The 72,089-nt window shown below is 42.8% G+C and overlaps 2 protein-coding genes and 2 pseudogenes across 2 annotated transcripts; 1 reads left to right on the plus strand and 3 right to left on the minus strand.

The window, feature by feature from the left end:
- Positions 1–16,070: 16,070 nt before the first annotated feature.
- On the minus strand, positions 16,071–17,624 carry LOC148100795 (uncharacterized). The gene has a single exon (XM_087846779.1). The coding sequence runs from the start codon at positions 17,622–17,624 to the stop codon at positions 16,071–16,073; it is 1,554 nt and encodes a 517-aa protein (XP_087702905.1).
- Positions 17,625–26,830: 9,206 nt separating this feature from the next.
- LOC148100796 (uncharacterized) lies at positions 26,831–28,384 on the minus strand. The gene has a single exon (XM_087846780.1). It carries the CDS (start codon positions 28,382–28,384, stop codon positions 26,831–26,833), a length of 1,554 nt encoding a protein of 517 aa, XP_087702906.1.
- A 20,757-nt stretch (positions 28,385–49,141) lies between these two features.
- On the minus strand, positions 49,142–50,607 carry LOC148100797 (uncharacterized; annotated as a pseudogene).
- A 10,226-nt stretch (positions 50,608–60,833) lies between these two features.
- Positions 60,834–64,404, plus strand: LOC148100798 (uncharacterized; annotated as a pseudogene).
- The last annotated feature ends 7,685 nt before the right edge of the window (positions 64,405–72,089 follow it).

The following is a 72,089-nucleotide window of genomic DNA, read 5'->3' on the forward strand; positions in this document are numbered from 1 at the left end:
GGTATGTGAAGAGTGGTACCAAGAGAACTTGTGCGCACACAACGTGTCACTTTATGCTTGCTCTTCTCCAGCCTCTGGTGTCACTTTGTAGTCATTTGTCTTATTATTGTCTTATTTGATGCAATTTAGGTTCTGTGAGCACAAGCAGAGGTTTTTGCTCCGGAAGTAACCATGACCTCGTTTTCAGAGCCGTGTTTAACGTTTAATGGCCGTGAAATATGTCAGACTTTTTCCTCTACTTAAACAGTTAAGAGCATTTGAACACAGTGGAGAAAAAGGTGTGCATTAAGGATTTTGAAACTATGTTTAACTAGGGCTGGGCGATATGACCCAAAATTCATATCTCAATATTTTTTAGCTGGATGCCGATATAAGATATGTATCTCGATATTTTTTTAAAGCCATAAGGTAAGAACAAAAAGAGAGTTCTTAGTCAAAGCTGTGTCCCAGATGTCACACGGGCACTTTTATTAACATACAGCGTAGATGTACATGAAAAAAAATTACTCAAAAATAAATTATGAGCATTTATTAAATAAAAATGCTCCATAAATAAAAGAAAACTATGTTGTTTTTGTGCATAACAAAGAGCTCACAATTGTGCAGTCAAAATCTAAACTAAAAGACGCTGAGCATAGTAACAAGGGCAGATTTCACAGCTGCTCTGTTCCCAAGTTTGTGACTGACAGCCTGGAGTTTGAAATCCGCTTCATAACCGTGTCTCTTAACAGGTGCCATTTATGGTCCTTATGCACACGTAAGGTAATCCAACTTCAGTAACCCTGCAAACGCCACTGCTGTTTAGTTTTCTGTCTTCATTTATGTTGGAAGTGGTAGCAGAGCTGTACGTTTGAATTAGTTTCAAAAGTCTCTGTCAGAACATGGTATGAAATGTTTAGGTGGAAACTAGCGAGCTAACTTCCTGTTACCTTCTAACTCTGTTAAATTTAATAAATTCTGTTTTCATGGATGTAAAACTTAATTGTTACACCCGATAAAGCAGCAACGCTGATGATTTAATTAAAGATGAAAGAATTTAGACCGTTTTTAACTCTTAGTGTTCGTTTGACTTTGGGACCTTAAATGGACGGAGTTTTGGACCCAGATTATTCAGTGAAGCTCCTCACCACGGCAGCCGTAATGCTCTGACAATCCATCAAGCAGTGCGGCTTACCAAAGTTGTACTAGAACATTTTTAACAGATTTCTGCACGCAGAAATCGGTTCGAGGTCAGTAAGCACAACCAGAATTCATACATAAGGCACACTCTCGATTTTTGAGAAAATTAAAGGATTTTTTGTGTGGAAAATGCGTTATACAGAAGAAAAGAATATATATCAGTGATATATATCGTTACCGCACATGCTTCAAATTATATTGCGATATGGATTTTAGGCCATATCGCCCAGCCCTACTCAAAAGGTCTCATCAAGTCCCGATTTAATTCGATTTATGCCGTGTTATCAGTGTTTGCATTGATAGCATGGCTGTGGTGTCATATCAGTGTATGCTCTCGGTGTTTGCTGATATCAAACTGTGGTATGAGGACCACTGTGGGTTAATCTTTGTAGTGATACTCACTCCGTTTTTTTTATTTAGACCTGGTTTATTTCTGGTATAGTTGAATATTTGTATATAATCCCCGCAGCTGTCAGACTCTATAACAGGGGTCACCAGCCTTTCTTAAAACTGAGAGTTAGATAAAACTGTGAACAGTTTGGTTCATCTTTAGTCAAGATTTATGTTTTGTAATTTAAATCTGACATCTGATGATGTCATCATCACTCCATAAGCCAATGAGATTATCACATGACATTTATGAACAGGGATATTTCTTTTTAACGGTTTTCAATTTAACGTAATATTTAAGTGTTTCTTAGTTTTAGACTAGTTGGTTAGTCTTTTTCAATGTTTTAAACCATATCCCAGGTTTTTACTTCACCATTTATGGAGTTTTAACAAGCAAATAAAAGACAGAGCTTAATTCTGTAAAGATTAGATGAAAAATACTCAAAGGATAAATTCAATTGGTTTATTATTTTGTTACATAAGTTGAAAAAAGTAAAACAAGTAACTACAGAAACAACATAAAAGGAAACTTAAACAATCAAATAAATAAATGAAGGGGGGGGAGGGGGGAAGGGGAGGGGGGAAGGGGAGAAAACCCCAACAATCCCCTCTGAGCAAGCACTAGGCGACAGTGGGGAGGAAAAACTGCCTTTTAACGGGCAGAAGCCTCCAGCAGAACCAGGCTCAGGAGGGGGCAGTCAACTGCTGGGACTGGTTGGGGGGGAAGGGGGGGTGGGGGGTGAGGGTGAAAAAAAGAAAAAAGATTAAGAAGGTAGGGAATATGTGTTAGGAGAGAAAGGGAGAGGGGGGACAGGAGAGGTGAAAATTAAGATGCATCACAGGTGGAGGAGGACGAGGCTAAATCATCTGAATAACCAGCAGACGCCTCTTTTCTTCATTTCCAGGTATTTTTCCATGAGCGCTTTTTTCTCCAGGATAAGGGTTCTCAACTGATCGTTTGTTTCTGCATTTTGCTCCTCGAGTTGCTTGCATCTTTGCTCCATTTCTTTTAACCCTGCTTGTTCTTTTCTAGGCTTTTCTTTCGGGTCTTCGTACGTTTCCTCCTCCATTCCATTTGCCTTGCACATGTCTGTATTTCTCTCTTGTTTTTTCTTGTACATCTCTTCTATCAGGTCAATTTTTCTCTTGAATACTTGATGCATAAGCAGCAGGTATTCATATTTTTTCTCTTGTTGTTGCTTTTGTGCCTGCATTTCACTTATTTGGCTCTTCAAGTCACTGACCCTCAACAACATCTCATTCATGAGCTCTGAGTGTTCTTTCCTCATTCCATCGATCGTACACTGCATCTCTGAACATTGTCTTTCCAGTATTTCCTTTTCTCTTTCCAGGTCAGGTGTTTTCTCCCTCATTTCATTACAAAATTCTCGCAGTTCTATATTCCTTCTCTCAAAGTCCTGGAGAATACGTTTTTCTTCTTCCTGTTTCTCTTTTTCTTCAAGAAGCTCTTTATTTTTGCACTCTGTTTCATCAAACCTGACTTTCAGCTCTACGTACATTTCCCTCATGTCTTTGAGTTTGTCCTCCATTGGTATTTCTTTTTCTCTTTCCAGTTCAGGTGTTTTGTCCTTCATTTCATTACAAAATTCTCGCAGTTCTAGGTTCCTTCTCTCAAAGTCCTGGAGAATACGTTTTTCTTCTTCCTGTTTCTCTTTTTCTTCAAGAAGCTCTATATTTTTGAACTCTGTTTCACCAAACCTGACTGCCAGATCTACGCACATTTCCCTCATGTCTTTGAGTTTGCGCTGCAATCGTATTGTCTTTTTTCTTTCCAGTTCAGATGTTTTTTCCTTCATTTCATTACAAAATTCTCGCAGTTCTAGATTCCTTCTCTCAAAGTCCTGGATAATACGTTTTTCTTCCTCCTGTTGCTTTTTTTCTTCAAGAAGCTCTTTCAGTTTGTGCTCCATTTGTACTTCCTGTTCAGTCTTCTGTTGGCGGATTTTTTCAATTGTTTTCTCAGCTTCATCGAGCTTTCCTTTAAGTATCTGTATCTCCTCAATAGTAGCTTTCTTTCCTTGAAGCTGGGCAGATGTTTCTTTTAATTCGGCACTCTGTGTTCCCGATGAAAAAATACGGGGAAAAAAATTCTTTCGTCCTTGACCAAACTTCATTCCCTCATTGATAATTTTTATATCAGGCTGCCGTTGCTGTTTTCCTTCCAGGTCTTTATTTCGTGCTTCCAATTGTCTGCACTTCTCCTCTAGTTGAAGCTTCTCTTCTTCAATTTGTTTAACTTTGTCATGGAGGTCAGAGTTTTCCTTCTGACTTTCCTGTAATGCCCTTTGGATTGATAAGACAACATCCATGGTTATTTCTCCTGAAGAGATTGGCTGGCCAGACCACGAAGGAGAGGCAGCATTATTTATTTTTCTTTGTCGGCGTTTTCGTCCCATGTTGGAGCCTGTGCACAGTGACTCTGAAAAGGCTTAGAAATATTTCCAAATGTATCTCGTGTTGAACGTTTGAAGTCTGCGAACAAACTGTTTTAAAATTGCTGCTTCTGATCCCTATTTATAGACTTCAGAACTTCAAAGGATCAAAGGTATTAATGATGTCACATCTTGTGACATCATCATTCCGTAAGCCAATCAGATTGTCACATGACATTTTAAAATGGGGATGTGTTTTTTTTTGTTTTTTTGTTTTTTTTTAAAGTTTTTTTGGAGTTTTCACCATTTGCTCCAGGAGCTGCGCCTGGATGACGGCCGCTTTCAGCGGTACTGTTATGTTTGCATGCCTCAAACATTAATGATGACACCTTCAGTCTTTCTCAGTTCCATTCTTTAATTCTCAGGCTTGCAGCGGCAACACAGTCTGCAGCGCTAACTTGTTCATCTACCGTTTTCTGTTGTCTCCTTTTTCTATATCCTCCTTCTGCCTTACATTCGACCTTTCAAAATAAAAGTTCTGTAAACATCACAATCACCTCCTTTTTTTTTTCTTTAACAAACTTAGGTACTCAGTGAGGTGAATTATTAATCTGAACCTATGATAACAACACCTAATAAAATTACTGAACGTTCTTATTACTTGAGTTTCTCCACACCTAAACATCACTTAAACAGCACTGCATTTGCGCAGATCTCTGACTAATCACTATCAACATTCAACACTAGAATACTGGTTACAGTGTTAGATTCAGGAACAACAAACATGTTACACACAGCGTAACCTTTAACGGGTCACTCAGATATTCAAGTCTTAGATCTGATGTAATCAGACAGATGCATAGGTACGCGTCTGTTTGATCTGACTGGGTATCTGGGCTTGTCTGTTAAGGCGGGGTCGACATGTCGTCCAGGTGGGGCATCTTCAAGTCCATGTCTGATTTTCTTGAAGCATGAGGCATTCCTGACAATTGAGTGTCCATCCCTTGTAGCTGTAATTTCAGAACCCTTAACTTTAGTCACTTTATAGGGTTTTGCATTGTATGGTGTGGATAATTTGTTGTGCTTGGGTTGGCGATGCAGCACTGTGTCACCCAGACTTAGTGAGTGTGGTCTGGCGCGACGAGTTGCATCTGCGATCACCTTCATCTTGATCTTTGCACTATCATCCCTTGCTCTCACTTCAGCATCTGAACACTTCCGTGGAGTGGTGTTAACGAAAGGGAGCTTGGTGTATAGCTGGCGTTGAAACAGTATTTCAGCTGGTGAGCTCGCTGTTGTGCAATGAGGTGTAGATCTGTACTCACGAAGAAAGATGTTTAGTTGCTGTCTCCATGGTGTGCCCTGCATCTCGGCAACTCTCAGTGCTTTGCATAGGGTTCTCGTAAATCTCTCAGCAATGGCATTCGCCTGAGGCCAACAAGGTGTGATTTTTGCGATGATGAAATCCTAGGTAGTCAGTTTTTACTGTCCTTGGGATTCCAAACATGGAGAACACTTTGTCAATGACTGGGATAACAGAAGATGCTGATGTTGAGCGTACACTTTCAACGACTGGATAGCGAGAATACTCGTCTGTGATAACGAGCAGGTATTCCCCCGTAGGGAGCGGTCCATAAAAGTCTGCACGGACACTGTGCCAGGGCGTTTCGGGTAATGGTGACGTCTGCAGAGGGTCAGTGTGTGTGACAGGTGTGCTAGCTTGGCATGGCAGACAGTTTTGAACTGCAGATTCTGCTTTCCGATCGATCTCTGGGAACCATACTTTGGTACGTGGCAGCGCTTTGGTCTTGACGATACCCTGGTGCCCTTCGTGTGCCAGTTGTATTGCTCTTTCTTGTAGGACAGTTGGAATAACTATCCTCGTGCCTCTGAGTATGAAGTCAGATGAGTCAGCTACTGTTAGTTCACTTTGAACATGTTTAAATGATTTCAAAATGTCAGCATGCTGGGATTTATCTGTTAGATGCCACGTGTTGTTCCTGATGTGACCGATGATTTCCTGCAGAACCTGGTCTTTCAGAGTCTCTGTTTTTATCTCGTGAAGTGTCATGGCTTTTGGAGTGATAAGAGAAGAACTTGACATACTCTTCTGCAACCTTACATGCACGAGCACTTTCATTCTCCTGTGTTGGCACTGGATGACGTGACATAAAGTCAGCTGGATTATCAGCACCTTTTCTGTATTCCACTCTGAAGTTATATGGCTGAAGTCTCAGTCCCCATCTTTCTATTCTGGCAGGTGGTTTTGATCTTGGGTTATTCCAGATGATTTTGAGTGCCTTGTGATCGGTCACCAGTGTGAATGGATGTCCATAAACATAGAAATGGAAATGTTCGCAACTGCACACAATGGCGAGTGCTTCTTTCTCAGTCTGCGAGTATCTCGTTTCCACATCACTCAGTGCTCTGCTTGCATATGCAATAATGTGCTTCATCCCCTTTTCATCTTTTTGACAGAGGATGGCGCCCAGTCCTACTGGACTAGCATCAACAATCAGTTCAGTCTGTCTGCTGGGATAGAAGTAGGACATCGTCGTGTCGCTTGTGAGACTGACCTTGAGTGCCTGCAACGCAGTTTCTTGGTCTTGACCCCATGTCCAAGGGGTGGCCTTGTGTGTGAGCCTGCGCAGTGGCTCAGAGATCGATGAGAGGTCTCTGATGAACCTTGAGCAGTAATTGGCCATGCCAAGGAGACTTTTGATGTCAGCAGGTGTTTTTGGGTTGGGAGCGTGTTGAACTGCTGCAACCTTTTTAGGATCTGCTGAAACGCCACCTGCAGAGAAGATGAAACCAAAAAACTCAAGTTTTGTTTTATTAAATTCACACTTTTCTCGATTCAGAGTAAGACCTGACTCTGATAGTCACTTAAAGAGAAAGATTGCTGTCATGATCAGCCTGGTCCCTGCCAAAGACTATAATGTCATCACTGAGATTTTTGACTCCGTTCAGTCCTTGCAGCGTCTGATAAATAGCATTTTGGAAGACTTCAGCTGCAGAAGAGACTCCAAAGCTCAGTCTTTTATTGCGCCGAAATCACAGATGAGTAGTGAACATCGTAATGTAGCGGCTGTCAGGGTGTAATTCAAATTGGTGGTATCCTGCCCCGAGATCAAATTTTGAGAACACCGTAGATCCATTCAGCTCATGGATTACATCATCAATCGTGGTCGTGACGTTCTTGTTCGATTGCAGTGTTTGCTTGTCTCATGTCCACACATATCCGTACGTCGTCCGGATTCTTTGGTTTTGGCAGTGTTACAATGGGTGAAACCCACGGTGTTGGTCCCGTAACCTTTTCAATCATGTCATCAGCTTCTAATTTCTGAAGTTCGTTCTCCACTTTTTGACGTAAATAAAAAGGAACACGTCTCAGGGCTCGCAAAATTTCAAAATCCCTGGTAGCCCTTCAGGCAGGGACTCTTCAGTTTTTGGTAGCCCAAAATAAATTTAAGTAGCCCGAATAAAAAAGAGAGCAATTTTTTGATTGATGTTTTGTTTCCTTTACAATATTATACATTAAAGTATAATATTGTATAAAAAATACAATCATCAATTCAAATACTTGGTTCTAATTGAACAGAAATTTCTATGAACTTGTAAGAACTGTGTAGGACATGAATCAGTCTGTGTCAGATCCTGAATTTGAAATTTCCACTGAAGTCACGGGTAAGAGGCAAGTGGAACCAAGATCTAGGCCATTTGCTTTTTGAAGTTTGCAAAGACTGCTAAATTGTGCCAGTGGTAGTTCACTCTTTCCAACATAGTACGCTGTTCTAAACAGATTTTTCAGGTTTATTTTTAGTATGTTATTTGCAATTGGTGTTTGTTCTGGGAAAGGTATTGCAGACTGAGCAATAATGCATTTCTTGCATTTCTCATGGGTTCTAATGGGGGCCTTTCTTAAAATGACTGGTCCCAGTAACAAAGGCGCTTGTCGACTCAGAAATCGAGGGAAAACCAACAACACACCCGGCAGAACATTATGTTATTTACACGGGTGCACATAAGTGGTCCGCATGTGCGCATTTGCTGTCAAAATAAAAGACACACACCAGATAAGAAGTTGCAACGCGCGTTTGCTTCCATATATAAGGCAGTGTTGTTGTCCGCTAGAGTGGGATTTTCACGGCGCATTCTACACCACATCTCTGTGCGTTCATTTGTTTGAAGCCAGCTCACCTCCTGCAACCACTTTTCCGAGAATACGTGCTTTTTTTGTGGTTCGGACTCCTTCTGAAATTTCTTTGGAGGTGGAGGAACACCAAAGTAACTGCTTAAAGGAGCTTCTTCGACATCTTTAAGAGTTCTAAACAAATGTCTGTCCTCCTCCAGAAAATCTTATGTACGCAAACACGCGTTGCAACTTCTTATCTTGTGCACGTTTTTTATTTTGACAGCGAATGCGCACCTGCGGACCACTTATGTGCAGCCCTGGTTATTTAGCTCGTCATATTGCAGCCACAGAAATTCTTTTGTCCATGAAACCATAAAGCTGCACTTTCTTTTTGCCTTATAGTCTGATTTGTCATAACTTTTCCGTTTTGTAGTAAGCTTTTCTTTGGCTGTCACTTCTTCACCCTGACCTGTCTTATTTGGCTCAGCAGAACCAAAATATATATCCTGCTGCTTTTACACACGCACTCACATAACGCTCAGCGATTCTCTGGGCAATCAACCTCTCACATGTTTAAGCTTGTTGCGGGAGATATCACTTGTCATGTTTGCATAGTAAGGTAATGATTGATAAGACGATGTCAGAGGAATTGGTGCGCAAATTATCGTCACTCACCAATCAGTACTGTCGCTCTCTATACACAGTTCGCGCGATTGCAAAGTGAAAGCAAAAAACAAGCGCAAATTCTGGCTCACCGATGCCAATGGCATAATTACACAGCTACATTTCCAAAATAATGCAAAAGCATTGATATATATTTTTCCTTCCTATGATAGCCCGACGGGCAGGGCAGAGATAGATTTTGGTAGCCCAACTGGAAAAATCACTAGCCCCGGGACGTCGGGCTAGTGATTTTGCGAGCCCTGCGTCTGTGTGGTTGACAGGTTGATTTTACATCTGTGTTTATGTGCAGTTTCACTTGAAAATCTCTGAGTTTTCCAATTCCCTTGAAAAGTTCTGGGTGTTGTTCTACTAGCTTGTCTGCAACAGAACGTTGAGACTGAGAAGAGACCGCAATGACAATATGGAGGAGTTCCAAGGCTTTTGAGGTTTCAAAACTCAAAATATTGAAACCACCTCCTTTAATGACAAAGAAGGAACACCTAACTGTTTTGTCTTGTTTTTCCACACTGCACCTGAATGCACCACACACAGGGAGAGACGTAGATGAGTGGTATGGGTAAATCTTGATGTTTGTAGAAGTCAACGTAGGACGTGGTGTCAGTTTGTTGTAGGTAGCTTCAGTTAAGCAGTTAGCAGTGGCCCCAGAATCGATTAGCACCGGTATCTGGGTGCCCATTACTCTGACTTCAGTATGTGGGAGTTTAGGATGTTGAGCTGTGTTCACCACATATACATAAGCGTCATCACTGCTGGATGTGTGCCCTGTCTCCACGTGTGCAGCGCTATCTGTTACTTGATGAACAGTTTGCGGTGGCAGATTTTTCTTCTACTTCTTTCCACAATGTGTCTCTTTTCTCTTTGAGCGACATTGCTTTGCAAAATGATTGTATTTGCCACAAGAATGACAGATTTTGTCTTTGGCTGGGCAGCCTTGCTCATGAGGATATCTGCCTCCACAGTTTCCACAGCGGTTATTCGGCTGCCATGAGGGTGTCCATTTGTTTCTAGCCGTGGTGTCACGTCCTGTTTTGTGCTGTACTTTATTAACTGCAGCTGTCTTGTCAGCTTCCATCCCTGTAGCTTGCAATTCAGACAGCTCACATGCACGCCCATGATTTAATAGATCATCCAACGTTAAATCGGGTTCTCTGAGTGCTTTTCTACGCAGCTGTGATGATGTACAGCTTTGGATAATTTGTGTTTTGATTTCTGCAGTCATGTCTGCAAACTCACAGTTTTTGGCTAGAATCCTAAGCCTGGTGTGATAGTTGTCCAACGTTTCACCTGATTCCTGCACCGCTTTCCTGAATAGATAAATCTGATACTGCACGTTTTTCTTAGGCGCAAAGTATGCTGACAATTTCTGTTTTGTATCTGCGTACTTGTCGCCAACCGTTGCTAACGTGTCGTAAACGTAATGCACTTTTTCACCAGCCACATGCAGCAATAATGCTCTTAATCTCGCATCTCCAGTAATATTCATTGCCGTGGTGTAGTTTTCAAACCTCTGAAGCCATTTCGTCCAGCGAGGTCCGACGGAACCGAGGTCGATGTCCGTGTCGAAGGGTGGAAGTGGAGTAGCGTGTGCAGCCATGTTCTTGTCTCCTAAGCTCCGGGTAGGGCAACTTCCTTCGTCTTGCTTTGGTTGTAACCTTTACTCTCGTCGCCAATGTAATGTTTGCATGCCTCAAACATTAATGATGACACCTTCAGTATTTCTCAGTTCCATTCTTTAATTCTCAGGCTTGCAGTGGCAACACAGTCTGCAGCGCTAATTTGTTCATCTACCGTTTTCTGTTGTCTCCTTTTTCTATATCCTCCTTCCGCCTTACATTCGACCTTTCAAAATAAAAGTTCTGTAAACATCACAGGTACCACCGTCTTTCCCTCGCCCAGTTTGAGGGCGAGTAGGGGTGGGCGATATAAATGATATACGACAGAAACGATATAAATTTGGCCAACGATAGAGATTTTGACTATACCGCTCTATCCGATAGCGCATGTTGATGATGTCATCAAGCTGCGCCTGTTTTGGTCGAAAGCATAGCGGCGGCTAAAACCATTAAAATCTGCAAATTATGGCGGGCGACAGTCATAGCAAAGAGATGAAGCACTTTTGAAATATGGGGAAATATCAAACTTTCAACTTGCTCTCCTCTGATACTTGCTCCTCTTTTACTCCTGTTACATTACAAGACATCAGAGGCCTGCTTTGTCATATAAAACAGACTTCAAGCCCCCTTGATGTCCTTCCATCTTCATTTTTCACTAGTGTGTTTGATTCAATTGGCCCCTGTATTGTGGAAATGATAAATACTTCTCTTCATACTGGCTCAGTCCCCAGCTTCTTTAAACAAGCTATTGTTGAGCCAATATTAAAGAAACCTCAGCTGGATCCATCTCTTCCTAACAGTTATAGGCCAATATCCAAATTGCCCTTTATATCGAAAAATTTTAGAAAAAGTAGTACTAGAACAACTTAACTATTTCCTGGATAAAAATGCTGTTATGGACACTTTCCAGTCTGGTTTTCGTAAATTGCATTCCACTGAAACGGCCTTACTTAGAGTATCTAGTGATATCTTGATGGCAGCAGACTCTGGAGAGTACACAGTGCTCGTGCTAGTCCTGTTGGATCTCAGCTCTGCTTTTGACACTGTAGATCACAGTATCATGATAAACAGACTCGAGAACTTGTTTGGGATTACTGGTGTTGTTTTAAAATGGTTTATATCATATCTGTCTGAGAGATCTTTTACTGTTTGCATGAATCATGTCACATCACAATCAACAGTTTTGCCGTGTGGGGTACCTCAGGGATCTGTCCTGGGTCCAATTCTCTTTTTACTTTATGTATTTCCCCTAGGCCAAATTATTAAGCGCTATAAATATATCTCCTATCATCTCTATGCTGACGACATCCAACTATACTGTTCCTTCAAAATGTCTGAGTTTTATAAATTGTCTAATTTAAGTAATTGCCTGACAGAAATCAACAAATGGTTATATGACAATTTTCTCCAACTAAACTCTGATAAAACAGAAACTCTAATTATTGCTCCAGACCACATGGTCCCAGAAATTAGACAGCATATCAGCTTCTTAGACCCTTCTGTAAAATCAAGCCTTAGAAATCTCGGTGTCATATTTGACAGCTCCATGTTGCTCGAGCAGCACTCTGAGCAGCTGGTCCGAAACTGTTTTTATCATTTACGGAATATCTCTAAACTCAGACTAATGGTATCAAAGCTTGAACCTGAGATGATTATTCATGCTTTTATTTCTTCTCGTTTAGACTATTGTAATGGCCTTTTTACTTGTTTTAACAAATCAGCCTTAAATCATCTTCAGACTGTGCAGATTGCTGCAGCACGTCTCTTAACAGGCACAAAGAGAAGATCACATATCACTCCAGTCTTGGCCTCCCTTCACTGGTTGCCTGTAAATTTTAGGTTTCATTTTAAAATTTTACTTCTAACCTTTAGGGCCCTACATGGTCAGGCTCCTCAATATTTATCTGACCGGCTGAAACCACATACATCTTCTCGGGCTTTAAGGTCATTAGATCAGAGACTGCTGGTGGTACCGCGCACTCGTTTTAAAACTCGTGGTGATCGGGCCTTTCAGACTGCGGCACCACGGTTGTGGAATTCTCTCCCACTGTCTCTTCGCTGCACGGACTCCATTGATTCTTTTAAGAAAAAGCTGAAGACATTTTTATTTAGAAAAGCATTTGATTAATTTCTTCTTATGCTGTTTTTATAGTTTTATTGTTTTTCATTCTTTTATTTACTGTTATATTGTTTTTATATTCCCATTTCCTGTGTTGTAAAGCACTTTGTGATTTTTATCTGTGAAAAGCGCTATATAAATAAATTTTACTTACTTTACTTACTTACTCTCAGTATATTAATAACTAACCTCGTATTGTGGATGAATAATCTCAGTTGTTATCCTGACTGAAGTTTGGCCCGTGTATAGCATCCTGCTATGCAATTGCATTTGTCCCTGACCACCAGAATCAGTCACGTTAACTTTTATTGAGTGGAAAAAAGTTGGCGTTCATCCTTCAGCTTCACTGTGCTAATGTTATGCTAACATAGCTGTGTCGCTAGCAATCACGTAGCACATCATTATATACCAGGTAATCCAACTTCAGTAACCCTGCAAACACCACTGCTGTTTAGTTTTCTGTCTTCATTTATGTTGGAAGTGGTAGCAGAGCTGTACGTTTTAATTAGTTTCAAAAGTCTCTGTCAGAACATGGTATGAAAGGTGGAAACTAGCGAGCTAACTTCTTGTTAACTTCTAACTCCGTTAAATTTAATAAATTCTGTTTTCATGGATGTAAAATGTAATTGTTACACCAGATAAAGCAGCAACGCTGATGATTTAATTAAAGATGAAAGAATTTAGACCGTTTTTAACTCTTAGTGTTCGTTTGACTTTGGGACCTGAAATGGACGGAGTTTTGGACCTAGATTACTCCGCGAAGCTCCTCACTACAGCAGCCGTAATGCTCTGACAATCCATCAAGCAGTGCGGCTTACCAAAGTTGTGCTAAAACATTTTTTTAACGTTTTTTAAACAATTTTTGCACGCAGAAATCGGTTCGAGGTCACCAGAATTCATACATAAGGCACACTCTCGATTTTTGAGAAAATTAAAGGATTTTTTTGTGTGGAAAATACGTTATACAGAAGAAAAGAATATATATCAGTGATTAGAGCTGGGCGATAGAACAATAACGATATGTATTGCGAAATACCTTTTTCTCGATAGAAAAATTAAACTATCGCGATAGACCTCATCTCTCTCTCTCTTCCTCTCTTATAAAAACGAATAGCCAATACAAATTAAGTAGTGCAGAGCTTAACCAATCACAGCCGCAGCGTCACGTCACGTAACTTGTTACGTACAGCTCAAGTGCCAAGCCGCGCATGTGTATTTGTTTGGGAAGCAGCCCGCCGCCGTGCGGCCGGGTAATGGAGAAAATGAGTGTTCCGACTAGAGAAAAGTCTAGGTGACCAAGTTACCGAAGAGAGCACAGATGACGGCTCCAATGCCAGAGAGATTGTCGAAAGGAAAGACCAGAGAAGTTCCGTAGTGTGGAGGTTTTTCGGCTATTTGAAGTCTGACAAAAAACAGAGTAACGCGCACTGTAAATTGTCGTCGAAAACAACCAGGGGAATCCCTGTGAAGCAGCAACAGTCAATTGAGTCTGCTTTCTCCAGCGTCTTACCATATGACAAAAAAGCTAAGAGACATAGCAACATAACGAATGCCATAGCTTACTGTCTTGCTAAAGACATGCTACCAATAAACACGGTCCACAATGAAGGATTCAAGCAGCTAATTAAGGTAATGGATCCTCGTTACCAACTCCTTGAACATAAACATGTCTCTCAGACAGCGCTTCCAAAGCAACATTATAAGTTAGTCAATTTTGTCTCTTCTTCTGTAAAATAAACTAAGATTTATTTTTAGAATTAATATTTTGTTTCTAAGTGGAACTGACAATTTAGTAGTCTGTTTTGTTTGTTCTATTTTGAAACTTAAAGGCTTTAGCGGCTACTTTTTGTGTAGTTTGTAATATTTGCCTTTATTTTGCCTAAACTGAAGCCTCATTTTAAGTACATCTGCCCTGTTGAACTTATTATGGGAAATAAATATTTAAATCAAAACAAGCTGCTGATTATTTCACATTTTACTTGTGAGCAACAGCACATTTAAATCTTACATATATAGTTATTTGGCTTATATCGTGATGTATATCGTTACCGCACATACTTCAAATTATATTGCGATATGGATTTTAGGCCATATCGCCCAGCCCTACTCAAAAGGTCTCATCAAGTCCCGATTTAATTCGATTTATGCCGTGTTATCAGTGTTTGCATTGATAGCATGGCTGTGGTGTCATATCAGTGTATGCTCTCGGTGTTTGCTGATATCAAACTGTGGTATGAGGACCACTGTGGGTTAATCTTTGTAGTGATACTCACTCCTTTTTTTTATTTAGACCTGGTTTATTTCTGGTATAGTTGAATATTTGTATATAATCCCAGCAGCTGTCAGACTCTATAACAGGGGTCACCAGCCTTTCTTAAAACTGAGAGTTAGATAAAACTGTGAACAGTTTGGTTCATCTTTAGTTATATGGTTCTATCCAGCATATTCTATCTTGATATGCTGTCTTATCACAGGCTAATTTTTCAAAAATATTAACAATGATTTATGCAAGGAAAGGGCTACATACAACTCTTTATTTCTATTAATGTCTTACTTCATTCCTACCTGATTGACATGTTTAGGAATTATGAGTGATTGGCTCACTGTAGTGGTAAAAGTTGCTACCAATCAAATTATGATATGTTAAAGTTAAAACAAAACAGAACTGACTGTTTTATATTATATCTAATTTATATTATGTAATTATCCTTATAATTACAAAATGTTTTATGTAAGATTTATGTTTTGTAATTTAAATCTGACATCACAAAAGTATTTTGGAGTTTGAATATTTTGTAATTTTTTGTAATTTTGTAACTGCAGTACACATAATACTAATTTTGAACAATTTTGTCCAGGTTCCTTGACACCAGGGACTCCTCTAGGACCATCGCGTTCAGTTACAGAGTCGGTGTGTCCACGGTGTGCCAGATCATCCCCCAGGTAGCGACGGCCATCTGGGACTTTTCAATTTAATGTAATATTTAAGTGTTTCTTAGTTTTAGACTAGTTGGTTAGTCTTTTTCAATGTTTTAAACCATATCCCAGGTTTTTACTTCACCATTTATGGAGTTTTAACAAGCACATAAAAGACAGAGCTTAATTCTGTAAAGATTAGATGAAAAATACTCAAAGGATAAATTCAATTGGTTTATTATTTTGTTACATAAGTTGAAAAAAGTAAAACAAGTAACTACAGAAACAACATAAAAGGAAACTTAAACAATCAAAAAAATAAAATAAGGGGGGGGGGGGAGAAGGGGTAAGGGGGGGAGGGGGGAAGGGAGGAGGAGAGAAAACCCCAACAATCCCCTCTGAGCAAGCACTAGGCGACAGTGGGGAGGAAAAACTGCCTTTTAACGGGCAGAAGCCTCCAGCAGAACCAGGCTCAGGAGGGGGCAGTCAACTGCTGGGACTGGTTGGGGGAGAGGGTGAGGGTGGAAAAAAAGAAAAAAGATTAAGAAGGTAGGGAATATGTGTTAGGAGAGAAAGGGAGAGGGGGGACAAGGTTAGGTGAAAATTAAGATGGATTACAGGTGGAGGAGGACGAGGCTAAATCATCTGAATAACCAGCAGACGCCTCTTTTCTTCATTTCCAGGTATTTTTCCATGAGCGCTTTTTTCTCCAGGATAAGGGTTCTCAACTGATCGTTTGTTTCTGCATTTTGCTCCTCGAGTTGCTTGCATCTTTGCTCCATTTCTTTTAATCCTGCTTGTTCTTTTCTAGGCTTTTCTTCCGGGTCTTTGTATGTTGCCTCCTCCATTGGATTTGCCTTGCACATGTCTGTATTTCTCTCTTGTTTTTTCTTGTACATCTCTTCTATCAGGTCAATTTTTCTCTTGAATACTTGATGCATAAGCAGCAGGTATTCATATTTTTTCTCTTGTTGTTGCTTTTGTGCCTGCATTTCACTTATTTGGCCCTTCAAGTCACTGACCCTCAACAACATCTCATTCATGAGCTCTGAGTGTTCTTTCCTCATTCCATCGATCGTACACTGCATCTCTGAACATTGTCTTTCCAGTATTTCCTTTTCTCTTTCCAGGTCAGGTGTTTTCTCCCTCATTTCATTACAAAATTCTCGCAGTTCTAGATTCCTTCTCTCAAAGTCCTGGAGAATACGTTTTTCTTCTTCCTGTTTCTCTTTTTCTTCAAGAAGCTCTTTATTTTTGCACTCTGTTTCATCAAACCTGACTTTCAGCTCTACGTACATTTCCCTCATGGCTTTGAGTTTGTCCTCCATTGGTATTTCTGTTTCTCTTTCCAGTTCAGGTGTTTTTTCCCTCATTTCATTACAAAATTCTCGCAGTTCTAGATTCCTTCTCTCAAAATCCTGGAGAATACGTTTTTCTTCTTCCTGTTTCTCTTTTTCTTCAAGAAGCTCTATATTTTTGAACTCTGTTTCACCAAACCTGACTGCCAGATCTACGCACATTTCCCTCATGTCTTTGAGTTTGCGCTGCAGTCGCATTGTCTTTTTTCTTTCCAGTTCAGATGTTTTTTCCATCATTTCATTACAAAATTCTCGCAGTTCTAGATTCCTTCTCTCAAAGTCCTGGATAATACGTTTTTCTTCTTCCTGTTGCTTTTTTTCTTCAAGAAGCTCTTTCAGTTTGTGCTCCATTTGTACTTCCTGTTCAGTCTTCTGTTGGCGGATTTTTTCAATTGTTTTCTCAGCTTCATCGAGCTTTCCTTGAAGTATCTGTATCTCCTCAATAGTAGCTTTCTTTCCTTGAAGCTGGGCAGATGTTTCTTTTAATTCAGCACTCTGTGTTCCCGATGAAAAAATACGGGAAAAAAAATTCTTTCGTCCTTGACCAAACTTCATTCCCTCATTGATAATTTTTATATCAGGCTGCCGTTGCTGTTTTCCTTCCAGGTCTTTATTTCGTGCTTCCAATTGTCTGCACTTCTCCTCTAGTTGAAGCTTCTCTTCTTCAATTTGTTTAACTTTGTCATGGAGGTCAGAGTTTTCCTTCTGACTTTCCTGTAATGCCCTTTGGATTGATAAGACAACATCCATGGTTATTTCTCCTGAAGAGATTGGCTGGCCAGACCACGAAGGAGAGGCAGCATTATTTATTTTTCTTTGTCGGCGTTTTCGTCCCATGTTGGAGCCTGTGCACAGTGACTCTGAAAAGGCTTAGAAATATTTGCAAATGTATCTCGTGTTGAACGTGTGAAGTCTGCGAACAAACTGTTTTAAAATTGCTGCTTCTGATCCCTATTTATAGACTTCAGAACTTCAAAGGATCAAAGGTATTAATGATGTCACATCTTGTGACATCATCATTCCGTAAGCCAATCAGATTGTCACATGACATTTTAAAATGGGGATGTGTTTTTTTTTGTTTTTTTGTTTTTTTTTAAAGTTTTTTTGGAGTTTTCACCATTTGCTCCAGGAGCTGCGCCTGGATGACGGCCGCTTTCAGCGGTACTGTTATGTTTGCATGCCTCAAACATTAATGATGACACCTTCAGTCTTTCTCAGTTCCATTCTTTAATTCTCAGGCTTGCAGCGGCAACACAGTCTGCAGCGCTAACTTGTTCATCTACCGTTTTCTGTTGTCTCCTTTTTCTATATCCTCCTTCTGCCTTACATTCGACCTTTCAAAATAAAAGTTCTGTAAACATCACAATCACCTCCTTTTTTTTTTCTTTAACAAACGTAGGTACTCAGTGAGGTGAATTATTAATCTGAACCTATGATAACAACACCTAATAAAATTACTGAACGTTCTTATTACTTGAGTTTCTCCACACCTAAACATCACTTAAACAGCACTGCATTTGCGCAGATCTCTGACTAATCACTATCAACATTCAACACTAGAATACTGGTTACAGTGTTAGATTCAGGAACAACAAACATGTTACACGCAGCGTAACCTTTAACGGGTCACTCAGATATTCAAGTCTTAGATCTGATGTAATCAGACAGATGCATAGGTACGCGTCTGTTTGATCTGACTGGGTATCTGGGCTTGTCTGTCAAGGCGGGGTCGACATGTTGTCCAGGTGGGGCATCTTCAAGTCCATGTCTGATTTTCTTGAAGAATGAGGCATTGCTGACAATTGAGTGTCCATCCCTTGTAGCTGTAATTTCAGAACCCTTAACTTTAGTCACTTTATAGGGTTTTGCATTGTATGGTGTGGATAATTTGTTGTGCTTGGGTTGGCGATGCAGCACTGTGTCACCCAGTCTGACGCGACGAGTTGCATCTGCGATCACCTTCATCTTGATCTTTGCACTATCATCCCTTGCTCTCACTTCAGCGTCTGAACACTTCCGTGGAGTGGTGTTAACGAAAGGGAGCTTGGTGTATAGCTGGCGTTGAAACAGTATTTCAGCTGGTGAGCTCGCTGTTGTGCAATGAGATGTAGATCTGTACTCACGAAGAAAGATGTTTAGTTGCTGTCTCCATGGTGTGCCCTGCATCTCGGCAACTCTCAGTGCTTTGCATAGGGTTCTTGTAAATCTCTCAGCAATGGCGTTCGCCTGAGGCCAACAAGGTGTGATTTTTGCGATGATGAAATCCTAGGTAGTCTGCAAACTGTGAGAAAGCCTCACTGTTAAAAGGAGGACCATTGTCAGTTTTTACTGTCCTTGGGATTCCAAACATGGAGAACACTTTGTCAATGACTGGGATAACAGAAGATGCTGATGTTGAGCGTACACTTTCAACGACTGGATAGCGAGAATACTCGTCTGTGATAACGAGCAGGTATTCCCCCGTAGGGAGCGGTCCATAAACGTCTGCACTGACACTGTGCCAGGGCGTTTCGGGTAATGGTGACGTCTGCAGAGGGTCAGTGTGTGTGACAGGTGTGCTAGCTTGGCATGGCAGACAGTTTTGAACTGCAGATTCTGCTTTCCGATCAATCTCTGGGAACTATACTTTGGTACGTAGCAGCGCTTTGGTCTTGACGATACCCTGGTGCCCTTCGTGTGCCAGTTGTATTGCTCTTTCTTGTAGGACAGTTGGAATAACTATCCTCGTGCCTCTGAGTATGAAGTCAGATGAGTCAGCTACTGTTAGTTCACTTTGAACATGTTTGAATGATTTCAAAATGTCAGCATGCTGGGATTTATCTGTTAGATGCCACGTGTTGTTCCTGATGTGACCGATGACTTCCTGCAGAACCTGGTCTTTCAGAGTCTCTGTTTTTATCTCGTGAAGTGTCATGGCTTTTGGAGTGATAAGAGAAGAACTTGACATACTCTTCTGCAACCTTACATGCACGAGCACTTTCATTCTCCTGTGTTGGCACTGGATGACGTGACATAAAGTCAGCTGGATTATCAGCACCTTTTCTGTATTCCACTCTGAAGTTATATGGCTGAAGTCTCAGTCCCCATCTTTCTATTCTGGCAGGTGGTTTTGATCTTGGGTTATTCCAGATGATTTTGAGTGCCTTGTGATCGGTCACCAGTGTGAATGGATGTCCATAAACATACAAATGGAATTGTTCGCAACTGCACACAATGGCGAGTGCTTCTTTCTCAGTCTGCGAGTATCTCGTTTCCACATCACTCAGTGCTCTGCTTGCATATGCAATAATGTGCTTCATCCCCTTTTCATCTTTTTGACAGAGGATGGCGCCCAGTCCTACTGGACTAGCATCAACAATCAGTTCAGTCTGTCTGCTGGGATAGAAGTAGGACATCGTCGTGTCGCTTGTGAGACTGACCTTGAGTGCCTGCAACGCAGTTTCTTGGTCTTGACCCCATGTCCAAGGGGTGGCCTTGTGTGTGAGCCTGCGCAGTGGCTCAGAGATCGATGAGAAGTCTCTGATGAACCTTGAGCAGTAATTGGCCATGCCAAGGAGACTTTTGATGTCAGCAGGTGTTTTTGGGTTGGGAGCGTGTTGAACTGCTGCAACCTTTTTAGGATCTGCTGAAACGCCACCTGCAGAGAGGATGAAACCAAAAAACTCAAGTTTTGTTTTATTAAATTCACACTTTTCTCGATTCAGAGTAAGACCTGACTCTGATAGTCACTTAAAGAGAAAGATTGCTGTCATGATCAGCCTGGTCCCTGCCAAAGACTATAATGTCATCACTGAGATTTTTGACTCCGTTCAGTCTGCAGCGTCTGATAAATAGCATTTTGGAAGACTTCAGCTGCAGAAGAGACTCCAAAGCTCAGTCTTTTATTGCGCCGAAATCACAGATGAGTAGTGAACGTCGTAATGTAGCGGCTGTCAGGGTGTAATTCAAATTGGTGGTATCCTGCCCCGAGATCAAATTTTGAGAACACCGTAGATCCATTCAGCTCATGGATTACATCATCAATCGTGGTCGTGACGTTCTCGTTCGATTGCAGTGTTTGCTTGTCTCATGTCCACACATATCCGTACGTCGTCCGGATTCTTTGGTTTTGGCAGTGTTACAATGGGTGAAACCCACGGTGTTGGTCCCGTAACCTTTTCAATCATGTCATCAGCTTCTAATTTCTGAAGTTCGTCCTCCACTTTTTGACGTAAATGAAAAGGAACACGTCTGTGTGGTTGACAGGTTGATTTTACATCTGTGTTTATGTGCAGTTTCACTTGAAAATCTTTGAGTTTTCCAATTCCCTGGAAAAGTTCTGGGTGTTGTTCTACTAGCTTGTCTGCAACAGAACGTTGAGACTGAGAAGAGACTGCAGTGACAATATGGAGGAGTCCCAAGGCTTTTGAGGTTTCAAAACTCAAAAATATTGAAACCTCCTCCTTTAATGACGAAGAAGGAACACCTAACTGTTTTGTCTTGTTTTTCCACACTGCACCTGAATGCACCACACACAGGGAGAGACGTAGATGAGTGGTATGGGTAAATCTTGATGTCTGTAGAAGTCAACGTAGGACGTGGTGTCAGTTTGTTGTAGGTAGCTTCAGTTAAGCAGTTAGCAGTGGCCCCAGAATGGATTAGCACCGGTATCTGGGTGCCCATTACTCTGACTTCAGTATGTGGGAGTTTAGGATGTTGAGCTGTGTTCACCACATATACATAAGCGTCATCACTGCTGGATGTGTGCCCTGTCTCCACGTGTGCAGCGCTATCTGTTACTTGATGAACAGTTTGCGGTGGCAGGTTTTTCTTCTACTTCTTTCCACAATGTGTCTCTTTTCTCTTTGAGCGACATTGCTTTGCAAAATGATTGTATTTGCCACAAGAATTACAGATTTTGTCTTTGGCTGGGCAGCCTTGCTCATGAGGATATCTGCCTCCACAGTTTCGACAGCGGTTATTCGGCTGCCATGAGGGTGTCCATTTGTTTCTAGCCGTGGTGTCACGTCCTGTTTTGTGCTGTACTTTATTAACTGCAGCTGTCTTGTCAGCTTCCATCCCTGTAGCTTGCAATTCAGACAACTCACATGCACGCCCATGATTTAATAGATCATCCAATGTTAAATCAGGTTCTCTGAGTGCTTTTCTACGCAGCTGTGATGATGTACAGCTTTGGATAATTTGTGTTTTGATTTCTGCAGTCATGTCTGCAAACTCACAGTTTTTGGCTAGAATCCTAAGGTTGGTGTGATAGTTGTCCAACGTTTCACCTGATTCCTGCACCACTTTCCTGAATAGATAAATCTGATACTGCATGTTTTTCTTAGGCGCAAAGTATGCTGACAATTTCTGTTTTGTATCTGCGTACTTGTCGCAAACCGTTGCTAACGTGTCGTAAACGTCATGCACTTTTTCACCAGGCACATGCAGCAATAATGCTCTTAATCTCGCATCTCCAGTAATATTCATTGCCGTGGTGTGGTTTTCAAACCTCTGAAGCCATTTCGTCCAGCGAGGTCCGACGGAACCGAGGTCGGTGTCCGTGTCGAAGGGTGGAAGTGAAGTAGCGTGTGCAGCCATGTTCTTGTCTCCTAAGCTCCGGGTAGGGCAACTTCCTTCGTCTTGCTTTGGTTGTAACCTTTACTCTCGTCGCCAATGTAATGTTTGCATGCCTCAAACATTAATGATGACACCTTCAGTATTTCTCAGTTCCATTCTTTAATTCTCAGGCTTGCAGCGGCAACACAGTCTGCAGCGCTAACTTGTTCATCTACCGTTTTCTGTTGTCTCCTTTTTCTATATCCTCCTTCCGCCTTACATTCATCCTTTCAAAATAAAAGTTCTGTAAACATCACAGGTACCACCGTCTTTCCCTCGCCCAGTTTGAGGGCGAGTAGGGGTGGGCGATATAAACAATATCTGATAGAAACGATATAAATTTGGCCAACAATAGAGATTTTGATTATACCGCTCTATCCGATAGCGCATGTTGATGATGTCATCAAGCTGCGCCTGTTTTGGTCGAAAGCATAGCGGCGGCTAAAACCATTATCATCTGCAAATTATGGCGGGCGACAGTCATAGCAAAGAGATGAAGCACTTTTGAAATATGGGGAAAGCCAAAAACTGCGCTTCCTCCACTTCCGTAACATTGATTCATTAATGTTGAATTCTCTCGCAGCTGTTCTATTCCCATGTTGTTGCAGTATATTAATAACCAACCTCGTATTGTGGATGAATAATCTCAGTTGTTCTCCTGACTGAAGTTTGGCCCGTGTATAGCATCCTGCTATGCAATTGCATTTGTCCCTGACCACCAGAATCCCTCACGTTAACTTTTAATGAGTGGAAAAAAAGTTGGCGTTCATCCTCCAGCTTCACTGTGCTAATGTTATGCTAACATAGCTGTGTCGCTAGCAATCACGTAGCACATCATTATATAGCAGGTAATCCAACTTCAGTAACCTTACAAACGCCACTGCCGTTTAGTTTTCTGTCTTCATTTATGTTGGAAGTGTTAGCAGAGCTGTACGTTTTCATTAGTTTCAAAAGTCTCTGTCAGAACATGGTATGAAATGTTTAGGTGGAAACTAGCGAGCTAACTTCCTGTTAACTTCTAACTCCGTTAAATTTAATAAATTCTGTTTTCATGGATGTAAAACGTAATTGTTACACCCGATAAAGCAGCAACGCTGAGGATTTAATTAAAGATGAAAGAATTTAGACCGTTTTTAACTCTTAGTGTTCGTTTGACTTTGGGACCTGAAATGGACGGAGTTTTGGACCCAGATTACTCCGCGAAGCTCCTCACTACGGCAGCCGTAATGCTCTGACAATCCATCAAGCAGTGCGGCTTACCAAAGTTGTGCTAAAAAAATTTTCTTGACGTTTTTTAAACAGCACGCAGAAATCGGTTCGAGGTCACCAGAATTCATACATAAGGCACATTCTCGATTTTTGAGAAAATTAAAGGATTTTTTTTGTGGAAAATACGTTATACAGAAGAAAAGAATATATATCAGTGATTAGAGCTGGGCGATAGAACAATAACGATATGTATTGCGAAATACCTTTTTCTCGATAGAAAAATTAAATTATTGCGATAGACCTCATCTTTCTCTCTCTTCCTCTCTTATAAAAAATGAATAGCCAATACAAATTAAGTAGTGCAGAGCCGAACCAATCACAGCCGCAGCATCACGTCATGTATCTTGTTATGTACAGCTCAAGTGCCAAGCCGCGCATGTGTATTTGTTTGGGAAGCAGCCAGCCGCCGTGAGGCCGGGTAATGGAGAAAATGAGTGTTCCGACTAGAGAAAAGTCTAAGTGACCAAGTTACCGAAGAGAGCACAGATGACGGTTCCAATGCCGGAGAGATTGTCGAAAGGAAAGGCCAGAGAAGTTCCGTAGTGTGGAGGTTTTTCGGCTATTTGAATTCTGACAAAAAACAGAGTAACGCGCACTGTAAATTGTGCCGAAAGCATGTTTGCACAAAGTCTGGAAATACAACAAACCTTTTTTATCACCTGAAGCAGTACCACCCACGCTCAATCTCTGACTGAAAGCGCTAATTCGTCATCGAAAACAACCAGGGGAATTCCTGTGAAGCAGCAACAGTCAATTGAGTCTGCTTTCTCCAGCGTCTTACCATATGACAAAAAAGCTAAGAGACATAGCAACATAACGAATGCCATAGCTTACTGTCTTGCTAAAGACATGCTACCAGTAAACACGGTCCACAATGAAGGATTCAAGCAGCTAATTAAGGTAATGGATCCTCGTTACCAACTCCTTGAACATAAACATGTCTCTCAGACAGCGCTTCCAAAGCAATATTATAAGTTAGTCAATTTTGTCTCTTCTTCTGTAAAATAAACTAAGATTTATTTTTAGAATTAATATTTTGTTTCTAAGTGGAACCGACAATTTAGTAATCTGTTTTGTTTGTTCTACTTTGAAACTTAAAGGCTTTAGCGGCTACTTTTTGTGTAGTTTGTAATATTTGCCTTTATTTTGCCTAAACTGAAGCCTCATTTTAAGTACATCTGCCCTGTTGAACTTATTGTGGGAAATAAATATTTAAATCAAAACAAGCTGCTGATTATTTCACATTTTACTTGTGAGCAACAGCACATTTAAATCTTACATATATAGTTATTTGGCTTATATCGTGATATATATTGTTACCGCCCATGCTTCAAATTATATTGCGATATGGATTTTAGGCCATATCGCCCAGCCGTACTCAAACGGTCTCATCAAGTCCCGATTTAATTCGATTTATGCCATGTTATCAGTGTTTGCATTGATAGCATGGCTGTGGTGTCATATCAGTGTATGCTCTCGGTGTTTGCTGATATCAAACTGTGGTATGAGGACCACTGTGGGTTGATCTTTGTAGTGATACTCACTCCGTTTTTTGTATTTAGACCTGGTTTATTTCTGGTATAGTTAAATATTTGTATATAATCCCCGCAGCTGTCAGACTCTATAACAGGGGTCACCAGCCTTTCTTAAAACTGAGAGTTAAATGAAATTGTGAACAGTTTGGTTCATCTTTAGTTATATGGTTCTATCCAGCATATTCTATCTTGATATGCTGTCTTATCACAGGTTAATTTTTCAAAAATATTAACAATGATTTATGCAAGGAAAGGGCTACATACAACTCTTTATTTCTATTAATGTCTTACTTCATTCCTACCTGATTGACATGTTTAGGAATTATGAGTGATTGGCTCACTGTAGTGGTAAAAGTTGCTACCAATCAAATTATGATATGTTAAAGTTAAAACAAAACAGAACTGACTGTTTTATATTATATCTAATATATATTATGTAATTATCCTTATAATTACAAAATGTTTTATGTAAGATTTATGTTTTGTAATTTAAATCTGACATCACAAAAGTATTTTAGAGTTTGAATAATGTATTTTACAACTGCAGTACACGTAATATTAATTTTGAACAATTTTGTCCAGGTTCCTTGACACCAGGGACTCCTCCAGGACCATCGCGTTCAGTTACAGAGTCGGTGTGTCCACGGTGTGCCAGATCATCCCCCAGGTAGCGACGGCCATCTGGGACTGTCTAGTGGACGACTTCATGGCTGTGCCTTCACCTGGAGACTCATAGAGAAAGTATATACAGTGGTCCCTCATTTATTGCAGCAGGGTTTCTCAGAATAACTAGCCCCTCGCCACACACTTTATACATTTTATTTTTTTATTTTTTTACACACACACATGAAGATTAGTCACAGTTCTCACAAGTTGATTCTCACAGTGCAAACCTTTGTAGATTTCAAAACGTAAAAGTATCATTATGCCGTGTTTTTTCTTCGTCTTCCTGCCACTTTTGTGCTTCTTTTTCCCTCCAGGAGTGATGATGTCATCATCACTCCATAAGCCAATGAGATTATCACATGACATTTATGAACAGGGATATCTCTTTTTAACTGTTTTCAATTTAACGTAATATTTAAGTGTTTCTTAGTTTTAGACTAGTTGGTTAGTCTTTTTCAATGTTTTAAACCATATCCCAGGTTTTTACTTCACCATTTATGGAGTTTTAACAAGCAAATAAAAGACAGAGCTTAATTCTGTAAAGATTAGATGAAAAATACTCAAAGGATAAATTCAATTGGTTTATTATTTTGTTACATAAGTTGAAAAAAGTAAAACAAGTAACTACAGAAACAACATAAAAGGAAACTTAAACAATCAAATAAATAAATGAAGGGGGGGGGGAGAAGGGGTAAGGGGGGGAGGGGGGAAGGGAGGAGGAGAGAAAACCCCAACAATCCCCTCTGAGCAAGCACTAGGCGACAGTGGGGAGGAAAAACTGCCTTTTAATGGGCAGAAGCCTCCAGCAGAACCAGGCTCAGGAGGGGGCAGTCAACTGCTGGGACTGGTTGGGGGGGGTGAAAAAAAGAAAAAAGATTAAGAAGGTAGGGAATATGTGTTAGGAGAGAAAGGGAGAGGGGGGACAGGAGAGGTGAAAATTAAGATGGATCACAGGTGGAGGAGGACGAGGCTAAATCATCTGAATAACCAGCAGACGCCTCTTTTCTTCATTTCCAGGTATTTTTCCATGAGCGCTTTTTTCTCCAGGATAAGGGTTCTCAACTGATCGTTTGTTTCTGCATTTTGCTCCTCGAGTTGCTTGCATCTTTGCTCCATTTCTTTTAATCCTGCTTGTTCTTTTCTAGGCTTTTCTTTCGGGTCTTCGTACGTTTCCTCCTCCATTCGATTTGCCTTGCACATGTCTGTATTTCTCTCTTGTTTTTTCTTGTACATCTCTTCTATCAGGTCAATTTTTCTCTTGAATACTTGATGCATAAGCAGCAGGTATTCATATTTTTTCTCTTGTTGTTGCTTTTGTGCCTGCATTTCACTTATTTGGCTCTTCAAGTCACTGACCCTCAACAACATCTCATTCATGAGCGCTGAGTGTTCTTTCCTCATTCCATCGATCGTACACTGCATCTCTGAACATTGTCTTTCCAGTATTTCCTTTTCTCTTTCCAGGTCAGGTGTTTTCTCCCTCATTTCATTACAAAATTCTCGCAGTTCTAGATTCCTTCTCTCAAAGTCCTGGAGAATACGTTTTTCTTCTTCCTGTTTCTCTTTTTCTTCAAGAAGCTCTTTATTTTTGCACTCTGTTTCATCAAACCTGACTTTCAGCTCTACGTACATTTCCCTCATGGCTTTGAGTTTGTCCTCCATTGGTATTTCTTTTTCTCTTTCCAGTTCAGGTGTTTTGTCCTTCATTTCATTACAAAATTCTCGCAGTTCTAGATTCCTTCTCTCAAAATCCTGGAGAATACGTTTTTCTTCTTCCTGTTTCTCTTTTTCTTCAAGAAGCTCTATATTTTTGAACTCTGTTTCACCAAACTTGACTGCCAGATCTACGCACATTTCCCTCATGTCTTTGAGTTTACGCTGCAATCGTATTGTCTTTTTTCTTTCCAGTTCAGATGTTTTTTCCTTCATTTCATTACAAAATTCTCGCAGTTCTAGATTCCTTCTCTCAAAGTCCTGGAGAATACGTTTTTCTTCTTCCTGTTGCTTTTTTTCTTCAAGAAGCTCTTTCAGTTTGTGCTCCATTTGTACTTCCTGTTCAGTCTTCTGTTGGCGGATTTTTTCAATTGTTTTCTCAGCTTCATCGAGCTTTCCTTGAAGTATCTGTATCTCCTCAATAGTAGCTTTCTTTCCTTGAAGCTGGGCAGATGTTTCTTTTAATTCGGCACTCTGTGTTCCTGATGAAAAAATACGGGAAAAAAAATTCTTTCGTCCTTGACCAAACTTCATTCCCTCATTGATAATTTTTATATCAGGCTGCCGTTGCTGTTTTCCTTCCAGGTCTTTATTTCGTGCTTCCAATTGTCTGCACTTCTCCTCTAGTTGAAGCTTCTCTTCTTCAATTTGTTTAACTTTGTCATGGAGGTCAGAGTTTTCCTTCTGACTTTCCTGTAATGCCCTTTGGATTGATAAGACAACATCCATGGTTATTTCTCCTGAAGAGATTGGCTGGCCAGACCACGAAGGAGAGGCAGCATTATTTATTTTTCTTTGTCGGCGTTTTCGTCCCATGTTGGAGCCTGTGCACAGTGACTCTGAAAAGGCTTAGAAATATTTGCAAATGTATCTCGTGTTGAACGTTTGAAGTCTGCGAACAAACTGTTTTAAAATTGCTGCTTCTGATCCCTATTTATAGACTTCAGAACTTCAAAGGATCAAAGGTATTAATGATGTCACATCTTGTGACATCATCATTCCGTAAGCCAATCAGATTGTCACATGACATTTTAAAATGGGGATGTGTTTTTTTTTGTTTTTTTGTTTTTTTTTAAAGTTTTTTTGGAGTTTTCACCATTTGCTCCAGGAGCTGCGCCTGGATGACGGCCGCTTTCAGCGGTACTGTAATGTTTGCATGCCTCAAACATTAATGATGACACCTTCAGTCTTTCTCAGTTCCATTCTTTAATTCTCAGGCTTGCAGCGGCAACACAGTCTTCAGCGCTAACTTGTTCATCTACCGTTTTCTGTTGTCTCCTTTTTCTATATCCTCCTTCTGCCTTACATTCGACCTTTCAAAATAAAAGTTCTGTAAACATCACAATCACCTCCTTTTTTTTTTCTTTAACAAACTTAGGTACTCAGTGAGGTGAATTATTAATCTGAACCTATGATAACAACACCTAATAAAATTACTGAACGTTCTTATTACTTGAGTTTCTCCACACCTAAACATCACTTAAACAGCACTGCATTTGCGCAGATCTCTGACTAATCACTATCAACATTCAACACTAGAATACTGGTTACAGTGTTAGATTCAGGAACAACAAACATGTTACACACAGCGTAACCTTTAACGGGTCACTCAGATATTCAAGTCTTAGATCTGATGTAATCAGACAGATGCATAGGTACGCGTCTGTTTGATCTGACTGGGTATCTGGGCTTGTCTGTTAAGGCGGGCTCGACATGTCGTCCAGGTGGGGCATCTTCAAGTCCATGTCTGATTTTCTTGAAGCATTAGGCATTCCTGACAATTGAGTGTCCATCCCTTGTAGCTGTAATTTCAGAACCCTTAACTTTAGTCACTTTATAGGGTTTTGCATTGTATGGTGTGGATAATTTGTTGTGCTTGGGTTGGCGATGCAGCACTGTGTCACCCAGACTTAGTGAGTGTGGTCTGGCGCGACGAGTTGCATCTGCGATCACCTTCATCTTGATCTTTGCACTATCATCCCTTGCTCTCACTTCAGCATCTGAACACTTCCGTGGAGTGGTGTTAACGAAAGGGAGCTTGGTGTATAGCTCGTGTTGAAACAGTATTTCAGCTGGTGAGCTCGCTGTTGTGCAATGAGGTGTAGATCTGTACTCACGAAGAAAGATGTTTAGTTGCTGTCTCCATGGAGAATACGTTGTCAATGACTGGGATAACAGAAGATGCTGATGTTGAGCGTACACTTTCAACGACTGGATAGCGAGAATACTCGTCTGTGATAACGAGCAGGTATTCCCCCGTAGGGAGTGGTCCATAAAGGTCTGCACTGACACTGTGCCAGGGCGTTTCGGGTAATGGTGACATCTGCAGAGGGTCAGTGTGTCTGACAGGTGTGCTAGCTTGGCATGGCAGACAGTTTTGAACTGCAGATTCTGCTTTCCGATCGATCTCTGGGAACCATACTTTGGTACGTGGCAGCGCTTTGGTCTTGACGATACCCTGGTGCCCTTCGTGTGCCAGTTGTATTGCTCTTTCTTGTAGGACAGTTGGAATAACTATCCTCGTGCCTCTGAGTATGAAGTCAGATGAGTCAGCTACTGTTAGTTCACTTTGAACATGTTTGAATGATTTCAAAATGTCAGCATGCTGGGATTTATCTGTTAGATGCCACGTGTTGTTCCTGATGTGACCGATGACTTCCTGCAGAACCTGGTCTTTCAGAGTCTCTGTTTTTATCTCGTGAAGTGTCATGGCTTTTGGAGTGATAAGAGAAGAAATTGACATACTCTTCTGCAACCTTACATGCACGAGCACTTTCATTCTCCTGTGTTGGCACTGGATGACGTGACATAAAGTCAGCTGGATTATCAGCACCTTTTCTGTATTCCACTCTGAAGTTATATGGCTGAAGTCTCAGTCCCCATCTTTCTATTCTGGCAGGTGGTTTTGATCTTGGGTTATTCCAGATGATTTTGAGTGCCTTGTGATCGGTCACCAGTGTGAATGGATGTCCATAAACATACAAATGGAAATGTTCGCAACTCCACACAATGGCGAGTGCTTCTTTCTCAGTCTGCGAGTATCTCAACAGAGCTATCGAGGAGCTTGAAACATGGCGCCTGTGTTTGGCTTGGCCGCTGTTGCTGCTCCGTGTTTTTGTCGACTGCTTCAGTATATTGTTTTTTATCTTGTCATCTCATCTGTGATATATCATGAAGGTCTAATTGCTACTCTGATCTACAGTTCACATACATTGTTGAGTATGAAAATATGTATGGTAAAAAATTTTGACAGCTGGCAGAGCTACCACCTGGCTTCCCCTCCGCCGTTTGTCTGCCCTCCTCCCTCTCCCGACTACCAGTACCTGTTCTTAGCTCCAAACAATAACCCAGGAGCAAAAACAAGGTTAAGGAGGTCGTCTAGAAGGGGCTGTAGGTCTGGTGTCCAGGCTAAAAGGAAACGCGCCCGACAGAGGGGATTTCTTCCGCTCCATGGTAGAGAACGTCTCCGGTATTTGGTACCGGTTCCCCTCCAGGACGCGGATAAGGCCGATCGCTTACCACCTACCAGGCTTTTCATCACGGGCGAACAGAACGATTACCTGGATCGGCGTCTTGTCTGGAGATGCGGGATGTTTTCACTTTGGCCTATCATTCTACAAGACCACAATTCCACAGCTAGAGGTACCGGGAGACTACGTCTTCATTCCAGGTGTCTGCTGTCAATTCCCCGTCAATCAGCTGTTGATGACGTCAGCCTGTCACCTCCGCTTCAGATCGCTCTCCTGAACGCTCGCTCCATAGCCAACAAATCATTTGTACTGAATGACTTTTTTAGCAGTAATAGTCTGGACTTCATGTTTCTCATGGAATCTTGGCAGCGGGAGAATGAATTTATCCACCTTAATGAGCTCTGCCCGGGCGGCTGTCGCTTCATCGGGACTCCGCGTTTGGACCGTCGTGGTGGTGGTCTGGTCACTATTCACCGAGACAATTTCGCTTGCAGGACTGTGGACTCTGAGTTTTCCCTTCCTTTGAGTCACAACTTCTTAAGGTTGGTTCTTCAGATATATTTTATTGTGTTTTAATTTACCGCCCTCCCGGCCCCGCTGGTGTTTTTATTAAAGATTTTACGGACATTTTATCTTCCATTATTAAACTGGAGAAAGTCTTAATGATTGGGGATTTCAACCTCCACGTGGATGATCTTAGCTGTAGCATGGCCTCTGACTTTTTATCTATTAAAGACTCTTTTAGTTTTATTCAGCATGTCTCTGGGCCCACCCATGTTAAAGGCCACACCTTGAACCTTGTGTTTTCTCTTGGCTTAGACATAACTAATGTCTGTGTTAAAGACGTATAAGGGAGTGACCATTCCTGTGTTTCTTTTAGTCTTAGCTTCCCACTGTACGCACCACCTTCTAATCTCATGTTCCATAAGCGGTTCATAAATCAGGATGTTGCTTTGAAGTTTTCTAATATGTTGGACCCTCATGTGATTAGTGGCTGCACTGATGCTGATGTTGCTACACAGTGCTTTAATAATCACTGCTTGGAGATTTTAAATTCAGTGGCACCTATGAAATCTGTCATTGCTGCCCCAAAAAGAGCTCATCCATGGATAAATAATGATGTAAGGAAGGTCAAAAGAATCTGTAGAAAAGTAGAACGTCTTTGGAAATCAACCAAACTCGAAGTTCACAGGCTTCACCTTAGGGAACTTTGGGTTTCCTTACATGAAACCATAAAAACAGCCAGATCAGCATATTTTTCTCAGTTAATATCATCAAGCAAGAGAAATTCCAAGGTACTGTTTGACTCCATAAACTCTATTGTTTCCCCCGTGGTCCACCGAGTACCTGTGACATCTATATCTGAGAGTGATGAGTTTCTGAATTTCTTTGTGGATAAAGTTGATCATGTCCGTATGAGCATTGGTTCTTCAATACCATCTGTTTGTGTCTCTAGATCACCTCCCCCTCATTTACTGTCAGTGTTTAACCCAATGACCATACATGACCTTTCACTCCTGCTGGATAAAATGAAAATTACCACTTGTGCAAATGACATTCTACCTGCTGGGCTGCTTAAAAATGCTCTCTCTGTCATTGGCCCCTCTATTGTAGAGATATGCAATGCCTCTCTTTTAACAGGTGTGGTCCCTACATTCTGTAAACATGCTGTTGTTGAGCCAATATTAAAAAAGAGCAGTTTGGATCCAACTCAGCTTAAGAATTATAGGCCTATCTCTAAGCTTCCATTATTATCGAAAATTCTGGAAAAAGTAGTTGCAGATCAACTTACCACTTTTTTTAGAAAAACATGAAATTTATGACAAATTTCAGTCAGGTTTCCGTAGAAGTCACTCAACAGAAACCGCATTACTTAAAGTCTCTAGTGACATTATGATGTCAGCTGACTCCGGAGCATCCTCAGTCATGGTTTTGTTGGACTTGACATCTGCCTTTGACACCATTGATCATACCATCCTGATTAACAGGCTCCGGGACGTAGTTGATGTGTCTGGTCTGGCTTTGAAGTGGTTTCAGTCGTACCTCTCCAACAGATCTTTTAGTGTTTTTGCAAATCGGTTTATGTCACATTCTAAAGATCTGAGATGTGGGGTACCGCAGGGTTCAGTTCTGGGTCCTATTCTTTTTCTTTTGTACATGTTACCTCTAGGACTTATAATTAGGCAGTTCCCTGAGGTGTCTTATCACTTCTATGCTGATGATATTCAGCTCTATTGTTCTTTTAAGCCGATGGAAGTCCATAAACTGTCCTCTTTAATTAAATGTTTAGCTTCCATTGAACAGTGGCTTGGTGACAACTACTTACAGTTGAACTCTGAGAAGTCAGAAACATTAATTATTGCCCCTGACAACCAGATATCTCTAATCAAACAGCATCTTGGTTCTCTTGGCTCATCGGTTCACCTGAGCCTCGGGTACCTTGGTGTGATGTTTGATTCTGCCATGTCCCTAGAACAACACTCTCGCCAGTTAATTAGGAACTGCCTTTTTCAGCTAAGAAACATCTCCAAACTGCAAACTTTGCTGTCTAAGACTGAGTTACAAATGGTTATTCATGCTTTTATTTCTTCTCGCTTAGATTATTGTAACAGCCTTTTTCTTTGTTTGAGCAAAAGGAATCTTGACCTCCTCCAGTCAGTCCAGAATGCTGCTGCAAGGCTTTTAACTAAGACACGAAAAAGAGAGCACATTACACCAGTGTTACGTTCATTACACTGGCTTCCAGTACATTTCAGAATTCATTTTAAAATCTTGGTACTGACTTTTAAAGCTTTGAATTGTGATGCCCCTTCTTACATTTCTGATCTTTTAGAACCAAACGCTCCCTCTCACAGCCTGAGATCTTCTAATCAAAGGCTGTTGGTAGTCCCACGAACTCGTTTTAAGACCAGAGGAGAGAGATCTTTTAGAGCGGTGGCCCCCAGGTTGTGGAATGCTCTCCCTACATCATTACGTTGCCTTGATTGTATTTATTCTTTTAAAAAGCAACTTAAGACTCATTTATTTAGATTGGCTTTTAATTAGATTTGTGCTGTGTTTTATTATTAATGTATTTTATGTATTTCTGTTTTATATTACTGTGAAGCACTTTGTGGTTTTTATCCTGTGAAAAGTGCTATATAAATAAATTGATTTGATTTGATCTCGTTTCCACATCACTCAGTGCTCTGCTTGCATATGCAATAATGTGCTTCATCCCCTTCTCATCTTTTTGACAGAGGATGGCGCCCAGTCCTACTGGACTAGCATCAACAATCAGTTCAGTCTGTCTGCTGGGATAGAAGTAGGACATCGTCGTGTCGCTTGTGAGACTGACCTTGAGTGCCTGCAACGCAGTTTCTTGGTCTTGACCCCATGTCCAAGGGGTGGCCTTGTGTGTGTGAGCCTGCGCAGTGGCTCAGAGATCGATGAGAAGTCTCTGATGAACCTTGAGCAGTAATTGGCCATGCCAAGGAGACTTTTGATGTCAGCAGGTGTTTTTGGGTTGGGAGCGTGTTGAACTGCTACAACCTTTTTAGGATCTGCTGAAACGCCACCTGCAGAGAAGATGAAACCAAAAAACTCAAGTTTTGTTTTATTAAATTCACACTTCTCTCGATTCAGAGTAAGACCTGACTCTGATAGTCACTTAAAGAGAGCTGTAAGACTGCTGTCATGATCAGCCTGGTCCCTGCCAAAGACTATAATGTCATCACTGAGATTTTTGACTCCGTTCAGTCCTTGCAGCATCTGATAAATAGCATTTTGGAACACTTCAGCTGCAGAAGAGACTCCAAAGCTCAGTCTTTTATAGCGCCGAAGTCCCAGATGAGTAGTGAACGTCGTAATGTAGAGGCTGTCAGGGTGTAATTCAAATTGGTGGTATCCTGCCCTGAGATCAAGTTTTGAGAACACCGTAGATCCATTCAGCTCATAGATTACATCATCAATCGTGGGCGTGACGTGTCGTTCTCGTTCGATTGCAGTGTTTGCTTGTCTCATGTCCACACATATCCATACGTCGTCCGGATCCTTTGGTTTTGAAGTGTTACAATGGGTGAAACCCACGGTGTTGGTCCCGTAAACCTTTTCAATAATGTCATCAGCTTCTAATTTCTGAAGTTCGTCCTCCACTTTTTGACGTAAATGAAAAGGAACACGTCTGTGTGGTTGACAGGTTGATTTTACATCTGTGTTTATATGCAGTTTCACTTGAAAATCTCTGAGTTTTCCAATTCCCTTGAAAAGTTCCGGGTGTTGTTCTACTAGCTTGTCTGCAACAGAACGTTGAGACTGAGAAGAGACCGCAGTGACAATATGGAGGAGTCCCAAGGCTTTTGAGGTTTCAAAACTCAAAAATATTGAAACCTCCTCCTTTAATGACGAAGAAGGAACACCTAACTGTTTTGTCTTGTTTTTCCACACTGCACCTGAATGCACCACACACAGGGAGAGACGTAGATGAGTGGTATGGGTAAATCTTGATGTCTGTAGAGGTCAACGTAGGACGTGTTGTCAGTTTGTTGTAGGTAGCTTCAGTTAAGCAGTTAGCAGTGGCCCCAGAATCGATTAGCACCGGTATCTGGGTGCCTCTGCTGCCCTCAGGTGAATGTATGGCTATTCACCCTATGCAGCGAGCTTAACATAAGAGGAGATGGTTCCAGGAACGACAGGACACATCGCTTTGTCTTTGTGTCTTTAACTGAAGACCATTTTTTTCCTCTTTTAATTTGTAAATGGTAATGGACTGATTCTTATATAGCGCTTTTCTACTCTCACGGAGTACTCAAAGCGCTCTATACAACATGCCTCACTCACCCAATCATACCCATTCTCACAAGCACTTTATCTACACTTAGTGCTTTCTAACGACATTCATACACATTCATACTCCGATGGATGCATCGGAGAGCAAGTTGGGGTTAGTATCTTGCCCAAGGATACTTGACATGCAGACTGGAGGAGCCTGGGATTGAACCACCAACCTTCCGATCAGTAGGTGACCTGCTCTACCTCCTGAGCTACAGCCATTGTAAGACTGTGAACATACAGTAAAATAATACGTAAGCATCAGTATCAACATATTTTGTAAACAAAACAGAAGTTAGCAACATAGCTTTCCTTACGCTTTACATTCACCATAAACATCTTTCCTTATACGTTCAAATAACCTTTTAAGTAACATGAAAGTAACAAATCTTACAGAAAATGAAGTTAGACATTGCTTACTTACAGATTATGGCTCAACAAACTCCCCAACAATGTACACTGGGCTTAAAGTTTCGCAGCTTGTTCTCTGCTCCATGCATTCTCTCCCACTGCCTGCGTGAACTTTGCCTGCTGCTTACAACCCATCACGGGGGCAGTGTAGTGCACACCAAATAACCAAAGAAGAAGCCACAAACTGAAGGGGTAATACTGCCCACTATTGGGAAACCTGAGAAATGCGCCAGCCAAAGAAACCCAACAAAGTAACAACCGAGGGGCAGAATACTCCCCGCCTGACATCCATGGAATGTCACCCTCAACTAACATGTAAAAGGCAAGTGACATACAAGGAAACAAACTTTCTGCTTCTAAGTACAATCCTTAGACACCAATAGCACAACCTCACTTATAGGCCTTATGTAGCACTTGTGTTCACCCTTGCGGAAAATCCTCACCTCTATCTTCCTTACAAGCCCATCCTCACTGGGAAAGGTTTTGGTGATAAGTCCAAGTGGCCAGTTGTTCCTATGTTCGAGTGTCTCTCTTAAAAGAACAACATCTCCTGTTTGTAGGTTAGGCTTTACTGTTTTCCATTTGCGGCGGTCCTGAAGTCCTGAGATGTATTCTTTTTTCTATCGTCTCCAGAAGACATCAGCGAAGTATTGTACGCGCCTCCATTGAGCTTTGAACAGATCACTGTTTCCAAACTGACCTGGTGGGATTGGTGGGGTCGTAACCTTTTGCGTGAGCAGCATGGCTGGGGTAAGGATGACTGGGTTATCTGGATCTGCAGAAACTGCTGTTAACGGACGAGCATTCACTATTGCAGTGACTTCAGCCATTAAGGTCACTAGTATTTCATGGGTAAGCTTTGCATTCCTGTGTTCTAGGAGCATTGCATCAAGGATTTTGCGCGTGACCCCAATCATTCGCTCCCAGGAGCCAGCCATATGCGATGCATGTGGGGGGTTGAATAGCCATTTGCAGCCAGAGTCTTCAAGAAAGCTGTTTAGTTTGCTGTTGTAGCAGCCCTGTTTGTCTATTTGCAGCTCTTTGCAGGCACCCACAAAATTTGTCCCACAATCGGACCTAAGAAGTTTGACTGCACCTCTGATGGCAAAAAAACGACGCAGGGCATTGATGAATGATGACGTGTCCATTGATTCTATAACTTCAATGTGAATGGCCCGTGTACTCATGCACGTAAATATGACTGCCCATCGCTTTGCATCCGCTTGCCCACCACGCGTTTTTCTGACAGTGACAGACCAGGGCCCGAACACATCAAGCCCTACATGTGTGAACGGAGGGTCAGTGGACAGCCTATCCTCTGGTAGCTCAGCCATAATCTGTTCCTGCTGTCTGCCTCTTAGTTTTCGACATGTCACGCAGCTGAATATCATTTTGCTTATTGCTCTTTTTCCTCCCACAATCCAAAAGCCTGCAGCTCTGACTGCCCCTTCAGTAAAATGTCTGCCCTGATGGCATACTTTCACATGGAAGTGTCTTATAATGAGCTGGGCAAGGTGGTGTTTGGCAGGGATGAGGATAGGATTTGTTTCATCCGAAGTCATCTGTGCTCGTCTTAGTCTCCCACCCACTCTGAGGATTCCATTTGTATCAAGAAATGGGTTCAGTTTGCTAAGTGGGCTTGAACTTTTGAGGGGCATACTCTTTTCAAGCTGTCTTATGTCTTCTGCATAGACTTCTCTTTGGACAGTGCGAATGATAATGATCTTAGCTTGATCGAGCTGCTTTTCGGTTAAATGCTCACTACAGCTGTGCCAGCCCTGACAGGTGCCTTCTATGTTCTGCTTAAAGGACTGAACAATGTGTCGGAGTTTAGATATAGTCTTCAGTAGTACATTCCAACTAGAAAACCTTTCGAATCTGGCACTACTGAGAACATCCTTTGCAAGAGTGGTAACACAAGTAGTTACCTCATGACGCAGTTCGTTGTCAGTCTCTGGGTCTACAAGATTAAACGACTCTGCCTGAGATTGACCTATTTCTGACTTGGTAAGAAAAGCAGGTCCACTGAGCCATGTGGAGGTAGAAAGCTGCTCAGCAGGTAATGCGCGCGTGGCATGATCAGCAGGATTTAAGTGAGTGGGCACATAATGCCACTGGTGAGCTTGTGTGGATCGCCTGATGCGTTCCACTCTGTTGTGCACATAGATGTAAAAACGCCTCTTTGTGTTGAAGATGTAACCGAGGACTACTTTGGAGTCTGAATAGAAGCTCACCTGATCAACTGCGATGTCCAGCGACTAACTCTGCCACCTCGACAGCCAGGACCGCTGCACAGAGCTCAAGTCTGGGTATGGTGATGTCTGGTCTTGGGGCAAGCCGTGCCTTGCCGAGAAGGAAGCCCACTTCATTATGACCATCTCTGTCTGTGAGTTTAAGGTAGGCAACAGCGGCCACTGCCTTGGTAGAGGCATCGCAGAAAACATGGATTTCCTTAGTTACTGCTGCAGAGAGTGGTATTGAGGTGAACATTCTGGGAATCTCAAGTTGTTGTAGATGTTTGAGGGAGTGTTTCCACTGTTGCCACTGTTGTAATTTGTCTTTAGAGAGTTCAGTGTCCCATTCACAAATGTCAGTGGAAATGTCTCTGAGTATGACCCTGCCCTCTACAATGACAGGGACAGCAAAGCCGAGTGGGTCATACACACTATTAACGACTGACAATACTCCACGCTTGGTAAAGGGCTTCTCATTGACGGTTGTTTGGAACCTGAACAAGTCTGTAGACAGGTCCCAGCCCAAGCCCAAGCTTCGCTGCATGGGTGTCTGCCCAAGGTCAAGGCCCTGCATGTCAGCTGCAAGGTCCTCACTTGGAAAAGCATTTGTGATGGTAGGACAGTTGGATGAGATTTTATGCAGGCGTATGTTACACTGAGCCAGCATCTTCTGAGCCCCACAGAGAATGTTGATGGCCTCATCAGTGGAAGGAAATGATTTTAGTCCATCATCCACATAAAAGTGGCGTTCAATGAACTCTCTTACATCATTGCCGTGTTCTTTTTCTCCCTCCATCGCTGTTCGTTTCAGTCCATAAATGGCCACTGATGGGGAGGGGCAGTTCCCGAACACGTGGACTCTCATCCTGAATTCCTGTACTTCTCCATCCAGATCATGGTTTTTGAACCACAAGAAGCGAAGGTAGTTGCGGTGGTCTTCTCTGACAACAAAATTGTAAAACATTTGCTCCACGTCGGCCATGACTGCGTATGGGTCGGACCTGAAACGCATCAGAACTCCCACAAGAGTATTATTGAGATCTGGCCCTTTTAGTAGCACATCATTGAGAGAAACATTGTTGTATTGCGCACTTGAATCAAAAACCACCCTAATTTTTCCTGGCTTCTGAGGGTGATAAATGCCAAAACTAGGGAGATACCAGCATTCTTGTTCTGGAGCTAAAGCTGGAGCTGGTTCAGCGTGGCCCTTACTGAAAGTTTTGTCTAAAAACTCAAAGTAATGTTCTTTCATTTCATGTTTCTTTTTCAGTGTTTTGCGGAGCGTCATTAAGCGACTGAGGGCTTGGTCCCTATTGTTGGGTAAACGCTGTCTGGGGGAGCGGAATGGGAGTGGAGCTACCCAATTGTTCGCCTCATCTTTAGTAAAGTCTCTGTGCATAATTTCCAGGAATAATGCATCTTCTACTGAAAGAGCAGTTTTGTCATCATCTGCTGTTTGCTGGAAAATGTGTCTGCCTACTTCTGCTTGTGTCTTCTCGAATTTAGGACAGCTTTCTGTGTATTTGTCTTTTATATAGATTTTGCTTGCACAGGGGCTAAGGGAGGTAGGGCGCCCGTTATTCAGAATGTCTGTCTTGAAAGAGTTTACTGTGGGTTTGTGGGCACCTGAGAGGCAGACATCGCCTACAACCACCCATCCCAGATCGAGGCGTTGGGCATAAGGTGCACTGTTTGGACCATTTACCTGACTGCGAACCTTGTGAGCTTGGATGATGTCCCGGCCCAAGAGGAGGAGAATGTCCGCGGCTGGGTCCAGAGGAGGGATCTGTGAAGCGAGTGCGTGTAGATGAGGGTGAGCTGACACAGCCTCCTTGGTGGGTATCTCATCTCTATTATCTGGAATGTGATCACATTCTGTCAGTGTGGGCAGCACCATGGACACTTCCCCATTTACATCCTGAATAACGAAATTAGTTGCTCTGCGTCCTCCAGCCTCTGACAAACCTGCACATGTTTTCATGGTGTATGGGAGCATAGTGCCTTTCACAATAAACATGTCGAAGAAAGCAGACCTGGCTAAGGATGAGTTGCTTTGATCATCCAACATGGCGTACATCCTCTTTTTCTCTTCAGGATTTGTGCGGGGATACACGTCGACTAAACAAATCTTAGAGCAGGATTTGCCTTTAAGACGTGGGCCACACACCTCTGTGCAAGCAGTTGTGGTTACAGGGCTTGAAGGATCAGACTCCCCGCCGTGGCTTTGAGGCCGGAGGTTAGAGTCCTTGGTTACCCACAGAGGTGGGCCAGCATGCATGGCAGACACGTGAGCGTCACTATTACATTCCGAGCATTGGATAATGGCTTTGCAATCGTTAGCTCGGTGACCTGTGGAAGAACAACACTTATAACAAATAGCATGTTCTTTGAGGATGCTTTTCCTTTCATCTAGTGTTTTTGACCTAAAACCCCTGCATTTGGCAAGTGAATGAGGCTTGTGGTGAATAGGACATTGTCTGTCTGGGTTGAGAACTGACATTCGAGCTGTGCCATTTGTTTGACTAATATCTGTTCTGTTCACTGCAACCGCACCTCTGTATTTAGTTGGTTTCAACAATGGCTTATCAGGTTTTGGAGCTACTATGTTTGAACTTTGTAACATAAAGCTAGGATCTGTTTTCATTTCTGCATAATCATTTATAAACTGAACAAAATATGAGAAAGGGGGGTAAACTGCACCGTTGTCCCTTTTGTATTTTGTACCCTGTTTCACCCAGGACTCCTGGAGTCCGTAGGGGAGCTTTTCCACTATCGGGTTTATCCCTCTTGGGGTGTCCAGAAAGCTAAGGCCGGGTAGATAATTTTCACTTTGTGCATACTCTAACTCCAACAGGAGATCTGCAAGCTCCTGCAATAAGTGAGTGTCCTTATTAGATATTTTTGGAAAAGACTGTAAGCGTTGGAAAAGTGACGCTTCGACTACCTCTGGAGAACCAAAACTTTTGTCAAGACGTTGCCACAAACGTTGAAGACCTGCGTGTGGGTTGTTCACATGGACCGCTCTGATCCTCAGCGCATGTTGTAGTGACTCCCCGCTGAGCCACTTGGTGAGGAGGTCAAGCTCTTCGCTGAACTTGAGGTTGAGGCCTTCTATGGCGTTGCGGAAAATGGACTTCCAGGACAAGTAAGACTCAGGACGGTTGTCAAAAACCTTGAATCCCGCTGTCAGCAGATCACGGCGCGCTAGATAGGCTGTGAAATCTGAGAGTTCAGTCTGTGGAGGCAATGAAGGTTTAGGCTGGGTTGAAATGTCAGTTTTTCTGTTTATAGGAGGGGACTTTGGTTGCTTCTGATTTACAAAATCAGTGAGATGTTCACCTGGAGAGGAGGCAACTGGTGGTTGACTCTGTCGTAGATGCTGAGCGTCGTTATTACCAACCAGTTGTCCTGTATCAGGCTTTCCGTCTTCATTAACTACCAAGCTGCGGTTAGTGAAGTGAGCGTTCACATAATCTTGAGCGCGTCTGATGGAAGGAGGTGTCTTAGAGGAGACTCCTTGTTCTGTGAGGTCAACGGCGTCATGCTCCTCGTCGGCTGCCGCTTCCAGGACATGAGCTGCGGCGAGCGCTGCTTCAGCCTCACCCTCCTTCTTTAGAGCGTTTAGTGTTGCCTCGATGCGTGCCTTCTCAACCTCCATGTCGATCTGGCGTTTGGCGTACTGTGCTCTAGTGCGGGCGGCTTCTGCTTCTGCTCTGGCTCGGGCTGCAGCTTGACTGGTGGATGAACGACGTGAAGAACGTAAAGAGCGTGAGTGGCACTCTGACCGGACCACCATCTGGGAGAGAGGCGGTGACGCTTCAGGCTGAGACATCTTGGGTGCTTGATAGGTAGATAATCTTCTTACTCTGCTGCCCTCAGGTGAATGTATGGCTATTCACCCTATGCAGCGAGCTTAACATAAGAGGAGATGGTTCCAGGAACGACAGGACACATCGCTTTGTCTTTGTGTCTTTAACTGAAGACCATTTTTTTCCTCTTTTAATTTGTAAGACTGTGAACATACAGTAAAATAATACGTAAGCATCAGTATCAACATATTTTGTAAACAAAACAGAAGTTAGCAACATAGCTTTCCTTACGCTTTACATTCACCATAAACATCTTTCCTTATACGTTCAAATAACCTTTTAAGTAACATGAAAGTAACAAATCTTACAGAAAATGAAGTTAGACATTGCTTACTTACAGATTATGGCTCAACAAACTCCCCAACAATGTACACTGGGCTTAAAGTTTCGCAGCTTGTTCTCTGCTCCATGCATTCTCTCCCACTGCCTGCGTGAACTTTGCCTGCTGCTTACAACCCATCACCAAAGGGGGCAGTGTAGTGCACACCAAATAACCAAAGAAGAAGCCACAAACTGAAGGGGTAATACTGCCCACTATTGGGAAACCTGAGAAATGCGCCAGCCAAATAAACCCAACAAAGTAACAACCGAGGGGCAGAATAGTGCCCATTACTCTGACTTCAGTATGTGGGAGTTTAGGATGTTGAGCTGTGTTCACCACATATACATAAGCGTCATCACTGCTGGATGTGTGCCCTGTCTCCACGTGTGCAGCGCTATCTGTTACTTGATGAACAGTTTGCGGTGGCAGATTTTTCTTCTTCTTCTTTCCACAATGTGTCTCTTTTCTCTTTGAGCGACATTGCTTTGCAAAATGATTGTATTTGCCACAAGAATGACAGATTTTGTCTTTGGCTGGGCAGCCTTGCTCATGAGGATATCTGCCTCCACAGTTTCGACAGCGGTTATTCGGCCGCCATGAGGGTGTCCATTTGTTTCTAGCCGTGGTGTCACGTCCTGTTTTGTGCTGTACTTTATTAACTGCAGCTGTCTTGTCAGCTTCCATCCCTGTAGCTTGCAATTCAGACAGCTCACATGCACGCCCATGATTTAATAGATCATCCAACGTTAAATCAGGTTCTCTGAGTGCTTTTCTACGCAGCTGTGATGATGTACAGCTTTAGATAATTTGTGTTTTGATTCCTGCAGTCATGTCTGCAAACTCACAGTTTTTGGCTAGAATCCTAAGCCTGGTGTGATAGTTGTCCAACGTTTCACCTGATTCCTGCACCGCTTTCCTGAATAGATAAATCTGATACTGCACGTTTTTCTTAGGCACAAAGTATGCTGACAATTTCTGTTTTGTATCTGCGTATTTGTCGCCAACCGTTGCTAACGTGTCGTAAACGTCATGGACTTTTTCACCAGGCACATGCAGCAATAATGCTCTTAATCTCGCATCTCCAGTAATATTCATTGCCGTGGTGTAGTTCTCAAACCTCTGAAGCCATTTCGTCCAGCGAGGTCCGACGGAATAGAGGTCGGTGTCCGCGTCGAAGGGTGGAAGTGGAGTAGCGTGTGCAGCCATGTTCTTGTCTCCTAAGCTCCGGGTAGGGCAACTTCCTTCGTCTTGCTTTGGTTGTAACCTTTACTCTCGTCGCCAATGTAATGTTTGCATGCCTCAAACATTAATGATGACACCTTCAGTATTTCTCAGTTCCATTCTTTAATTCTCAGGCTTGCAGCAGCAACACAGTCTGCAGCGCTAACTTGTTCATCTACCGTTTTGTGTTGTCTCCTTTTTCTATATCCTCCTTCCGCCTTACATTCGACCTTTCAAAATAAAGGTTCTGTAAACATCACAGGTACCACCGTCTTTCCCTCGCCCAGTTTGAGGGCGAGTAGGGGTGGGCGATATAAACGATATCTGATAGAAACATTATAAATTTGGCCAACGATAGAGATTTTGACTATACCGCTCTATCCGATAGCGCATGTTGATGATGTCATCAAGCTGCGCCTGTTTTGGTCGAAAGCATAGCGGCGGCTAAAACCATTAAAATCTGCAAATTATGGCGGGCGACAGTCATAGCAAAGAGATGAAGCACTTTTGAAATATGGGGAAATATCAAACTTTCAACTTGCTCTCCTCTGATACTTGCTCCTCTTTTTCTCCTGTTACATTACAAGACATCAGAGGCCTGCTTTGTCATATAAAACAGACTTCAAGCCCCCTTGATGTCCTTCCATCTTTATTTTTCACTAGTGTGTTTGATTCAATTGGCCCCTGTATTGTGGAAATGATAAATACTTCTCTTCATACTGGCTCAGTCCCCAGCTTCTTTAAACAAGCTATTGTTGAGCCAATATTAAAGAAACCTCAGCTGGATCCATCTCTTCCTAACAGTTATAGGCCAATATCCAAATTGCCCTTTATATCGAAAAATTTTAGAAAAAGTAGTACTAGAACAACTTAACTATTTCCTGGATAAAAATGCTGTTATGGACACTTTCCAGTCTGGTTTTCGTAAATTGCATTCCACTGAAACGGCCTTACTTAGAGTATCTAGTGATATCTTGATGGCAGCAGACTCTGGAGAGTACACAGTGCTAGTCCTGTTGGATCTCAGCTCTACTTATGACACTGTAGATCACAGTATCATGATAAACAGACTCGAGAACTTGTTTGGGATTACTGGTGTTGTTTTAAAATGGTTTATATCATATCTGTCTGAGAGATCTTTTACTGTTTGCATGAATCATGTCACATCAGAATCAACAGTTTTGCCGTGTGGGGTACCTCAGGGATCTGTCCTTGGTCCAATTCTCTTTTTACTTTATGTATTTCCCCTAGGCCAAATTATTAAGCGCTATAAATATATCTCCTATCATCTCTATGCTGACGACATCCAACTATACTGTTCCTTCAAAATGTCTGAGTTTTATAAATTGTCTAATTTAAGTAATTGCCTGACAGAAATCAACAAATGGTTATATGACAATTTTCTCCAACTAAACTCTGATAAAACAGAAACTCTAATTATTGCTCCAGACCACATGGTCCCAGAAATTAGACAGCATATCAGCTTCTTAGACCCTTCTGTAAAATCAAGGCTTAGAAATCTCGGTGTCATATTTGACAGCTCGATGTTGCTCGAGCAGCATTCTAAGCAGCTGGTCCGAAACTGTTTTTATCATTTACGGAATATCTCTAAACTTCAAAGCTTGAACCTGAGATGATTATTCATGCTTTTATTTCTTCTCGTTTAGACTATTATAATGGCCTTTTTACTTGTTTTAACAAATCAGCCTTAAATCATCTTCAGACTGTGCAGATTGCTGCAGCACGTCTCTTAACAGGCACAAAGAGAAGATCACATATCACTCCAGTCTTGGCCTCCCTTCACTGGTTGCCTGTAAATTTTAGGTTTCATTTTAAAATTTTACTTCTAACCTTTAGGGCCCTACATGGTCAGGCTCCTCAATATTTATCTGACCGGCTGAAACCACATACATCTTCTCGGGCTTTAAGGTCATTAGATCAGAGACTGCTGGTGGTACCGCGCACTCGTTTTAAAACTCGTGGTGGAAAAAAGTTGGCGTTCATCCTCCAGCTTCACTGTGCTAATGTTATGCTAACATAGCTGTGTCGCTAGCAATCACGTAGCACATCATTATATACCAGGTAATCCAACTTCAGTAACCCTGCAAACGCCACTGCGGTTTAGTTTTCTGTCTTCATTTATGTTGGAAGTGGTAGCAGAGCTGTACGTTTTAATTAGTTTCAAAAGTCTCTGTCAGAACATGGTATGAAATGTTTAGGTGGAAACTAGCGAGCTAACTTCCTGTTAACTTCTAACTCCGTTAAATTTAATAAATTCTGTTTTCATGGATGTAAAATGTAATTGTTACACCAGATAAAGCAGCAACGCTGATGATTTAATTAAAGATGAAAGAATTTAGACCGTTTTTAACTCTTAGTGTTCGTTTGACTTTGGGACCTGAAATGGACGGAGTTTTGGACCCAGATTTCTCCGCGAAGCTCCTCACTACAGCAGCCGTAATGCTCTGACAATCCATCAAGCAGTGCGGCTTACCAAAGTTGTGCTAAAACATTTTTTTAACGTTTTTTAAACAATTTTTGCACGCAGAAATCGGTTCGAGGTCACCAGAATTCATACATAAGGCACACTCTCGATTTTTGAGAAAATTAAAGGATTTTTTTGTGTGGAAAATACGTTATACAGAAGAAAAGAATATATATCAGTGATTAGAGCTGGGCGATAGAACAATAACGATATGTATTGCGAAATACCTTTTTCTCGATAGAAAAATTAAACTATCGCGATAGACCTCATCTCTCTCTCTCTTCCTCTCTTATAAAAACGAATAGCCAATACAAATTAAGTAGTGCAGAGCTTAACCAATCACAGCCGCAGCGTCACGTCACGTAACTTGTTACGTACAGCTCAAGTGCCAAGCCGCGCATGTGTATTTGTTTGGGAAGCAGCCCGCCGCCGTGCGGCCGGGTAATGGAGAAAATGAGTGTTCCGACTAGAGAAAAGTCTAGGTGACCAAGTTACCGAAGAGAGCACAGATGACGGCTCCAATGCCAGAGAGATTGTCGAAAGGAAAGACCAGAGAAGTTCCGTAGTGTGGAGGTTTTTCGGCTATTTGAAGTCTGACAAAAAACAGAGTAACGCGCACTGTAAATTGTCGTCGAAAACAACCAGGGGAATCCCTGTGAAGCAGCAACAGTCAATTGAGTCTGCTTTCTCCAGCGTCTTACCATATGAGAAAAAAGCTAAGAGACATAGCAACATAACGAATGCCATAGCTTACTGTCTTGCTAAAGACATGCTACCAATAAACACGGTCCACAATGAAGGATTCAAGCAGCTAATTAAGGTAATGGATCCTCGTTACCAACTCCTTGAACATAAACATGTCTCTCAGACAGCGCTTCCAAAGCAACATTATAAGTTAGTCAATTTTGTCTCTTCTTCTGTAAAATAAACTAAGATTTATTTTTAGAATTAATATTTTGTTTCTAAGTGGAACTGACAATTTAGTAGTCTGTTTTGTTTGTTCTATTTTGAAACTTAAAGGCTTTAGCGGCTACTTTTTGTGTAGTTTGTAATATTTGCCTTTATTTTGCCTAAACTGAAGCCTCATTTTAAGTACATCTGCCCTGTTGAACTTATTATGGGAAATAAATATTTAAATCAAAACAAGCTGCTGATTATTTCACATTTTACTTGTGAGCAACAGCACATTTAAATCTTACATATATAGTTATTTGGCTTATATCGTGATATATATCGTTACCGCACATGCTTCAAATTATATTGCGATATGGATTTTAGGCCATATCGCCCAGCCCTACTCAAAAGGTCTCATCAAGTCCCGATTTAATTCGTTTATGCCATGTTATCAGTGTTTGCATTGATAGCATGGCTTTGGTGTCATATCAGTGTATGCTCTCGGTGTTTGCTGATATCAAACTGTGGTATGAGGACCACTGTGGGTTAATCTTTGTAGTGATACTCACTCCTTTTTTTTTATTTAGACCTGGTTTATTTCTGGTATAGTTGAATATTTGTATATAATCCCAGCAGCTGTCAGACTGTATAACAGGGGTCACCAGCCTTTCTGTGAACAGTTTGGTTCATCTTTAGTCAAGATTTATGTTTTGTAATTTAAATCTGACATCGCAAAAGTATTTTAGAGTTTGAATAATGTATTTTACAACTGCAGTACACGTAATACTAATTTTGAACAATTTTGTCCAGGTTCCTTGACACCAGGGTCTCCTCCAGGACCATCACGTTCAGTTACAGAGTCGGTGTGTCCACGGTGTGCCAGATCATCCCCCAGGTAGCGACGGCCATCTGGGACTGTCTAGTGGACGACTTCATGGCTGTGCCTTCACCTGGAGACTCATAGAGAAAGTATATACAGTGGTCCCTCATTTATTGCAGCAGGGTTTCTCAGAATAACTAGCCCCTCGCCACACACTTTATACACTTTATTTTTTTATTTTTTTTACACACACACATGAAGATTAGTCACAGTTCTCACAAGTTGATTCTCACAGTGCAAACCTTTGTAGATTTCAAAACGTAAAAGTATCATTATGCCGTGTTTTTTCTTCGTCTTCCTGCCACTTTTGTGCGCCTTTTTCCCTCCAGGAGTGATGATGTCATCATCACTCCATAAGCCAATGAGATTATCACATGACATTTATGAACAGGGATATCTCTTTTTAACTGTTTTCAATTTAATGTAATATTTAAGTGTTTCTTAGTTTTAGACTAGTTGGTTAGTCTTTTTCAATGTTTTAAACCATATCCCAGGTTTTTACTTCACCATTTATGGAGTTTTAACAAGCAAATAAAAGACAGAGCTTAATTCTGTAAAGATTAGATGAAAAATACTCAAAGGATAAATTCAATTGGTTTATTATTTTGTTACATAAGTTGAAAAAAGTAAAACAAGTAACTACAGAAACAACATAAAAGGAAACTTAAACAATCAAATAAATAAATGAAGGGGGGGGGGGGGGAGGGGGAAGGGGAGAAAACCCCAACAATCCCCTCTGAGCAAGCACTAGGCGACAGTGGGGAGGAAAAACTGCCTTTTAACGGGCAGAAGCCTCCAGCAGAACCAGGCTCAGGAGGGGGCAGTCAACTGCTGGGACTGGTTGGGGGAGAGGGTGAGGGTGGAAAAAAAGAAAAAAGATTAAGAAGGTAGGGAATATGTGTTAGGAGAGAAAGGGAGAGGGGGGACATGAGAGGTGAAAATTAAGATGGATCACAGGTGGAGGAGGACGAGGCTAAATCATCTGAATAACCAGCAGACGCCTCTTTTCTTCATTTCCAGGTATTTTTCCATGAGCGCTTTTTTCTCCAGGATAAGGGTTCTCAACTGATCGTTTGTTTCTGCATTTTGCTCCTCGAGTTGCTTGCATCTTTGCTCCATTTCTTTTAATCCTGCTTGTTCTTTTCTAGGCTTTTCTTCCGGGTCTTTGTATGTTGCCTCCTCCATTTGATTTGCCTTGCACATGTCTGTATTTCTCTCTTGTTTTTTCTTGTACATCTCTTCTATCAGGTCAATTTTTCTCTTGAATACTTGATGCATAAGCAGCAGGTATTCATATTTTTTCTCTTGTTGTTGCTTTTGTGCCTGCATTTCAGTTATTTGGCTCTTCAAGTCACTGACCCTCAACAACATCTCATTCATGAGCTCTGAGTGTTTTTTCCTCATTCCATCGATCGTACACTGCATCTCTGAACATTGTCTTTCCAGTATTTCATTTTCTCTTTCCAGGTCAGGTGTTTTCTCCCTCATTTCATTACAAAATTCTCGCAGTTCTAGATTCCTTCTCTCAAAGTCCTGGAGAATACGTTTTTCTTCTTCCTGTTTCTCTTTTTCTTCAAGAAGCTCTTTATTTTTGCACTCTGTTTCATCAAACCTGACTTTCAGCTCTACGTACATTTCCCTCATGGCTTTGAGTTTGTCCTCCATTGGTATTTCTGTTTCTCTTTCCAGTTCAGGTGTTTTGTCCTTCATTTCATTACAAAATTCTCGCAGTTCTAGATTCCTTCTCTCAAAGTCCTGGAGAATACGTTTTCTTCTTCCTGTTTCTCTTTTTCTTCAAGAAGCTCTATATTTTTGAACTCTGTTTCACCAAACCTGACTGCCAGATCAACGCACATTTCCCTCATGTCTTTGAGTTTGCGCTGCAATCGTATTGTCTTTTTTCTTTCCAGTTCAGATGTTTTTTCCTTCATTTCATTACAAAATTCTCGCAGTTCTAGATTCCTTCTCTCAAAGTCCTGGAGAATACGTTTTTCTTCTTCCTGTTTCTCTTTTTCTTCAAGAAGCTCTTTCAGTTTTTGCTCCATTTGTATTTCCTGTTCAGTCTTCTGTTGGCGGATTTTTTCAATTGTTTTCTCAGCTTCATCGAGCTTTCCTTGAAGTATCTGTATCTCCTCAATAGTGGCTTTCTTTCCTTGAAGCTGGGCAGATGTTTCTTTTAATTCAGCACCCTGTGTTCCCGATGAAAAAATACGGGAAAAAAAATTCTTTCGTCCTTGACCAAACTTCATTCCCTCATTGATAATTTTTATATCAGGCTGCCGTTGCTGTTTTCCTTCCAGGTCTTTATTTCGTGCTTCCAATTGTCTGCACTTCTCCTCTAGTTGAAGCTTCTCTTCTTCAATTTGTTTAACTTTGTCATGGAGGTCAGAGTTTTCCTTCTGACTTTCCTGTAATGCCCTTTGGATTGATAAGACAACATCCATGGTTATTTCTCCTGAAGAGATTGGCTGGCCAGACCACGAAGGAGAGGCAGCATTATTTATTTTTCTTTGTCGGCGTTTTCGTCCCATGTTGGAGCCTGTGCACAGTGACTCTGAAAAGGCTTAGAAATATTTGCAAATGTATCTCGTGTTGAACGTTTGAAGTCTGCGAACAAACTGCTTTAAAATTGCTGCTTCTGATCCCTATTTATAGACTTCAGAACTTCAAAGGATCAAAGGTATTAATGATGTCACATCTTGTGACATCATCATTCCGTAAGCCAATCAGATTGTCACATGACATTTTAAAATGGGGATGTTTTTTTTTTGTTTTTCTGTTTTTTTTTAAAGTTTTTTTGGAGTTTTCACCATTTGCTCCAGGAGCTGCGTCTGGATGACGGCCGCTTTCAGCGGTACTGTAATGTTTGCATGCCTCAAACATTAATGATGACACCTTCAGTCTTTCTCAGTTCCATTCTTTAATTCTCAGGCTTGCAGCGGCAACACAGTCTGCAGCGCTAACTTGTTCATCTACCGTTTTCTGTTGTCTCCTTTTTCTATATCCTCCTTCTGCCTTACATTCGACCTTTCAAAATAAAAGTTCTGTAAACATCACAATCACCTCCTTTTTTTTTTCTTTAACAAACTTAGGTACTCAGTGAGGTGAATTATTAATCTGAACCTATGATAACAACACCTAATAAAATTACTGAACGTTCTTATTACTTGAGTTTCTCCACACCTAAACATCACTTAAACAGCACTGCATTTGCGCAGATCTCTGACTAATCACTATCAACATTCAACACTAGAATACTGGTTACAGTGTTAGATTCAGGAACAACAAACATGTTACACGCAGCGTAACCTTTAACGGGTCACTCAGATATTCAAGTCTTAGATCTGATGTAATCAGACAGATGCATAGGTACGCGTCTGTTTGATCTGACTGGGTATCTGGGCTTGTCTGTCAAGGCGGGGTCGACATGTCGTCCAGGTGGGGCATCTTCAAGTCCATGTCTGATTTTCTTGAAGCATGAGGCATTGCTGACAATTGAGTGTCCATCCCTTGTAGCTTTAATTTCAGAACCCTTAACTTTAGTCACTTTATAGGGTTTTGCATTGTATGGTGTGGATAATTTGTTGTGCTTGGGTTGGCGATGCAGCACTGTGTCACCCAGTCTGACGCGACGAGTTGCATCTGCGATCACCTTCATCTTGATCTTTGCACTATCATCCCTTGCTCTCACTTCAGCGTCTGAACACTTCCGTGGAGTGGTGTTAACGAAAGGGAGCTTGGTGTATAGCTGGCGTTGAAACAGTATTTCAGCTGGTGAGCTTGCTGTTGTGCAATGAGATGTAGATCTGTACTCACGAAGAAAGATGTTTAGTTGCTGTCTCCATGGTGTGCCCTGCATCTCGGCAACTCTCAGTGCTTTGCATAGGGTTCTCGTAAATCTCTCAGCAATGGCGTTCGCCTGAGGCCAACAAGGTGTGATTTTGGCGATGATGAAATCCTAGGTAGTCGGCAAACTGTGAGAAAGCCTCACTGTTAAAAGGAGGACCATTGTCAGTTTTTACTGTCCTTGGGATTCCAAACATGGAGAACACTTTGTCAATGACTGGGATAACAGAAGATGCTGATGTTGAGCGTACACTTTCAACGACTGGATAGCGAGAATACTCGTCTGTGATAACGAGCAGGTATTTCCCCCGTAGGGAGCGGTCCATAAACGTCTGCACTGACACTGTGCCAGGGCGTTTCGGGTAATGGTGACGTCTGCAGAGGGTCAGTGTGTGTGACAGGTGTGCTAGCTTGGCATGGCAGACAGTTTTGAACTGCAGATTCTGCTTTCCGATCAATCTCTGGGAACCATACTTTGGTACGTAGCAGCGCTTTGGTCTTGACGATACCCTGGTGCCCTTCGTGTGCCAGTTGTATTGCTCTTTCTTGTAGGACAGTTTGAATAACTATCCTCGTGCCTCTGAGTATGAAGTCAGATGAGTCAGCTACTGTTAGTTCACTTTGAACATGTTTGAATGATTTCAAAATGTCAGCATGCTGGGATTTATCTGTTAGATGCCACGTGTTGTTCCTGATGTGACCGATGACTTCCTGCAGAACCTGGTCTTTCAGAGTCTCTGTTTTTATCTCGTGAAGTGTCATGGCTTTTGGAGTGATAAGAGAAGAAATTGACATACTCTTCTGCAACCTTACATGCACGAGCACTTTCATTCTCCTGTGTTGGCACTGGATGACGTGACATAAAGTCAGCTGGATTATCAGCACCTTTTCTGTATTCCACTCTGAAGTTATATGGCTGAAGTCTCAGTCCCCATCTTTCTATTCTGGCAGGTGGTTTTGATCTTGGGTTATTCCAGATGATTTTGAGTGCCTTGTGATCGGTCACCAGTGTGAATGGATGTCCATAAACATACAAATGGAAATGTTCGCAACTCCACACAATGGCGAGTGCTTCTTTCTCAGTCTGCGAGTATCTCAACAGAGCTATCGAGGGGCTTGAAACATGGTGCCTGTGTTTGGCTTGGCCGCTGTTGCTGCTCCGTGTTTTTGTCGACTGCTTCAGTATATATTTTTTTATCTTGTCATCTCATCTGTGATATATCATGAAGGTCTAATTGCTACTCTGATCTACAGTTCACATACATTGTTGAGTATCAAAATATGTATGGTAAAATTTTGACAGCTGGCAGAGCTACCACCAGGCTTTCCCTCCGCCGTTTGTCTGCCCTCCTCCCTCTCCCGACTACCAGTACCTGTTCTTAGCTCCAAACAATAACCCAGGAGCAAAAACAAGGTTAAGGAGGTCGTCTAGAAGGGGCTGCAGGTCTGGTGTCCAGGCTAAAAGGAAACGCGCCCGACAGAGGGGATTTCTTCCGCTCCATGGTAGAGAACGTCTCCGGTATTTGGTACCGGTTCAATTCAATTCAATTCAATTTTATTTATATAGCGCCAAATCACAACAAAAGTCGATACAGAGAAAAACCCAACAATCATATGACCCCCTATGAGCAGCACTTTGGCGACAGTGGGAAGGAAAAACTCCCTTTTAACACGAAGAAACCTCCGGCAGAACCAGGCTCAGGGAGGGGCGGGGCCATCTGCTGCGACCGGTTGGGGTGAGAGAAGGAAGACAGGATAAAAGACATGCTGTGGAAGAGAGACAGAGGTTAATAACAGATATGATTCAACACAGAGAGGTCTGTTAATACATAGAGAGCGAGAAAGGTGACTGGAAAGGAAAAACTCAATGCATCATGGGAATCCCCCGGCAGCCTACATCTATTGCAGGATAACTAAGGGAGGATTCAGGGTCACCTGGTCCAGCCCTAACAATATGCTTTAGCAAAAAGGAAAGTTTTAAGCCTAATCTTAAAAGTAGAGATAGTGTCTGTCTCCCGAATCCAAACTGGGAGGTTCCCCTCCAGGACGCGGATAAGGCCGATCGGTTACCACCTACCCGGCTTTTCATCACGGGCGAACAGAACGATTACCTGGATCGGCGTCTTGTCTGGAGATGCGGGATGCTTTCACTTTGGCCTATCATTCTACAAGACCACAATTCCACAGCTAGAGGTACCGGGAGACTACGTCTTCATTCCAGGTGTCTGCTGTCAATTCCCCGTCAATCAGCTGTTGATGACGTCAGCCTGTCACCTCCGCTTCAGATCGCTCTCCTGAACGCTCGCTCCATAGCCAACAAATCATTTGTATTGAATGACTTTTTTTAGCAGTAATAGTCTGGACTTCATGTTTCTCATGGAATCTTGGCAGCGGGAGAATGAATTTATCCACCTTAATGAGCTCTGCCCGGGCGGCTGTCGCTTCATCGGGACTCCGCGTTTGGACCGTCGTGGTGGTGGTCTGGTCACTATTCACCGAGACAATTTCGCTTGCAGGACTGTGGACTCTGAGTTTTCCCTTCCTTTGAGTCACAATTTCTTAAGGTTGGTTCTTCAGATATATTTTATTGTGTTTTAATTTACCGCCCTCCCGGCCCCGCTGGTGTTTTTATTAAAGATTTTACGGACTTTTTATCTTCCATTATTAAACTGGAGAAAGTCTTAATGATTGGGGATTTCAACCTCCACGTGGATGATCTTAGCTGTAGCATGGCCTCTGACTTTTTATCTATTACAGACTCTTTTAGTTTTATTCAGCATGCCTCTGGGCCCACCCATGTTAAAGGCCACACCTTGGACCTTGTGTTTTCTCTTGGCTTAGACATAACTAATGTCTGTGTTAAAGACGTACAAGTGAGTGACCATTCCTGTGTTACTTTTAGTCTTAGCTTCCCACTGTACGCACCACCTTCTAATCTCATGTTCCATAAGCGGTTCATAAATCAGGATGTTGCTTTGAAGTTTTCTAATATGTTGGACCCTCATGTGATTAGTGGCTGCACTGATGCTGATGTTGCTACACAGTGCTTTAATAATCACTGCTTGGAGATTTTAAATTCAGTGGCACCTATGAAATCTGTCATTGCTGCCCCAAAAAGAGCTCATCCATGGATAAATAATGATGTAAGGAAGGTCAAAAGAATCTGTAGAAAAGTAGAACGTCTTTGGAAATCAACCAAACTCGAAGTTCACAGGCTCCACCTTAGGGAACTTTGGGTTTCCTTACATGAAACCATAAAAACAGCCAGATCAGCATATTTTTCTCAGTTAATATCATCAAGCAAGAGAAATTCCAAGGTACTGTTTGACTCCATAAACTCTATTGTTTATGGAGTCAGCTGACTCCGGAGCATCCTCACTCATGGTTTTGTTGGACTTGACATCTGCCTTTGACACCATTGATCATACCATCCTGATTAACAGGCTCCGGGACGTAGTTGGTGTGTCTGGACTGGCTTTGAAGTGGTTTCAGTCGTACCTCTCCAACAGATCTTTTAGTGTTTTTGCAAATCGGTTTATGTCACATTCTAAAGATCTGAGATGTGGGGGTACCGCAGGGTTTAGTTCTGGGTCCTATTCATTTTCTTTTGTACATGTTACCTCTAGGACTTATAATTAGGCAGTTCCCTGAGGTGTCTTATCACTTCTATGCTGATGATATTCAGCTCTATTGTTCTTTTAAGCCGATGGAAGTCCATAAACTGTCCTCTTTAATTAAATGTTTAGCTTCCATTGAACAGTGGCTTGGTGACAACTACTTACAGTTGAACTCTGAGAAGTCAGAAACATTAATTATTGCCCCTGACAACCAGATATCTCTAATCAAACAGCATCTTGGTTCTCTTGGCTCATCGGTTCACCTGAGCCTCGGGTACCTTGGTGTGATGTTTGATTCTGCCATGTCCCTAGAACAACACTCTCGCCAGTTAATTAGGAACTGCCTTTTTCAGCTAAGAAACATCTCCAAACTGCAAACTTTGCTGTCTAAGACTGAGTTACAAATGGTTATTCATGCTTTTATTTCTTCTCGCTTAGATTATTGTAACAGCCTTTTTCTTTGTTTGAGCAAAAGGAATCTTGACCTCCTCCAGTCAGTCCAGAATGCTGCTGCAAGGCTTTTAACTAAGACACGAAAAAGAGAGCACATTACACCAGTGTTACGTTCATTACACTGGCTTCCAGTACATTTCAGAATTCATTTTAAAATCTTGGTACTGACTTTTAAAGCTTTGAATTGTGATGCCCCTTCTTACATTTCTGATCTTTTAGAACCAAACGCTCCCTCTCACAGCCTGAGATCTTCTAATCAAAGGCTGTTGGTAGTTCCACGAACTCGTTTTAAGACCAGAGGAGAGAGATCTTTTAGAGCGGTGGCCCCCAGGTTGTGGAATGCTCTCCCTACATCATTACGTTGCCTTGATTGTATTTATTCTTTTAAAAAGCAACTTAAGACTCATTTATTTAGATTGGCTTTTAATTAGATTTGTGCTGTGTTTTATTATTAATGTATTTTATGTATTTCTGTTTTATATTACTGTGAAGCACTTTGTGGTTTTTATCCTGTGAAAAGTGCTATATAAATAAATTGATTTGATTTGATCTCGTTTCCACATCACTCAGTGCTCTGCTTGCATATGCAATAATGTGCTTCATCCCCTTTTCATCTTTTTGACAGAGGATGGCGCCCAGTCCTACTGGACTAGCATCAACAATCAGTTCAGTCTGTCTGCTGGGATAGAAGTAGGACATCGTCGTGTCGCTTGTGAGACTGACCTTGAGTGCCTGCAACGCAGTTTCTTGGTCTTGACCCCATGTCCAAGGGGTGGCCTTGTGTGTGAGCCTGCGCAGTGGCTCAGAGATCGATGAGAAGTCTCTGATGAACCTTGAGCAGTAATTGGCCATGCCAAGGAGACTTTTGATGTCAGCAGGTGTTTTTGGGTTGGGAGCGTGTTGAACTGCTACAACCTTTTTAGGATCTGCTGAAACGCCACCTGCAGAGAAGATGAAACCAAAAAACTCAAGTTTTGTTTTATTAAATTCACACTTCTCTCGATTCAGAGTAAGACCTGACTCTGATAGTCACTTAAAGAGAGCTGTAAGACTGCTGTCATGATCAGCCTGGTCCCTGCCAAAGACTATAATGTCATCACTGAGATTTTTGACACCGTTCAGTCCTTGCAGCGTCTGATAAATAGCATTTTGGAACACTTCAGCTGCAGAAGAGACTCCAAAGCTCAGTCTTTTATAGCGCCGAAATCCCAGATGAGTAGTGAACGTCGTAATGTAGCGGCTGTCAGGGTGTAATTCAAATTGGTGGTATCCTGCCCCGAGATCAAGTTTTGAGAACACCGTAGATCCAATCAGCTCATGGATTACATCATCAATCGTGGGCGTGATGTGTCGTTCTCGTTCGATTGCAGTGTTTGCTTGTCTCATGTCCACACATATCCGTACGTCGTCCGGATTCTTTGGTTTTGGCAGTGTTACTATGGGTGAAACCCACGGTGTTGGTCCCGTAACCTTTTCAATCATGTCATCAGATTCTAATTTCTGAAGTTCGTCCTCCACTTTTTGACGTAAATGAAAAGGAACACGTCTGTGTGGTTGACAGGTTGATTTTACATCTGTGTTTATGTGCAGTTTTCCAATTCCCTGGAAAAGTTCTGGGTGTTGTTCTACTAGCTTGTCTGCAACAGAACGTTGAGACTGAGAAGAGACCGCAATGACAATATGGAGGAGTCCCAAGGCTTTTGAGGTTTCAAAACTCAAAAATATTGAAACCTCCTCCTTTAATGACGAAGAAGGAACACCTAACTGTTTTGTCTTGTTTTTCCACACTGCACCTGAATGCACCACACACAGGGAGAGACGTAGATGAGTGGTATGGGTAAATCTTGATGTCTGTAGAAGTCAACGTAGGACGTGGTGTCAGTTTGTTGTAGGTAGCTTCAGTTAAGCAGTTAGCAGTGGCCCCAGAATCGATTAGCACCGGTATCTGGGTGCCCATTACTCTGACTTCAGTATGTGGGAGTTTAGGATGTTGAGCTGTGTTCACCACATATACATAAGCGTCATCACTGCTGGATGTGTGCCCTGTCTCCACGTGTGCAGCGCTATCTGTTACTTGATGAACAGTTTGCGGTGGCAGATTTTTCTTATACTAGTTTTCTTATACTAGTTTTCTTTTCTTATGCTAGTGCCGTACAAGTAGCGCGAAAAACAAACTTCAAAGTAGCGCTACGCGTTCAGCGGGAGGCGTGGATGGCGAGCGGCAATAAACTTGCGAAAAGCAAGTTATGCTCAACTCCACCGGTGGAATCTGACAGCGTGGAAAAGTGTGAAAACATCCATGATCACCAACGGATTTCAAAGGGGTGGACTGCCGCATGGTGGAGAGGAGGACACCGCCACGGCCCTTCTGAGGGTGTTCGACTCTGACACTGTCAACGAGGATTTGTTTGGTTTTAAAAGTGACAACGAAGGAGAGAAGCGGAGAGTGGATGACGTAGCCATCCTGAGCCTTTTCGTATCCAACACTGGAGAAGAGGACTTTGGTGGTTCCCTTTCAGTCGATTCACTCGGTACAACACATAAGTATGGGATATCACGCCCTCGCGTGTCCTGGCTGAAGAAACCTTTAATCACGCCTTTAAGGCAGATGACGTGTGATGACACATGCACGGCCCCGCCTGCACATATAGCCGCTGTCATCACAGTCATCCCTCAGTTCTTACGCTCTTCACCTCGCTGAGAACACCTCTGCTGAGTTGGGCTGGCTAGCTGCTGCTAGTTAGCTCCGTTGTCTGCCGACTTGAACTTAGCCTAACTGCCCCTGTTGGTGTTAGCCTCCACCGCGCAGTTGGTGTGTAGGCTGCCCGCGGTGCGCTAATTTCAAGTTTTCCCGTGCAGCGTTTTGCTTTGTGTTTTGGAATGTACTCCAAACCGAAGTGAGCAAAGCAGAAATCTTCTGTTTGCCCCTGTCCTCAGGGATGCGGTTTCTCTTTGCACAACAGCGACCAGCACGATGCCTGCCCTGTCTGCCTGGGGATCGTCCACTCTAGGAGAGCGTTGACGGAGCCCGAAGCCTGTGCGTTTTGTCGCCAGGTCCGGCGCTCGACCCTGGAAAGACGGGTGACGTTTGTGGAAAAAGTGCTGGGACGCTCGGCTGTCGCACGGCATGACCCTCTCCTTTCCGAGTCTGGAGCCCCGGCTTCGTCCGAGTCCGAAGACGAGGATTTTCCGGTTGATGTCCCCACAATTAGCTGGGCTGACCACATGGAATATGTTGCCGGCTAGCCGATGATGAGCCGGAACCATGCAGGAGCGCTCCCCAGGACGATGATGACGTGCTGGACATCGGCCTGGACATCCATGGTTTGTCGGAGGATGAGCAGGAGAGCTCATTGTCGGCCCAATGTACCGCCGCTGCTGCGCCGGTCGGCAACGATGACACCTCTCTTTTCTCCTTGTTTCTCCGTGCTGCTGAGAAGCTGCAGGTGGACTGGCCCTCTCCTCCGCCAGCTCAGAAGCCGTCGCGGTTCGCGGGGTTTTTCCTCCCACAGGAGCCCGCAACGGCCAAAAACTGCCTTCCCATGTCCCCAGACTTTCTCTGCGAGCTAACAGCATCATGGGACAAACCTCTGTCTACCCGCGTCACTGTGCCCGGCTATGGACAGTACATGGAATTGGACGGCGCCAAGGGGGCTGGCTTAGCTAACCCACCCCCTATGGAGCGGTCTCTGGCTGCTTATCTGGCCCTGTCCCATAACCATGGTGTCGGCGGCCCCGCAACTCTGCCGTCCAAGTACTGCAGATTCTCTGCTTCGCAGCTGGAGAACATTTATCGAGCTCAGGCCGGGCCTGCTCGCGCCATGAGCTCTGTCACCATGCTCCAGATGTACCAGGCAATGTGCCTGACGGAGCTCGGATCGCTGGTTCCTGATGACAGCCCGCTGGCACCTCTTCTTAACGAGGTCAGAGTCGCCACAGATTATATCCTCCGTGCGTCTCGCTGTGCAGCGCTCTCCCTGGGCAGAGGGATGGCTTCGACAGTAGTGGCGCAGAGGCACCTGTGGCTGACCCTCTCGGACGTCCCGGATAGGGACAGGGCTGTATATCTGGACGCACCAGTGTCTGCGGCTGGGTTATTCGGACATTCACTTGAAGCCAATCAGGCTAGATTCGATCTGAGGAAGAAGCAGATGAAAGCTCTGCGCGACATCATCCCTAGACGTCAGCCCAAGCCCAAGCCCACAGCTAGCTCTCACAGGCCCGCTGCTCCTCTGCCGTCTGGCAAGAGACCGGCGCCCACTGTTGAAGTGGGTGTGCCGCCAGCGAGAGCACATCCTCCGGCCTGAGCTCCACGCCAGTCGGCCTGGAGCAAAGGCCCACCCTCGGGCCCCCGGCGGGACCCGACGCCCAGGAGGAAGAAGCCTCAGCCCTCTTAGCTGTGGTTTCGAGTGGAGAGGGGGTCCAGCAGCAGGGAGACGCTGTTTTTACCCCTCTGTTGCCGCACAAGAGGTGCCGCTTAAGTTATGTTCAGGTTGTCAGCCCCAGAAGGCGCTGCACTTTCCTAACACTGTCTCCCAAGCACAAAACCCCTGCACACAAAATGCCTCAGGTAACTCCCTGTTCAGGTGTGTTAAATGTTCAGGTGACCACATCGAGTGTTCCCGCTGTTTTTCATTGTTGTGCCCCAGAAAAGGTGCCTCCAACAAAATGTATAAATGTACATGTTTCCATGTTACAATCAATAAAGAGTGTTGTTTATTCTCAAACAATCAAATACTCAGCCTGCAGGCAGAATGAGCCAGGTCAGGCAGGTGATGCAGTCCCCTGCAGACACACTGGGGGGCGACAACGTCCCGTCGACGGTGCTGCAGGTCAGCCGGCTGGCTGCTCACTTCCCTCAGTGGCGCGCTTGCGCCCCCTCTCCGTGGGTGCTGTCGCTACCCGATCCGTACCGGAAACCCGATCTGTACCCCGCATGCGCAAATCTTACGTCACTTCCTCTCTTTGCCAACATTGCGACATTCAATATATTTGAATGACACGGTTAGCGCCCAGTTAGCTCCTAGCATTTCTCAACAGCTCTGCCTCCTTTTCGACTACCGGGACATTTAAACAATGGATAATCCGTATCCGCAACAAATTCACGCTTTTCTCCTCAACAGAGAGCGTTCCCCGATTGAACAACAGCGCCGTAAAATAAGAAGAATGGTGCCTAATTACAGAGTTAATAATACAGACTTTGTAATATGTCACGTGAAGATTCAGCAGCCAGATGAAGTGTTTACTGGCAATTGACAGTGATAGTGGACATCATCATCACTATTTCAACAATCCTCTCCACACAGACAAGCATAAACACACTCGATTATCACTAAATCAAATTTAACACACGTTTGTAATGATGCTAATTCAGTTTACAATAGGGTTCATTCGCTCAGTCAGCAGGTGGCGGTATCCTCGTACACTGGGGAGTACACTGCCATTAAACGAACAGAAGAAGAAGAAAACCCCTGCACATGCGCGGTACGGATCGGGTAGACCCGATTTGTACGGTCCGACTTTGCACATGCTCAGCAAGGATCGGGAGTCCCGATCTGTCATTATCTTTTTATTTTTTTTGTTTTTGTCTACATTATATTAAATGTTTCATTATCGGAAACATTTTAAGAGATACTTATTATTCTTAACATCTTAACAGATACTCTGACCTGTAACTATCGTAAAACGCTTCGACCGCAAGTAGACACCTTTCGTGCATGCGGGGTACCGATCGGGTTTCCGGTACGGATCGGGTAGTGACAGGTGCTGCGAACCGTTGCCATGGGTTACCGGTTGCAGTTCCGGGTCAAGCCGCCTCGTTTCCAAAGAGTCGTAAACACGACTGTCAACACCGAGGCGGCCATGATACTCAGAGAGGAAATAAAGGCGCTATTGCAGAAAAGAGCAATACGAGTGGTCCCCGCTTCGGAGACAGACAAAGGTTGGTACAGCTGTTATTTTGTTGTTCCGAAAAAAGGGGGAACGCTTCGTCCCATCCTCGACCTGCGAGTCTTGAACACGTATCTACGAACGTACAGGTTCAAGATGCTAACACTCAGACAGCTCTTGAATGCGGTCGGCCCGGGAGATTGGTTTGCAACAATCGATCTAACAGATGCTTATTTTCATGTGGTTATACACCTGAAACACAGGCAGTTTCTGAGGTTTGCATTCGAGGGCGTAGCCTACGAATACCTAGTGCTGCCGTTCGGGCTCTTGCTCGCTCCTCGCACCTTTACGAAATGTGCCGAGGCAGCGCTAGCGTCCCTCAGAGAGAGAGGAATCCGCATCTTAGCCTACCTAGACAACTGGGCTCTCGTAGCTTGCTCCAGAGAGCAGGTGGAGACACAGCTGTCGCTGGTTCTGTCACACATTCAGACACTGGGGTTCTCTGTGAACTTTCAAAAGAGCTCGCTAATCCCGAGTCAGCAGATTACTTTTCTCGGTTTGAAAATATGCTCGCTTACCAGCCGCGCACGTTTGTTGGAGCACAGAGTGGCCGCGTTTCATCGCTGCCTTGCTCAGTTTCAGTTGGGACGCAGACTGCGTTTCCAGACAATATTAAGCTTGTTGGGCATGATGGCATCTATGATCGCCATAGTGCCACTTGGACTGTTAAAAATGAGAGCGTTTCAACGCTGGACTCTCTCTCACCGTTTGTGTGCATCGCGTCACCTCCGGAGGAGGCTGCCAGTAACTGCGTCTTGCATGCTAGCTCTCCGTCCTTGGAGGGAGCCCGGGCTGCTCCTGTCTCGCTCTCTGCTGTTGTGGTGCAGTGTTCATTTTCTGTCTCTAAGAGCCACCCATGTCCCGGGCCACCTGAACCTGGGGCCGGACCTTCTCTCCAGGGGGAGTCCTCTGGTGAGAGAATGGAGGTTACACCCTTTAATAGTGGCTCAGATTTGGGACCTATTTGGCAAGGCGCAAATAGATCTTTTTGCTTCCAGGGTAAATACTCACTGCCCCCTGTTCTTCTCCATAATCGACCACGATGCACCCTTAGGCTTGGACGCGCTAGCGCACCAATGGCCAGACGTGCTCCTGTATGCATTTCCCCCAGTGGAAATGATATCTCCAGTTCTAGAGAGAGTGCATCGGCATTCCCCCTCTCTCTGATTCTAGTGGCCCCTTGGTGGCCCACAAGGTCGTGGTATGCAGAGATAATCAGCCTGCTAGCAGCGAGTCCTTGGCAGCTTCCTCTCCGCAGGGATCTCCTCTCTCAGGCGGGAGGAGAAGTGTTTCATCCGCGCCCAGATCTGTGGCGCCTTCATGCTTACCTGCTGAGAGGTTAAACGTGATTGCTAAGGGTTTGCCACCTAGTGTGATAGCGACAATTCAGAGCGCTAGGGCCTCATCTACTAGAGGCTTGTACGCTTACAAATGGCGCGCCTTCGAGCAATGGTGCCAGGACCGCCACACTCTCCCATTTCAGTGCTCTATTGTGGATGTTTTGACATTCCTGCAGGAGCTGCTGGATAAGGGCCTTTCATTTTCGATAATTAAGGTTTATTTAGCAGCTATATCTGCTTGTCATATTGGCTTTGACGGGGTGACACTAGGTGCACCCTCGCCATACGTTTTCTGAAAGGAGTTCGCCGGCTGAGGCCCGTGCTTAAGTCCAGTGTCCCTGCTTGGGACTTGTCTTTGGTGCTGGAGGCCCTTTGCAGCCCCCCGTTTGAACCCATTGAGTCTGTGGATATGAAATTTCTTTCATATAAGACTGCATTACTTCTCGCTTTGGCTTCGGCAAAGCGAGTGGGTGACCTTCATGCGCTCTCTGTGCATCCCTCCTGCACACAGTTCTCTTCTGATGGCCACAAAGTCGTATTGCGTCCAAATGCTGCCTATTTTCCCAAGATCATGCCTGCATCTTCTAGCTCAATGGAGTTTGAGTTGCTGAGCTTTTGCTCCCCTCCTTTTGCATCTGAGGAGCAGAGGAGGACGCATTCTCTTTGTCCAGTGCGTGTGCTACGCACCTACATTGAGCGCACTCAGAATGTGCGTTTATGTGACCTGCTGTTTGTCTGCTTCGCTAATCCAAATAGAGGTAGAGCTCTGTCCAAACGGAGGCTGTCCCACTGGATTATAGAAGCTATCTCACTGGCATACGGCACCGGTGGTCTTGCTTTGCCCCACGGGGTGAGAGCTCATTCCACCAGGGGCATGGCAACCTCATGGGCTCTTTTTAAAGGGGTGCCTGTAGCTGATATTTGTGCGGCAGCTAGTTGGGCATCAACGCACACTTTTGTGCGGTTTTATCGGTTGGACGTTACAGCCCTTTCGGTCGCTCATGCTGTCCTTTCTGCTGGGTCTACCACTCACTAAGGATGTGGTGGTCCGATTCTGGTTCGGTGGTTGCTCTGTGGGGCGTGTATATATGTCCCATACTTATGTGTTGTACCGAGTGAATCGACTGAAAGGGAACGAATAGTTATGTCTATAACTTCTGTTCCCTGAAGGAGAGGAACAAGGTACAACACAAGGTGGCCCCACTGAGCAGTTTGGCTCTGTGAAGAGCAGCTATCGAACTGAGGGATGACTGTGATGACAGCGGCTATATGTGCAGGCGGGGCCGTGCGCGTGTCATCACACGTCATCTGCCTTAAAGGCGTGATTAAAGGTTTCTTCAGCCCGACACGCAGGGCGTGATATCCCATACTTATGTGTTGTACCTCGTTCCTCTCCTTCAGGGAACAGAAGTTATAGACATAACTATTCGTTTTAGTGCGCAGGAAGATGGTAGTGAATGACTGACTTTTCTTCTTGTTAAAGCCGTTTCACTGCACCTGAGCCTAAAAGGTAGGCCGAATCTATTTTTCTGGTGTGCTGTAGGCTATTGTTATGTACTATATTTGTTACTCGTAACACAGTAGGGTTAGGGTTAACCCTAACCCTAACCCTAACACAGTACATGTTTCGTACTTGTAATTACCGCTACTTGTACATATTAGAGATGGACCGATCCGATATTACGTATCGGTATCGGTCTGATACTGACCCAAATTACTGGATCGGATATCGGCGAGAAATAAAAAATGTAATCCGATCCATTAAATATCAAAAAAGCACCTCACAAAACTTGCTACACGGCGTAACTCGGCTCATAACCGTAGCACGTAGGAGCAGTATGCATCACGTGATAGAGCGGCTGTGTGTATTTGTAGCCTCGCTAGCAAACCAGCATTTCATCTCCGAGGAAGTTTTCCCAGAGAGAAGTAAAGCAAGTGTGTAAGTTCATCTCTGAATGTCTGTAAAGCATTCCCACATTAAGCTTAACAACAAATATATGGAGCGACTGCCTCTTCTCTCTCTCTCCTGCTGCTACTTCAATCGTGAAACTGCTTAATGATCAGCTGATCGGCTTTTCTGTCGGGAGTCCGTCTCTCTTCTTAGTTTTTGGCCCACTTCTCACCAGAAAGAGGAAACCAGCGGCTGAACAACAGCAGCACTATTAAGCTTGATAAGCTGTTATTAGAATTTATTTAATATTACTTTCTACACCAGGATCTTTTTCTACGTAGCTGACGGCTGGTAACTGTGCAGGGGCAGATCTAGCAAAGTTTAGCCAGGGGGGCCGATAGGGCATGAACAGGGAAAAGGGGGCACAAAGACATACTTCTCTTTCTTATTCTCATTTAAAATGTCGAGCTTTTAATAAATAATTATCTGAATCTTACACCCAAAGTTTTAATCTGATGTAAAATGTATAGAAGTCCATTACTGTATATAATAACTGTTAAGTCTAATATACCCTAGTAAGCTGTAGTACTTTTTCCTTTGGGAAGATACCATCTGTGCAGTCTGCAGTTCTGTTGAAGAAAGATGTTGAATCTATTTATTTATTCTTGAAAAATAATTTATTTCTGTGCATTTTTCCCCCTGCATCAAATTAAATTTGATTACATCGATTAAGCATCATGAGGTGGAGGGTGGTTCCCTATTTTTTTTTTTTGCTGGGAGTTTGCAACCCTATTAGTTAGGTTGCTTAATATTTCTGCTAAGTACTCTTTGATTATTCAAGACTCTGTATGTGAGGAGAAGGACTTTAAATTTAATTCTGAATTTGATGGGAAACCAATGAAGAGAAGCTAATGAGGGAGAAATACGGCCTCTCTTTCTACATGCTTGCTGGGGCATGTGGGGCGAAAACAGAGAGGAGAGCCTGAGCAGCCAGTCAAGGACTCTTCCCTTCACTAGTTAACAGGCTAAGTTAACACCTCCCCTTATATTCCATATAAGGGGAGGTGTAGAGTATGATAGGCCAGTCAACAGATCCCATTGAGCACTGATCAGCTTTGCATCACACCGTGCCTGGACTCACCATTTCCAGTGGCTTATGTAAGAGGTTCAGAGATTGTTACATGGGTGTGCAGGTAAAGACCAAATGGCCGCACTAATGAATGTGTTGGGCCATCAGTGAAAAGCCTGTGAAAGGTTTTAGCCGGGAGAAGAGAGTGAAAATCTTCTTGGCCACAAAAACATGACAGCAAGGCGGAAATATCACAACAGCCAGAGGATCTTTTTAGTTTGTGTAGCAGCTACCGGGATCTTGGACTGGTTCTTATATAGCGCTTTTCTACTCATCTGAGCACTCAAAGCGCTTTACACAACTTGTGCATTCACCCATTCACACCCATTCGCACAAGCACATCTCTCTAAGTGCTTTATAGCTAACATTCACACACATTCATACTCCGATGGATGCATCGGAGAGCAATTTGGGGTTAGTATCTTTCCCAAGGATATTTGGCATGCAGACTAGGCGAAGCCAGGAATCAAACCACCAACCTTCCGATCAGTAGATGACCTGCTCTACCACCTGAGCTACAGTCACCTTAAAGTGGTGAGCATATAATAAAGAACTATGTGACACTGAGCCAACGTCACATTTACCTCATGCTCCCGTGGAAACGCAGTCCAAGCTATGAGTCATTGTTATGGAGTCAAAATGATCTCTTTACAAAAATACAGCATCCAAAGCAATATCCAGTCCTCACCTCAATAAAAAACAACCATATATTTGCTGGACAAGGGTTCTAGTTCCTTAATCTACCACCCGCTGTTGGTAGGATTAAGGGGTCACCCATGGGGTCAGAAAAGGGTTGTGACCAGCAGCTGAAGTAATCTCTGGCTGAGAAAAGTCCTTGGTAATGAAAATGGTAATAGAGACAAGCGTGGCAAAATTGCCCGATGTGAGGGCCTAAGCCAAGTGTACCTGTATGTATCTACTTGTACATATACCTAAAAAGTTATGCAAATATGTACGCATAACTTGTTTTTCAAAATATTAATAAAAGGGGTGTGTCTCCAAACAGCCATCTCTTTCCTGACAATTCCCTTTGTGCATATTCTCTTACATATGATAAGTCAACATTGAAACACCTGCGGCTTTTAGTCAGGTGCGGCTAATGTATGTACAAAACAGGATTTTCCCCTGATTTTAGCTTGTGCGGCTAATATTCAGGTGCGCTTTGTAGTCCGGGAAATACGGTATATAAACTTTTCTCAATCTAAATAGTGTACTTTGGTAGAATTAAAAAAATAAGTGTAGTGCAGGTCTATGATGAGTTTTAGTGTTACTATCATCTAGTTCTGGTTCTGTTTTGGTTAAGTCCTAAGTAGTCCTGATTTTGAACTCTTGTAGTCCTGTTTTAATTCCGGATCAGGTCTGGTTGAATTGGGGTTTAGTCCTCGTGTCTTGATACAGCCCTGATTTTGTTCTGCCTTGCTGCTTAATTAAAAACCTAGTTTAAGGTGTCCTGCATATGTGATATATTTTTTTCCTATATGAAATAATTCTTTTTTTGAACAAAACTCAAAACAGAGCCTATTGATCCCCCCCCCCCCCCCCCCCCCAAAAAAAAAAATAAATAAATAAATAAAATAAAATAAAAATCCCACATGCATACTGCCCTTTAGGGCTAAGCCCCGGGTGTTTCAAATGTCTGGCTCCGCCTCTGGGTATGAGGACCACTGTGGGTTAATCTTTGTAGTGATACTCACTCCTTTTTTTTATTTAGACCTGGTTTAATTCTGGTATAGTTGAATATTTGTATATAATCCCCGCAGCTGTCAGACTCTATAACAGGGGTCACCAGCCTTTCTTAAAACTGAGAGTTAGATAAAATTGTGAACAGTTTGGTTCATCTTTAGTTATATGGTTCTATCCAGCATATTCTATCTTGATATGCTGTCTTATCACAGGTTAATTTTTCAAAAATATTAACAATGATTTATACAAGGAAAGGGCTACATACAACTCTTTATTTCTATTAATGTCTTACTTCATTCCTACCTGATTGACATGTTTAGGAATTATGAGTGATTGGCTCACTGTAGTGGTAAAAGTTGCTACCAATCAAATTATGATATGTTAAAGTTAAAACAAAACACAGCTGACTGTTTTATATTATATCTAATATATATTATGTAATTATCCTTATAATTACAAAATGTTTTATGTAAGATTTATGTTTTGTAATTTAAATCTGACATCACAAAAGTATTTTGGAGTTTGAATATTTGGTAATTTTTTGTAATTTTGTAACTGCAGTACACATAATATTAATTTCGAACAATTTTGTCCAGGTTCCTTGACACCAGGGACTCCTCCAGGACCATCGCGTTCAGTTACAGAGTCGGTGTGTCCACGGTGTGCCAGATCATCCCCCAGGTAGCGACGGCCATCTGGGACTGTCTAGTGGACGACTTCATGGCTGTGCCTTCACCTGGAGACTCATAGAGAAAGTATATACAGTGGTCCCTCATTTATTGCAGCAGGGTTTCTCAGAATAACTAGCCCCTCGCCACACACTTTATACACTTGATTTATTTTTTTTTTACACACACACTAGGGATGCAGCGATACCGATGCTGGTATCGGGTATCGGGGCCGATGCCATAAAATGTGCGTGTACTCATACTCGCAAAAGTTAACCGATACCATGAATCGATACTAATTTACTTCATGAATCAGAAGGTGGCCTGTACTTTCTGTTGTAATTTTTTAGATTGGCCGCTAGGGGGACATGTCACTAGGGGGTTAGGGAATTGAGACTGGCGGCTCCTGCAGCTACGCAAAACAAAATGTCAGCAGTGTGGACTTACTTCAAAATTTGTGTAGATGACAAAAGCAAGGCAGAGTGCAAACTGTAAGGTGTCCAGGGGTGGGAACGAGAGTACATCGTTCAATACAACCAATTTAATAAAACACCTGAGGACACATCATGCTCTGGAGTACACAGAGTTTGCTAAGGCTAACGCAAGACCAGAACAGCCCACTTTAACACAGGTTTTGGAAAAGCGACAAAAAATGTCTATAGAAAATCCACGAGCAGTTAAAATAATAGAGGCTCTATCTCATTTTATCGCTCTGGATGACCAGCCACTGTCGGTCGTGGAAAACGTAGGATTTCGCCGTCTTCTCAGCGTACTCGAGCCGCGTTATGAGATTCCCAGCCTCCCATACATCACGGACGTAATGCTGCCAAAACTTTTTGAAGATGTAAAAAAACACGTGCATAACCTCTTGCAGGAGGTTTCAGCCTTAAACTTCACTACAGACATTTGGACAAGCAGTGTGTCCCCGATGTCGCTCCTCAGTTTAACGGCGCAGTGGATTGATGAGGAGTTTGTTCGTCATCAAGTAACACTGCATGCAAAGTCGTTCAGGGGCTCGCAGACCAGCCAAACCATCGCAACTGCTTTCGATAGCATGCTTCAAACCTGGGATATACCAAAGACGTCCGTCCACGTAGTGCTCCGGGACAACGCAAGAAATATGATAAAGGCCATGAGTGGTGCTGAGCTGCCCAGCCTGCCTTGTACTGCTCACACTCTCCAGTTGGTTGTTCATGAGGGCCTTCTGTCACAGAAGAGTGTTGCTGATGTGGTGGCAGTTGGCCGCAAAATAGTTCGACATTTTAAACATTCTGCTCTGGCCAGTTCCCGTCTGGAGGACATTCAATTGCAGATCAACCAGCCGGTCACTGTGCTCCACAGATTTCTAACAAGGGAGACTGACGAGGACCATGGGATCAAAGCAATGAAGGGAACCTTGGCTGCAGCTGTCAGGACATGGTTCTCTGAGGTGGAGGACAACCCACTCTATAGCATCGCCACGTTACTCGATTCCAGGTGAGTGTTGTGCCTGTGTGTGTGTAACTGTTTGACTGTATGTGAATGTGACTGTGTATGTAACTGTGTTACTGCAAAAAAAAAGGTAAGCAAAACAATTGTCAGCTAACTTTTTTCTTTCTCTGTTTTAGATATAAAAATTGTTTTTTCTCCAGCACCACAACTGCTGCAAATGCTAAGGAGATGCAAAAACTTGAGCTGCTCAGGTTGCCTGGAGAGGAGGATCATGACCTGAATGAACCACCTTCAAGAAAAGCACGCAGTGACCAGCCCACAACTAGTTTGGACAGCATGTTTGATGAAATTGCAGATGAGCAGGCATCAGCATCGGTGGGCAGAGCTGCGGTAGGTTCTAGTGTAGAGTTAGAGACATATCTTGGAGAGGCCGCAATTTTACGAGAAGACAAACCTCTACAATATTGGATGGTTAATAAAGTGCGGTTCCCAAACCTGGCTAAAGTGGCGGGCAGATACCTTTCAGCACCATGCACAAGTGTAGATAGTGAAAGGCTGTTCAGCTCAGTGTCACACATTGTGAAACAGGCTCACAGCTGATCATGCAGAGATGATTCTTTTCATCAAAAAGAACCTGCCTCTCACTTTCCCAAAAACAGTTTAGTTCGGAGGTCACACCACTGCTTGCTGGCTGAAGTTTTTTTGTTTGATTTAAATGTGGACACTCTGCAATAGGTGGTTCATTAATGTTATGTAAATCTGAAAGCTGTAGACAGTGCCACATAGTTCACTGTTATTTTGTTTGGATATAATATGGACATTGTGCAATAATTTAACAAAAGTGTTTATTTTATTCTGAAACCTAAGTTTTATTTGTTTTATTCTGAACAGAAGTGTTTATTTTTTCAATCTGAAAGCGGGAAAGAGACCCAAAGAGTTCAGTTATTTATTTGTTTTTACAATGTGGATACTCTGCAATAGGTTCATTAATGTTATGTCTGAAAGCTGGAGACTCTAAAATACTTGAGTTATTTTGTTTGTTTGTTTGTTTGTTTACAATGTGGACACTGGACAATTTAGAAGAAGTGTTTTATTTTTTACTTGAAATTTAATTTTTGTGGTCTTTGTCAATGACTGGGATAACAGAAGACGCTGATGTCGAGCGTACACTTTCAACGACTGGATAGCGAGAATACTCGTCTGTGATAACGAGCAGGTATTCCCCCGTAGGGAGTGGTCCATAAAAGTCTGCACTGACACTGTGCCAGGGCGTTTCGGGTAATGGTGACATCTGCAGAGGGTGAGTGTGTCTGACAGGTGTGCTAGCTTGGCATGGCAGACAGTTTTGAACTGCAGATTCTGCTTTCCAATCGATCTCTGGGAACCATACTTTGGTACGTAGCAGCGCTTTGGTCTTGACGATACCCTGGTGCCCTTCGTGTGCCAGTTGTATTGCTCTTTCTTGTAGGACAGTTTGAATAACTATCCTCGTGCCTCTGAGTATGAAGTCAGATGAGTCAGCTACTGTTAGTTCACTTTGAACATGTTTGAATGATTTCAAAGTGTCAGCATGCTGGGATTTATCTGTTAGATGCCACGTGTTGTTCCTGATGTGACCGATGACTTCCTGCAGAACCTGGTCTTTCAGAGTCTCTGTTTTTATCTCGTGAAGTGTCATGGCTTTTGGAGTGATAAGAGAAGAAATTGACATACTCTTCTGCAACCTTACATGCACGAGCACTTTCATTCTCCTGTGTTGGCACTGGATGACGTGACATAAAGTCAGCTGGATTATCAGCACCTTTTCTGTATTCCACTCTGAAGTTATATGGCTGAAGTCTCAGTCCCCATCTTTCTATTCTGGCAGGTGGTTTTGATCTTGGATTATTCCAGATGATTTTGAGTGCCTTGTGATCGGT

This window comes from Neolamprologus brichardi, chromosome 10, assembly GCF_056152115.1.
Source record: "Neolamprologus brichardi isolate AB-2024 chromosome 10, ASM5615211v1, whole genome shotgun sequence".
NCBI lineage: Eukaryota > Metazoa > Chordata > Actinopteri > Cichliformes > Cichlidae > Neolamprologus > Neolamprologus brichardi.

What these genes read in the sequence shown, in the direction of transcription:
- LOC148100795 (XM_087846779.1), bottom strand. Translation starts at nt 17,624, where the DNA reads ATGGGACGAAAACGCCGACAAAGAAAAATAAATAATGCTGCCTCTCCT.
- LOC148100796 (XM_087846780.1), bottom strand. Translation starts at nt 28,384, where the DNA reads ATGGGACGAAAACGCCGACAAAGAAAAATAAATAATGCTGCCTCTCCT.